General features: G+C 49.7%; 4 protein-coding genes across 4 annotated transcripts; 2 read left to right on the forward strand and 2 right to left on the reverse strand.

The window, feature by feature from the left end:
* Positions 1-3811: 3811 nt before the first annotated feature.
* Aco2 (aconitase 2) lies at positions 3812-13969 on the forward strand. Its single transcript, XM_028789889.1, has 12 exons — positions 3812-4004; positions 4978-5069; positions 6440-6545; positions 8646-8803; positions 9034-9107; positions 9625-9736; positions 10822-10944; positions 11141-11296; positions 12005-12196; positions 12569-12701; positions 13092-13213; positions 13479-13969. The coding sequence occupies exons 1-12, from the start codon at positions 3812-3814 to the stop codon at positions 13611-13613; spliced, it is 1596 nt and encodes a 531-aa protein (XP_028645722.1). The 3' UTR covers positions 13614-13969.
* Polr3h (RNA polymerase III subunit H) lies at positions 13840-25025 on the reverse strand. Its single transcript, XM_028789902.1, has 6 exons — positions 24630-25025; positions 21523-21619; positions 17802-17888; positions 17263-17326; positions 16111-16312; positions 13840-15569 (listed from the first exon to the last, which is right to left on the reverse strand). Exons 1-6 carry the CDS (start codon positions 24738-24740, stop codon positions 15516-15518), a joined length of 615 nt encoding a protein of 204 aa, XP_028645735.1. The 5' UTR covers positions 24741-25025; the 3' UTR covers positions 13840-15515.
* A 9637-nt stretch (positions 25026-34662) lies between these two features.
* Csdc2 (cold shock domain containing C2) lies at positions 34663-48429 on the forward strand. Its single transcript, XM_028789976.1, has 4 exons — positions 34663-35046; positions 44202-44503; positions 46066-46188; positions 46559-48429. The coding sequence occupies exons 2-4, from the start codon at positions 44325-44327 to the stop codon at positions 46719-46721; spliced, it is 465 nt and encodes a 154-aa protein (XP_028645809.1). The 5' UTR covers positions 34663-35046; positions 44202-44324; the 3' UTR covers positions 46722-48429.
* A 167-nt stretch (positions 48430-48596) lies between these two features.
* Positions 48597-58629, reverse strand: Pmm1 (phosphomannomutase 1). The gene is made up of 8 exons (XM_028789951.1): positions 58503-58629; positions 54981-55098; positions 53491-53567; positions 53293-53384; positions 52561-52660; positions 50100-50175; positions 49394-49509; positions 48597-49058 (listed from the first exon to the last, which is right to left on the reverse strand). The coding sequence occupies exons 1-8, from the start codon at positions 58587-58589 to the stop codon at positions 48936-48938; spliced, it is 789 nt and encodes a 262-aa protein (XP_028645784.1). The 5' UTR covers positions 58590-58629; the 3' UTR covers positions 48597-48935.
* Between the last annotated feature and the right edge of the window lie 10353 nt (positions 58630-68982).

Below are 68982 nucleotides of genomic sequence, written 5' to 3' on the forward strand. Positions count from 1 at the left end.
AATACATGGCTGAAGCAATAGTTAGATGAATGTGCTGGGCCTCAATACAGACTCAGCCCTCTGGTTTGGCACCCAGATGTGGTAGTGAATATTTAGTCTACCTACTGCTGTTGTAGGTGTTGGAGCTGCGGGTTCAGACCTGGGGGAACTGGAATCCTAGCAGGTGCCACATACTGACATCAGGTCCTTTCGCTTGTCACAGACCTAGGTCTTTTTTTTTTTTTTTTAATCTGATTTTTGAGACAAGGTTTCTTTGTGTAGTCTTGGCTGTCTTGGACCTAGCTCTGTAGACCAGGCTAGCCTCAAACTCACAAAGATCTGTCTGTCCTAGGTGGTCTTTTACCAGGGTTGACCCACTCATCTTTCACAGTAACTCTAAAATGTCAGCATTCCCAGCTTGTTTTTGTAATGATGACATTGAGGTCCACACATGTTGAATAATTCATCTGAGGTCACAGGTAGCACGCTATAGAGCCAGATGTTGGTTGCAGAGATGTATTGGACTACAGAACTTGGGCTTTTGACCGCTCAGCCAGCCTGTTTCCCCAGAGCCCTTCCCTGGGGGTAGGGTGTAGAAGCCAAATCTCTGGAGAGTAGGCTGGATATAAGGGAAACTGTTCAGTTGACCTCCACTGGTTTCAGTGCATATCTCTTGGGGCTGTGATTGCCTTCTGTCCCAGATACCAGCAAGGCAGAGGTGTGGGTCTTATATGGCAGCTTTATTCTTGGCTGGGTTCACAGGCTGCCTGAGGAGCTTTGAAGAGTGCCCTTCTCGATGTGCTGCTGTAGAACTGGCTGCTTAATCTGCAAGCCAGAGCAGGGCTCAGGATTTGTATGCAACTCGCAGCCTCTGCTACTGAAGGCAACTGCAAAAGAGAATTAGACGGATGAGTGAGTCCATCAGCCTGTTTATTAAAGGGACCCCTGCTGCCTTTGGTAGACATTTAGAGGCTGTGACTGGGAGGCGTGGATCTTTTCCTTGGCTCTGGAAAGGATAGCACCACTTTTGTTCTTGCCCGTTGCATAGCAACCGAGCTAGCTGATTGCCTGCTGGCAAGAGGGAATTGTGCAGCTTTAGATGCTTAGGCGAGGTGCCAAGCGTTGCCTATCACCAGGGGTGAGAAAATGTTGTTAGAAGCTGCAGTGGAGGTGTGGGGAGATGCTTCCACTCCACAAAGTGTTGGCTGACCGGTATTCCTGGGTTGCCCACCAAGAAGGAGCTACTCATTAGGTTTCCCTGCCAGGAAGGGCTGAGCAGTTAATTGCTGAGAGCAGTAAGTCTTGGAAATGTGGAGGCCATGGCCAAGAATAAAAAGGATCTGACCCCATCTGTATTCCTGTAGCCATCTTTCATACTTCCTCCTGACAAAGTACAGCTCACCCAGGCGGAGTTCTCCAGCATCTCTTACCAGTCCCCACTGGCAGCTTTGTGCTGTCACTCTGGGCCTTTCTCTACATTTTTGAACTATATGTTCTTTCCGACCCCTCACATTCTTCGCTGTTTTGTCTTTATGTTATAAAAGAGGAAGTCAAGGCTCAAGAGAGATCAGGAATCCCACAGTCTCATAGCCCAGAAGGCTGAGATTCTAAGGGAGACAATCCAGATCTAGAAGGATGCTATTTCTGCACCTGGTTCTTGTATTGGGGCATCCACAGTGGCACACTGGCAGTCGAGTAACCCTGCCTGACCCAGGATCCCAGTCTCAACCACTTGCAGCTTCTTGGCTTTCTGAGGGCAAGGACCCACTGACATGACGGCTCACTAACAGGTAGTTCTGATGTAACCTAGGCATGACAGGATGGGAGCAATCTGTCTTTGTAGCAGCCAGGCACCATGACAGGGGCAGGTGCACCATGGACTAATGGTGGGATCTGTTCCTCAAGCTGTGTTCTGCTTGAAAAACCAAAATTTAAGAGTTCAGGTTTAGGGGGCGCTGTACCACCGTTACCATGTCTTGCCCTTTGTCTGGTTATGCATTGTTTTGGGACAGAACCTTACACTATAGCTCCAGTCTGAACTCTCAGCTCTCCTGCCTCAGCCTTCTTTAACTAAAGGTACTCTATCTGACCAGGTCTGGTCCCTGCTTTGTATTTTATGATGTGCACATCCTGTTCCTCAGTGACTTCTCACCTAGGCATCCCAAGCAGAGTTCCTCACTTACTGTTGGCAGGAGTCTCCTTTATGACCTTTGCAAAGGTTACTTTGGGTTTTGCTGATCTTGACCCAACAAAGGTATATCACTGTAGGGCTGTCTTTCTTCTTAGTGTTTCTTGGCACATAATAGGTGCTCAAGTGTTAGATACAATGTGTTCCTAGGAAAGGTCATGTGAAAAGCTACCAGCAGCCTTTCCAGTGTTTGAATGCATTGTATAATACCCACAATGATTTTTAAAATTCAACTCTGATCTCATGATCTTGTTTAAGGGTTCTGTAACTTTCCCATTGCTAAAAGCCAAATGAAACCCGTACTTCCTGTCCACTTCACACTAAACCAGGTCACAGACTGACTAGTGCAATTAAGACAGGGTGATCATCTCACAGTCAGCTTGTTACTTACAGGGTGAAAGACAAAATCAGCCATAGGTGCCATCCCTCTGAGCTTTTCCCTGTGCATTATAAGTGACACCTAAGCAGAAGATACTAATGACGGCACTACAGTTAAGGACTGTGAGAGACAAGAAGTTCACTACTCTGATAGCCTGAATCACAGTAAGCTGTGAGTGAGGAGAATTTTCTAGCAGCCTTTGGGAGCCTGGAGTGAGTAGGAGAAGAATCCTAACTTTTCAGAGTCCTCCCATCCTCCCTTTACTGGGGGCAGAGATCTGGGATAAGATGTGGTCCACAGTCACTAGAGTGCCATGCTGTGTCTGGGAAGCCTGGCCCTTTCAATGTGTGCCAGCCACATAGGAAGCATGAGTAACCAGACAGGCTCTTGAGGGCAGATGTGTAGTTAGGCCAATGTTGATCTGTTTGTCAATACTCTTTGGGTACTCATGTTCAACCCAGTGTAACAGCCACCACATTGAACTGCCACTCAGCCCTGACTTTTGTGTTTTGTTGTTAGAGGCAATCTGACTGATCTGTCAAATGCCCTGAAGAAATCACACTGTTCTTACCAATCACCACATTACTAATCACAACTACACTTAGTTATACACAAGTACCTTGCAAATGAGACTTTGGACAGTCACAGAACTCTGCTAAGTTTCAGGTTTTTGTACCTTGCTTGCTGCTTAAGAGTAGTATGTGGAGCCGGGCAGTGGTGGCGCCTTTAGTCCCAGCACTTGGGAGGCAGAGCCAGGTGGATTTCTGAGTTCGAGGCCAGCCTGGTCTACAGAGTGAGTTCCAGGACAGCCAGGGCTACACAGAGAAACCCTGTCTCAAAAAACCAAAAACCTCCTGAGTTCAAGCAGCCCTCATATCTGTACTTCCCAAGTAGCTAGGATGACAGGCATTACGTTCTGTACCCAAGTTATCTCATTCTTGTTCAAACTTCAAAAATTATTTACATAGTACCCTGTTGTGACTGAGAGAGGGCAGAATTCCAGGCAGACAGACTGAGACCTAAATCTAGTGCCAGCATTTATTTCTTTAGAATGGTCTTGAACCACTCTAAGCAGTGGCTAGCCATGTCCACATTCAGTACACAGAGCTATCTACGTGCTCTGCTGAGTAGGAAAGCTAGACTTTGAGCTAGAATTCTGCTTGTGAAGGCTGAGACCCTTTCACTGGCCATGGGCTTTGAGGGATGGGTACCTGCTGGTGCTAGGTGGCCTTCTAGGCCAGGAAGGAAGTGATGCAGCTCACTGTATGAAGAGCTCTGTGCCTACCTGGCTGGTACTAGGGCCCACAGCTAGCTGCCTAGTAGCCTCATGCTTTGGGCTCTGTTTCTCCACAGGCATGGCAACAATCTGCAACATGGGTGCAGAAATTGGGGCTACTACATCAGTGTTCCCATACAACCACAGGATGAAAAAGTACCTGAGCAAGACAGGCCGAGCAGGTGAGCTCATGGGGGCAGGGTGAGCACACAGCCATGCTGTACTCCTGTCCTGAAGACATGAGCACTTAGCCTTTATCCCTAGGCTGGCTGCCATGCAGAGGCCCAGAAGTCCCTGCAGGTAGATGACAAACTAGGTGTGTGTGATTGCTTCTAATTATGTCTTCAGCCTCTGAAAGAGTCTGGCATCCAAATTATCCCTGCTACAGGTTATCCATGTGAGTTTCATGGGAAAAGCTGGCTGAATCTGGTCTTTTCTTGCCTAGTCCCCAGTGTCCCCTACAGGTAGCTCTGGAAGTGACATGGGTCTCCTGTATAGCTGATTGAGGGAACTTCCCAGCTTCCCCCAGCAACTTTCAAGCTTCTCGTGGGTTTCTTTGAAGCTCAAACAAGGAAATAAAGGGCTAGAACCTGGTAAGGCAGGGTGGTGTAGGGGAATGGGTAGGTACTACAGGTTAGATGTCCTGGGAAGCTGAGAGCCTCCTGAGTCCTACCTGGACTACCTTTATCTCTTTTTATTCAGTGACTTCTTAAAAATTCTGCTCCTTACCAGTGAGTGGTGGCACACATCTTTAAATCTAGCCCTGGGGAGGAAAAGGCAGGAAGATCTCTGAGTTCAAAGTCAACATGGTCTACAGAGTCGCAGGGCACCCAGGGCTACACAGAGAAACTCTGTATTGGGGGAAAATGGTTTTGATTCTCACACACTGTGTGGTAGAGTGTGTTTGTAATCCTAGTACTTTTTCCATATCCTGTGTGTCTCATGCCTTCTCATTCTTGGCTCACTGACAGCCTCTTCAAGAGGCAGAGCTCTTCGTGGGCAGAGGCAGCATCCTGTGCTCTTAGACTTGTCTCTCTGTTGACTTAGTTACTGTCTGGAACCTGCCATTTGGTAAGTGGCAGGTATCTGGCTCAGGTGTACAAATAAAGTCTTAAAACAAGTTTCTGTTTCATTCTCTTCCCTTGTGGATTCCAGACATTGCCAACCTAGCAGAAGAATTCAAGGATCAGTTAGTGCCTGACCCTGGCTGCCAGTATGACCAAGTGATTGAAATTAACCTCAATGAGGTAAGTGGAAAAGTACAGTTTGGGGGACTGCTGAGGGTGGGGCTTTTATTTTTGGCACTGGGTGGGGGTGGGGCAGGGCAGGTCCTACCAGCACATCCAGCAGGGCAGTTGACCCTTGGTTCCTAGGCCTAAATCAGGCAGGAATGGGAGACAGACGGAAGGACATGACATTCAGCCATGGAGAAAGCAAGTCTGACATGAGTGTCCATTTGTTGCTCCCCAGCCTCACTGGAGGCCAAGATCTTGCCCTGAGGGCCCACTTTGCTTTGAGTTCTTAGGGCAAGCTGCAATGAGTTGGCATCCTGATGCCTGCAGAACAGGTGTTCAGAGAGCCAGGAAAGGGCTCTAGAGCAGCAGAAGCCAGGCTGTTTGTTGAGTGCCAGCCTTGGCTCTGTGGATCTGTACAAGCTGATCCACCTCTGTAGGCCTCACTGCATAAAGTGTGGAACCTAAGGAGTCAGGGAAATGGGTTAAGTCATGTAGTAACAGTCTGGTGTGTTGGTGTTTGTCTGCTGTGCACGTCATGTTTGTTAGTCATTCCTCATAAAAAGCATATGGCATGGTCTGACTGTCAGAAGATTCCAGTACGCCGGGCAGTGGTGGCACACACCTTTAATCCCATCACTTGGGAGGCAGAGGCAGGCAGATTTCTGAGTTCAAGGCCAGCCTGGTCTACAGAGTGAGTTCCAGGACAGCCAGGGCTACACAGAGAAACCCTGTCTCTGAAAAACCAAAAAAGAAAAAAAAGATTCCAGTAGGAACGTTTTTGGTCTATCCCAACCCTTGGTAATACAGTTGAACTCTAGACAAGCACACCTGTGTCCCCAGCCCTCTTTTTTGTTGTCATTGTTTTGTTTTTGTTATTATTTGGTTGTTGTTGTTGTTGTTGTTTTGAGACAGAGTTTCTCTGTGTAGTGCCCAGCTATCTCTTCTTTATAAGAAGGTCTTACTAAGTTCCTCATGCTCTCCTTGAACTAACTTTGTTAACTAACCAAGGTGGACTTTACCTTGCAGTCCTCCTGCCTCAGCCTCTCAAGTAGCTAGAATTCAGTCCTCACCATCAGGCCCAGCTCCTTCAAAAGCAGTGTAGTTTCAGAGATGATAGACTTGTGAGGCAGATGGCTCAGATTGTTTCTGTACATCTGTCTTCAGTTCCTGTGTATACCGTGTGGAGATGAGACAGTCTGATAAGGCTGGGGGACTCACAAGTGCTATGTGCAACCCCAACCTATTGCCCACTTGTCTCCCATGACAAAGTTTGAGCCCTGAGGACTGAAGCCAGTTCCTTCTATAGAAATGGGGGAATCTGTGAAGAACATCCATCCCCACTCTACTTCTTGTCTCACTGCTCCTTGACCCTGTCTTTTCAGCTAAAGCCACATATCAATGGACCCTTTACCCCTGACTTGGCTCACCCAGTGGCAGACGTGGGCACTGTGGCAGAGAAGGAAGGCTGGCCTCTGGACATCAGAGTAGGTGAGTGCCTTCCACTTTATCAGGTTAATAGGTATCTGGGGACAGTCACCTTCATGGCACTTCTTGGGGCAGGCACTCTGTAGGAGGTCTAATTATTCAGATCTTACCTGTGCTTGGGATAGCATACTTATTGTACTTCAGAAGAAGAGTTGTAAAATACCTCTAACTCTGACTCTTAACCAGAAATAGTCTTTTGTTGTTGTTGTTGTTTTTCAAGACAGGGTTTCTCTGTGTAGCCCTGGCTGTCCTAGAACTCACTCTGTAGACCAGGCTGGCCTCAAACTCAGAAATCCGCCTGCCTCTGCCTCCCAAGTGCTGGGATTAAAGGCGTGCGCCACCACTGCCTGGCAGAAATAGTCTTTAAGAACGTTACTGTGTCACTGTATACATGAATATGCACATCTCTGTTGTCTGCACACGTCACACATGCAGACACACTGGCACACTGCTACTGTAGCTCAGCCTGAGCACTCACAGTCTCTGTGGCCTGCACTCACAGGGCCTGGTGTGAACCCGGGCTCTGCTGCTTCATAGCTACGTCCAAACACAAAACAAAAAGGAGAAGCAGCTCACTGTCCATCAGAAGACTCACATTGTCACACTGTCACTGACTCAACAAGGTCACTGTTGAGAAGACAGGGTGGGCGCTTAGAGTCGCCAGATAGAGCATAGCACAGTCCACCACCCTCAGGTTCTGGGTAAACAAAAGGAAATCATTTTCAGTATAAATACGCATGTGCCTCCTGTCAATACATGTTCTCAAGAAGGGAAACTTCAAAATCCAAGTCTGGTTCCCCATCTAGTCAGGAATGATAGTCGGGTTTGTCCTTCTAAGGTAAAAAGAGCTCTCTCTAGTGTCTAATAATTAGAAAGGAAGAAAAAAAATGCTGGCTAGGCATGGTTGTGCATGCCTTTAACCCTAGCACCAGGGGGCTGAACAGGTCTTTATGAGTTCAAGGCCAGCCAAGGCTATATAAGACACTGTCTCAAAGAAAAAGACAAGAAATTGCTGCGCTAAGAGAAACTTGGCATTAACAGACAGTATGAGGTCATTCAGTTCTACCGAACTTTTTAATAACAAGGTTTTACTTTTTGTTTTTGTTGTTGTTTAGACAGGGTCTCCTTATATAGCCCTGGCTATTCTAGAACTATGTAAGTACATCAGGTTGGTCTCAAACTCACAGAAGTCCTCCTGCATCTGCCTCCTGAGTTCTGAGGTTAAAAGCTTGCCCAGCTGTGACTGCTTAACAAGGTTAATCTTTTGTTGCTCTGATTAAAAAGCAAGCAGAGGGGGCTGGAGAGATGGCTCAGCGGTTAAGAGCACTGACTGCTCTTCCAGAGATCCTGAGTTCAAATCCTACCAACCACATGGTGGCTCACAACCATCTGTAATGAGATTGGATGCCCTCTTCTGGTGTGTCTGAAGACAGCGACAGTGTACTCATAAATAAAATAAATAAATAAATCTTTTTTAAAAAAAAAAAAAAAAAGCAGAAAGCTGGACAGTGGTGATGCCTACCTTTAATGCCAGCACTTGGGAGGCAGAGGCAAGTTTGAGGTCAGCCTGGTCTACAGAGCAAGTTCTAGGACAGCCAGGGCTACTCAAAGAAACTCTACTCAAAAATAAGTAAACAAATAAATAAAATAAAATAAAAAATAAAGCAAGCAGAAAGCAGAAAAACCTTAGAAAATTAGCCTGTCAGTTTCCATTAAGCAGTAATCATTGTGAATGTGTTAGTATTAGCCTTAAAGTAGGGTACATGCTTATAATCCTAGCATTCAGATGGGTGAAGCAGGAAGATCAGGTGTTCAAGGTCAACCTGTGCTATGTGAAACCCTGTCTCAAAAAAGAAAAAGTAAAGCCTTTTGGGTTTTATGTGTACTTTCACATTTGAATAAAATTTTTGTGAAAATGAGTGTCATGGTCAGTGACTATGAATGACTGGGTTATGAGTAGCCTTTATTGCTGATATTTAGGTCACTTCCAACATGTCTATTAGAAATAATCTCTGTGCCAGATCACTTAGTGATCTCTTTGTCCCAGGTCAGATGGAGACTTCTGGTTACTATCTTCTGACCTTTGACCCTACCATATACCAGGTTTGATTGGCAGCTGCACCAATTCAAGCTACGAGGACATGGGACGATCAGCAGCTGTGGCCAAGCAGGCCCTGGCCCACGGACTCAAGTGCAAGTCCCAGTTCACCATCACCCCAGGCTCTGAGCAGATCCGAGCCACTATTGAGCGGGACGGCTATGTGAGTGTTCGCCTGCCCCTGCCCCTGCCCCTGCCCCTGCCCCTGCCCCTGCCCCTGCCCCTAGCTTCCCACCATGCCTGCTGGTGTATGCTTCAGGGTAGAACAAGCTACCACCTGTTGGGCTAAGGCAATGCAGGCTCAGCCTTTCATCCTTTAGGCTGTTGCCTTACCCACTGTCATCAGCGATGTACCTGGCCCTGACAGTTTTCTGTCCTCTTTATCCTTTGTAGGCACAGATCCTAAGGGATGTGGGTGGAATTGTTTTGGCCAATGCCTGTGGCCCTTGCATCGGCCAGTGGGACAGGTAAGTAGTGCTTCCTAAGAGAGTAGCCTCTAGCTCCTTGGTGCAAAAGTACATAGTGGAGAGAAGACCCTAGCCTATGGCTTCTGGTTCCAGCCCTGTGACACATTAGAAGTCCCTGTCAGACATGGATGGGCACTCAGTTAGAAGAGCCCTACAGAAGCCCTGAGTGGCCAGAGGCTGAGCCCTGGCTGGCAAGAAGAAGCCAAGGCAGCTGCATCCTAGAGGGCAAGCTGGTGGCTCTGATGGAGCCTTTTAAGAGCAGGCAGCTGCCTAAGTGAGGAGACTCAGGCCTCTGTCTGGCCTGTGCCTCTTTTCTTCATTCTCTCAGATGAGGCCTGGGGAGCTTGAGCGTGCCCTGTGCAGTGTGCTTGAGTCCCCGGAGGACACAACATTTTCAGAGCCTTGCCATTCCCCTTTCATGATCTAGGCATGTACCATATGAAACCAGACAAACTGGCTTCTGGACAGTCCATGAGACAAGGCTAGGTATCTCTAATCCTATCCCCTGTCCTGGCAGGAAAGACATCAAGAAGGGAGAGAAGAATACAATTGTCACCTCCTACAACAGGAACTTCACAGGCCGAAATGATGCAAACCCTGAGACCCATGCCTTTGTCACATCCCCAGAGGTAAGACTACCTGGCCAGGTATTAGCCTGACTGCATTGGGGAGTCCTGTTCCTGGTGGGTCAGAGGAAAGGGTGGGGAGATGGCTGCTTAGAGTACAAAAGAACAAGTTAGTCTCTCCTGTTAGTCCCTACCCATCAGTGGACACTCCTAATTTGAGTTATCAAAGGAGAAGCCAAGAGACACGGCCTTGTCAGCCATCAAACATCACGCTGACTTGGTGATTCCTGCTGGTCTCCCTCAGCTCGAGGTATTCAGCAGTTAGTGGATATGAGTATGGACTATGGAATCTCGCTGGCTGGGACGGGCCCTTGCTCTCCTAAGATTGGTCACTTATTCATCTTCCAGGGTCATGTGAGAAGGGTGTGAAGAAGTTCAGTAAAAATGTGCCTTTGCTATTAATTACTACAGGCATTGAATCAGCTGACACATCTTAGGCACTGAAGGGTGTTCCACATTGACTTCACTATCACAGGCCAGTCTCACTGCTTTGTGAGGAAGTAGTTCTTCCCAGACACCTGCAAGAACAGGAAAGTGTCATAGTAGTGCTGTTCTAGCCTAGGGCACACAAAGAGTTCAGGCCCTGGAGCTATTTTAGAAACTCCTGGGTATGAGTACTCTGCAGGCCTGGTGGCTCACAGTCCCAGAGGTAGCCCTGCAGCCCTGGCCTCAGATGAGGGGCCTGGAGAGACAGAGATGGTTCAGTTGGTGAAGTACTTGCTGCATAGGTATGAGGATCTGAGTTTGACTTCCCAACATCCACATTAAACAAAAACAAAAACCCTTACAGCTTCTCAGCCAGCCAAAGCCAGAGCTCCAGGTTCATTACGAGACCTTAGAAGGTCAGCGAGATGACCCAGCAGACAAAAGTGTTACCACACATAACAAAGTCCCTAGTTCAATGCCCAGAACCTCCTACATAGAGGTAGGAAGAGAAATTAACTGCACAGTTTTGACCCAACATGTACACTTTATGTATACACACACACATGTATCATATGCACATTCACACAGAACACCAGTAAAAACAACTTTAGATAGATGTAGGTGGTTGGTGCTAACCAGCAAACTGGCCTCCTCCATTTCAGATTGTCACGGCCCTGGCCATTGCTGGAACCCTTAAGTTCAACCCAGAAACTGACTTCTTGACAGGCAAGGATGGCAAGAAGTTCAAGCTGGAGGCTCCAGATGCCGATGAGCTTCCCCGATCGGTGAGCAGATGCTGATATTTTTTTATGGCTAGCCAACCATAGACCTGTCTTGGCCTACTTGCCTGGACTCATGTGAGGTGGGCTGACACTGTTACTGAGAAAGAATGAAATTTGGGACACAGAAAATGTGGGGACATGTGTACCAGACATGTGGGGATTAAGGATTCAGTGCCCAATGTCTCCACCCCTTCTGTAGGACTTTGATCCAGGGCAGGACACATACCAGCACCCCCCTAAGGACAGCAGTGGCCAGAGGGTGGACGTGAGCCCTACCAGCCAGCGCCTGCAGCTCCTGGAGCCTTTCGACAAGTGGGATGGCAAAGACCTAGAGGACCTGCAAATCCTCATCAAGGTTGGCACAGCCATCCCATCCCCAAGCATTAGGTGTGGCTGAGGAACCCAAGGGAACAGGGAGGGAGGGTTTCAAGAAGGGAATGATCACAGGAGTTTGGTGGCTCCCGTTTCTACGTGATTCTGGGCTGGGGCACAGCCTGATCCAGCCAGTTACTGTCAGGCCTCAGCCACCTAGTGTGAGCATATCACGTGACTCAGCTCAGCTCTGGATTGACAGCAGACAGCACTCCTATTATTGGGCCATTACCAGATGGGGACTGTTTGGGAGCTCGGCCTTTCTAGTGTGGTCAAGGGCCTCAGACTCATGTCAGACAATAATTTATGGGCTTACTAAGCAGTGTTCAGGCATGCCTGTGACACAGCCAGTATTTAGCTCATGTGAGCCAGGACCCAGACATGACTCCTAGCTTCTATGTCTGGCTTGGAGTCGCTGATCTTCCACCCTTGGCAGCTTAGCTGAATAAGCAAACAGCTGCATCTGTCTTCCATATCTAGCCTGCCCCATGAGAGAGTATCCTGTCATGGGGACAGCATAGCTGGGGCTTTTGAGAGGGTGGGTGGCATGGGAACACCAGGACTGCATAGATTACAGGGCCAAGGCTGGACATTTATCCCTAATTGCCCCTCCTTGTTCTGCTCGCTGCCGCCTGTCTCCTTTATCCATTGCTCACTGCCTCATCCTGGCTTGTCTGTTCACCCACCCAAGGTCAAAGGCAAGTGTACCACAGACCACATTTCTGCTGCTGGTCCCTGGCTCAAGTTCCGTGGGCATCTGGATAACATCTCTAATAACCTGCTCATTGGTGCCATCAACATCGAAAATGGCAAAGCCAACTCTGTGCGCAATGCTGTCACCCAGGAGTTTGGCCCTGTACCTGACACTGCTCGCTACTACAAGGTAGGCCAGCATTGATTCACACCATACCAGTACTTGGGAGGTAGAAGCTGGTGGATTTCTTGATTTCGAGGCTAATCTATAGAGAGAGTTCCAGCCTGGGCTTAGTGCCTCAATACTTGGTCTGTGTGAGACCTCCTGTGGCTCTTCTCTGAGCTTCGATTTCCAGCTGACCCTAAAGCAATTCTCTAAGGTTTCCTCTAACCTTAGGTCTGGGGCCAGAACACCTGACTCCTTGGGCAGGGTTCTCAGTGTGCTGGGATAACAATTTCCTCTAGTCATGCCCCCTCTAGTTTGTTTCTCCTGTACCCACACCACCCAAGCCCTCAGGCAGCACCTTCCACTGCCTCACTCCCCATCCCTGCTGCCTGACAGAAACACGGCATCAGGTGGGTGGTGGTTGGAGATGAGAACTATGGTGAAGGCTCAAGCAGGGAGCATGCAGCACTGGAGCCTCGACACCTGGGGGGCCGGGCCATCATCACCAAGAGCTTCGCCAGGATCCACGGTGAGTCAGCGCCATCCCCACATTCACTCAAGGCCACCTACTCTGCCACTGGCTGACCTGGAGTAGGCCATATTCCGTATAGCCTGTCCCATCTACCCAAGGCCAAGTTGGCATTGCCCAAGTCTAATAGCCATGGCTTCCCCACAAGCTTGTCAGCTGAAACCTAAGGCATGCAGCATGTCCATCTATACTAACACAGACCTGCATGGAGTGCTGCTGTGGAAAAGGGTCACTGGCACCCAGCATACCTGGGCAGTGCCTGCTTGCCCTGCAGAAGGACTGGGGTTGTGGGTGGGGTTTGTCTATATCCCTTTAGAGAAGAGTGCTCCCGGGACTACTAAGGAGTGTTGGGAAGAGGAGCCGCACTGCAACTTCTTGTTTGTCTAACAGAAACCAATCTAAAGAAGCAGGGCTTGCTGCCTCTCACCTTCGCTGACCCCTCTGACTACAACAAGATTCATCCAGTGGACAAGCTGACCATTCAAGGCCTGAAGGACTTTGCCCCTGGCAAGGTCAGGAGGCTAAAGGAGAGGAGAGAAACCAGGGATTTCTTGGGTGGGTGGGGCTGGGCAGTCACCTTGTTTCCTGTCCTGCATAATTACAGCTCTTGTGAATCCATGTTCCAGCTGAAAGAGCCAAGCCAGACATTAGCCCTGGCCTGGCACTTAGTACCCGACAGCTTGCCTGATACAACCTTAGGTCTTAAGCGCCCCCAGTGAGGATTGTGTTCCTGGGAGCACCATCCACTCCCAACCCACACTCATCTTTCTGTTGCAGCCGCTGAACTGCATCATCAAGCACCCCAACGGGACCCAGGAGACCATCCTCCTGAACCACACTTTCAACGAGACGCAGATTGAGTGGTTCCGTGCAGGCAGTGCCCTCAACAGGATGAAGGAGCTGCAGCAGTGAGGAACCAGGCTGGCTGTCCTGTCCCACTCTGACCCTGCTGGGGGTCACAGTACAGGTCCATGTGCGTCCTCAGAGCCTCATCTGGTCTGTCCAGCATGACCACCTGCTCTCAGATGACCAGACCTGCTTCCTGCCCCATCTTTAGCACACCGAGTGACCCACCATGGAGGGCAGCCCCGCCTTCCTGTTGAGTTTGGTTTGTTTTTGAGCAACCCATGCAACTGTATTTATTTTTGATGACAGCACTCCCTCTACAGAAGTTTTTATTCTGCCTGATCATTTCACTGGTGGCTGAAAGATTTTAGAGAAACTTGTTCTTATAAGAAAAAAACAAAAAAGATCCAAATCTACTGAAAGTTCTGAGAGTGGTTGGTGTCTACTATTATCAGCTTGGGCTAATGGAGGGTTTTTCAAGCCAAGGTTCCATCATTCCTTGGTCACATCTGGACCCTGCTCACTGTAGCGCAGTCAGGAGTGATGAGAAAAACTATTCCATCCCCTCCTGCCCTGCACATGTGGCCTGCAGTAACTGTGAGCTTCAGTGACCAAGAGCTGCCTCCTCCTCTGTCCCCCTGGGGGGCTACAGTTCTAGAGCTAATCTTTACCCTGAGAGTAGACGAAGCACCTATCTTAAACATAAAGCTGGTGGTGGTGGCAACACCTTTAATCCTGGCAGAGCAAATGGATCTGAGTTCAAGTCCAGCCTAGACTGCAGAGTTAAAACAGCCTGAAAAGTAACCGGCTCCAAGACACAGCTAATAAACAAACGTCGCATGCTGTCTGCCCCTCCAGCCTCTGCAGCAGAGTTGTGACAAAATAGGCTCTATTAGGCTGTATCAGCTAAATCTCACATGGAAAGGCCCAGGCCGGCCACAGGGGTTTGTCACAGAACAGTATTTATCACACAAGTGCCAGTGAGAAAGAGACAGCAGGACTAGACAGTCATCTGTGGACCTGGGGCAATCTATTCCCACAGGGTGCTCATGGTCACAGAGGCAGCAGCAGCAGCCCCAGGCTTCCTGTGAGGTAGGCCTCCATCTCCACTTCCTAGACAGGGAGGGGTTTTGGTTCATTTTGGAGGCTCTGCCTTCCAGATGCTGTGGAATTAAGAATGCTTAGTGTTCCAACTTCATCAGCAACTGACAGTACTGACCCAGAGTGACCTCCTTTATTACAGAGCCCCTAAGCTCAGTAGTCAGCCTGGTCTCAAACAAAGGCCTACATCTGTGGGCTTGGGAAAGGTCATCTCTAAATGGACCTTGGGGTGAGGCAGGACATGCTGTCCCAGACTGGCAATTCAGTGACCTTAGACTGTGATGTCAGCTACTGAAATGGGGAGGTTCCTACTGCTACCACCAGTACTTATTAAATGTTTCTGCTGTCACTGAAAGCCAGAAGTTCATAGCAAGACTAGGCTTAGCTCAGTAGTACAGCACCTGCTTAACATGAATGAGGCCCTGGGTTCCAGCCTCAGCCGTGAAGAAATTACAAAAATAAAAAAATAAATCAGTCCTTGTGCTGGGGAAGCAGCTGAGCTGGTCGAATGTTTGCATGGTGTGCACAAACCCTGGGCCCCATCCCTACCTTCACGTAAGCTCATGTGGTACTACACACTTGTCATCCCAGCACTCAAGAGGTAGAAGCTGGAGGGTCAGAAACTCCAGACTATTCTATGCTGTACAGCAAGTGAGAAGCCAGCCTAGATCCATGACACAGGAAACGGTTCAGGGTGGCTCCAGACCACAGAAGCAGTGCTGGGGAGGAAGAGGACAAGCACTTGTCACTCTGCTCCTGGTCCCACCAAGCCTGGCTCTGGGCAGCACTCCTCAGAGTGCCAACTGTTCTCTACTTTCACAAGTCTGGACAGGTCTTCAGGCTGGGCAGTCACTGTGAGCCCCAGGGCTAGTTGCTGGTCCACCAGGAGAGAAGGCCCAGGCCTGGCTCACTGATAGATCCCTGCCAAAGACAGAAACAGGTACACTCATCACTATTCAGAGCTGTGCTGCCTGGAACAGGAGGGACTAGTACCCCACCCTATTCAGCACCTAGCAGGCCCAGCACAGGCAAGGAAGTCAGGTTCACAATAGCTGAGAGGCTGTGGAGACTGGGAGCCATATCACCACTTCTGTCCCAGCTCACCACGGTTTTAGGAAAGAGGCACCAAAGCCTCAAGTGGGATCAGGTAATCCTCAACCCCAGACCTGTCTTTCTGAGCTCCTGAAGTTGCAGAGGGAGGAGCCTGAGAAACACTCTCCTGGAACCCTGCTCCAGTCTCAGCTTTGATCTTTCTAGCCTCTCATTGATTTTGTCCCTTCCTTAAAGATCCTCATATCCAAAGTCTCACCTTGCCTGCCCATCTACAGCAACGTTGTCACCTCATGGCCCCAGCCCTCAAAAGCAGACTAGTGTGATTGACAGATGACAGTCACCACACACCTGACCTGCTAAGGGGGTTCTAGGAACGAAACCTCAAGAAAGCAGTCTCCTGTCAGCTTACCACAAGCGTATACGGCGCTTCCTTCTTTGGCAGCTCCTCACTTGAAGAGGCAGCCTCAGCTGAGCTGGGTCCTGTGGGGGATGTGTCCACAAAGCTCTCATCCACCACCCTGAAGCGGATCTCCTCCCCAGTGTCCATGTACAGGTCATGAGCTCCTTCTTCCGTCTCATACTCCCACACCCACACTTGTTCTGTTTCATCACTGGAGTCCAGCGTCAAGGCCACAATCATGCCATGGGAGTGTGAGCCTGAGGGTCCTCTGAAGTACTTACCCAAGTTAAAACCAGCCCTAAGTTGAGACTATTTGTGCTAGGAAATATAGTAAAAGATGCTTCTGTCCCTTGGAGAGGATCCAGTTCCCACCAGGACCCAAAATGAGAATGATAGTCCCATGTCTAGAAATGAGCGTGAGCTAGGTGCCCTGCACTTCTCATTTAATCCTCAAAAGTAATCTGGCAGACGGATCATGGGCCTGCCTGGGTCTCAAGATGAGAGGCAGGTTTAACTGCCACCTGCCTGAGGAGGAGGAGGAAGAAGAGGAGGAGGAGGAAGAAGAGGAGGAGGAGGAATAAAACAGGGCCAGATTTGCTGACAATTCCACAGTCTCATGCTTCTGCCTGCACAGACCCGGGTGAGAGGAAGGCCTGTGCAGGCACCTGCTCTACTCCCCCATAGCCTACAGAGCCATACTGCCCTCTAGTGGCACACTGCATTCTCCATATCTGCGGAGCCAGGGGTGCAGTTGTAACATACCAGAGCCCCTCCTGGGACAGTCCCATCAAAACAAACAGTCCCAGAGCTGGGGTGAAGAAAAGCAGCTCTGTACTCCAGGCCAACTCCGAAAATCCATCCCATATCCTGGGAAATGGAGACACCTGCCAGGGTGAACCTGCTGGGGACATCTGAAATGACTCCTGCAGAGATAGCCTAAGTGAACTGACAAGGGGTGACAAGAGCCCCAAAGGTATGTACAGCTCTATCGTATCACCCAGCCTGACAGATATGGACATGTGGAGACCATGGTCAGAATGGGAAGTAGAGGTGGCCTGGGGTGTCACACCAGCACCATCAGCAGTGGCAGATCACAGAGCCGCCAGGGTCAGCACAGTAGTGGGGCTGTCCACTTGCCCCAAATCATACTTGAGAGGATACAACTTGGCAGGCTGCTGCAGTGACTCAGGGGGTATGAGAATGTCATCAAAGAACCCTAAAGAGACTGGAAGAAATGAAGAAATGATGAGATGAGGCCTTCAAAGGGACAGCCCAGCAGAGATGGCAAGTCCCTTTCCCAGTGCAATCTGTCCCCTCCTTCCTCAAAGCCCCACTTCTATATCTATAGTACCCACATGGGCTGAGCAGCCCTGGGCACGACTCCAAGTACACAGCTCCCAGCCTTCCCAGTTCGCTGCACATAGAGAAACCACAGGCACTAGAGCCTGTCACCTCCACCAGCTCAGCACCCCTTCTCGGCTCCAAAGCTGGGCCTTACAGTGAAACCTCACAGAGCTAAGGCCCTTACTCCATCCTTGAGAACATGAGGGCATGAGGTACCCCTCATTTGGCGCTGCAGCTGGACAGCTTCTCTGAAGCCATAGGAAAGAGTCAGCTGGATTCTGGACCACATGGTCAGCATACACTGCCCACCCCACTGTGTTCCATCCAGTCTTCCCCCAGAAGTCTGGGCACCTTACCGTGCACACCCTCTGGGCTGCAGCCTTTGATCTTCCCAATGAGAATCTCATCCAGGAAAGGGTGGAACACCACGTAGCGGAAATGGACTAGAAAAGAAGCCCACATTGTTGTAGTCACACTAGGCCTGCTAAGAAAATGTCCACCTCACTGCCAGCACACTTATCCAGTGCTTCGTGCTGAGTCCTCTTGCAGGCTTAGACCTCTCTGCTAAGGCAGAGAACCAATCCCTCCAGTATGCAAGGTCACAGCTTGGTCCCCATAAGGAAACATCAGCAGCTGCTGCCCTGGAACTGAGGCTGGCTTCCAAATCCATCTCAGTGATACCTGAGCCTAGATTCTGGGTCATTAGCAACTCCAAAGTCAATTCCAACAACCTTCAGGCTGTCCTTCACATTCTAAAAGGACAGGAGTGACTGGCCAGGCTTGGAAGGAAGTTCCTGACTCCTGATGCCTGAGCAAGCTGACCCTCAGCACAGAGCTGACCTGGGATAGGACACTAAAAACGCCAAGGCTATGTGGGGAGGGTGACACATGGGTGACTTCATGGGTTCTCGGGCCTTCTCCCTTGTGCTTCCTACTCACCTGAACCCAAGGAAAAGGCTGGCTAAAGCTGTACCAACACCAGAATGATTCCTGGCCTCAGCAGGGGCCACACCTCACTGGCCCTCTCACCCAGGAAGATGCTCTCTGCCATCAGACTGCCTATATGAGGTTCCTGTGCCAGGCGTCATGTTCTACTATACAGAGGAAGAGGAGGCAGCTCAGAGGCTGTGTGTCTTGTTCCAACCACATAGTTCTCCTGCCCACTTAGCCATAGATAGACTCTAAAGCAGCGGCTCTCAGCCTTCCTAATGCTGTAGCTCTTTAATACAGTTCCTCGTGCTGTGTTGACCTCCCAACCATAAAATCATTTCATTGCTACTTCATACCTGTAATTTTGCTACTGTTATGAATCCTAATGTAAGTATCTGATATTCAACCAACAAAGGAGTTGCGACCACAAGTTGAGAATCAATTTTCTACGTCTTTCCCCAGACAAGGCCACCAGGTTGGACGCACCTTCCTCACACAGACTTACTACCAGCACAGGCTTCTACCAGGACTCCTTCAGTGGCCTAGCCTGCTAAGTACCCATCTTAGGATATTAGGGCCTACCATGCCTGGCTCTGTCCAGCTGCACTCTGCCTTCTGTGAGGTGACAACCTGAAGATGACCGAGGCTTCTGCTAACCCTCCAGAATCCAGCCAGGAGCAGCTGTGGATCACTTATGCACAGGATGGAAAACTCTGCCCTCCATAAGACATAGCATTCAGCTCAAAGCTTTTGCCAGGCTTGTGCCATGCTTAGTTGGGCACACGGCTTTCTGGGATAGCACAGCATGCAAACCAGTGCCCAGAGCCTAAACACCATATCTGAAAGCAAGTGATGAGCAGCTCAGGGTACACACAGTAGGACATCTATCAGCCCCAGAAAGGAAGACTGGAGCTGGCTATGACGGCACATGCCTTTAATCCCAGAACCCTGGAAGCAGATCTCTGTGAGGTCGAACCCAGCCTGTCTACATAGTAGGTTACAGGACACCCAGAGCTACACAGATAAACCTTGTCTCAAAACAACAATAAAAGGCTAGAGATACAGCGCGAAGCTCTGGGTTTCCATCCCTAGGACTGTACTGAATTACCACCCAGAACCCCTGGGGGCAGGGCATGTTTCATTTGCTTTTAGTTAACAGGCATAAAGAAAATAGATCCCGGGATGTGTACTCCCCAACCCTTGGGCTGTGTTGAATTTCTGAGAAAAGGACAAATTCCTGATTCCACTCACATGAGGCACTGGTCAGGGTCTACAAGCCAGGAAGCAGAAGAGGGCCAGCAAAAATGCTCAGTGAATAAAGAGGCTTGCCACCAAGTGTGACCCCGAGTTTCTGATGCTCCCGCAGTGCTCTGTGGCCCTCCAAGGATTTGAGAACGCCTAGTCCCACTGTGTGGTATGGTGTACTTAGACCCCTATCCCAGGGGCCAGAGCCAGAATTCAAACATAGGTCTGTGAGATGTACTTTATATCTCCCACAAAGAAACAAGAAATACAGGATGACACACAGGGTGTTTGGGACAATAAAATCCAATCCTGGAGACCAAGTGCAAAATATCACCAATGTAACGGGCAGCATGTCCTTAGCGCTGACTTGTTTCTGATATTCCTGAAGATTGGATACCTATTAGCACTTGCCTCTTGGACAGCAGGCTCTTGGTTCAGCTCAGCAGCATTCTCTGAGAACAGAAGCCTTGCCCTTGGCCAAGTGCAGAGCCCAGCTCAGCTTGGCGCTCCTCCCTGAGAACAGAGCTCCTCACAGCTGTCTACACTCTGGGCCCCTTTTCTACTCATGAAAATGCCTGATCCACACAAAGACAGCCTGTTTCCCGGGGCTCTCTGCAGAGCTCAACACCCATGTCAACTGACTAGTCTCAGGGTGCCAGCACAGACCCCAGGCTGTCTCCAAACACCCCAGAACACTTGCCCACTCATCCCTGGGCTAAGAAGATGACCAACACAGACAAAGACAAGGTTCACTGTGGCTTGTGTGTCTGTCACTTTGCCTCTGCTCCATTAACAGGCTGGGCAGGCCGAGGAGCCACACTGCTGCCCAGTGCCAGGAAACAAAGTTACAGAGGAAGCCTGGACACTAGCCCCGCCCACCACTCCTCCAGGTTCTGCAAGCACCCCTTCACCCCAGATGCATATACCTTTCAGTTTTACTGCAGTTTCTCTCAACAAGGGGCAGAGTCTGTTTCTCTATCCCTTAGTTTTAGCCATGTGACATCTTTTGGCCAATGGCATCCAGGTATGCTGAAGACATACTTAGGCACAGAACTTCAGGCCAGCCCTGGCTAACTGCCCAGAAGAGCACCAGCCAAGCAAGCAGCCCACAGAACCAACAGAAACAAGCCATCCCATACTCCCTCAGTGCCAAGGTTCTGTCTTGAGCTCTACTATGTAACCCCTTAGTACCCCTGGAAGCCATGAAGTATAGAATCTACTAGCACTGTTGGACAGGCTACTCCTGATCCTCCAGTTTCCACCTCCCAAGTGTTGGGATTACAGGCATGTATCACTGTCCCTGCTTAGAAGCCACATACATGCATCCGTGCATGCCTCACACACATATATACCATAATATGGACATCAGAGGAAAATTCTGTACAGTCAGTTCTCCAGATTGTGTAACAAGCACATTATTTACTCCTGAGCCACTTGCTGGCCCCAGAGAACACTTTTAATTGCTATATCCTACTGCCCCTTCAGGTCCCTAGACCCAATTGGCCTGTTCTTCCCCTGCCTACTGCTCCCCAGACAGTAGGAGCCACAGCTTAGGGCCCTTGCCTTAGCGGGCTATCTCACCATGAAGCAATGAGCAGCATGGGGGCAGGGCAAATATCAGGGGCACTAGATTGAACCAGAGGGACACACAGGCTAAACCACAATCGAAATCTCAAAATTGTAGTGGCTTTGAGAATACCCCATCCACACTGATGTCTTACAGGTATAGAAACTAAGGCCCAGAGATGACATGAGTACCCAGTCACTGAAGTCAATTCCTAGAAGAGTTAGGACTGGGGCCCAGGTCTCCCACCACCTTAAGAGCCATGGCAGCTTGGTTTTTTTTGCTACAGAAAAATGAGTCCCAAGAACTATGACAGCCTAGGAAGAGAAGGCACTCACCTTTGGTATGTGATGCTCCATCCCCTGGGAATACATAGGCGTCCTCCAGCTTGGTGATATCAAACAGACAGATGCAGAGTCCCACATTGTAGACGACCTGTGCAGACATGCAGACACACAGTGACTCTCCAAAACCCTCACAATCACAAGCAAGGGTCTGTGTATCCCTTTCACTAATGATATGAGCTGAGACTCTGCAGGAGGTAACGGTGGCAGGGACCTCAGGACGCACAACCTGGAACGAGCAGGGCCTGAGTGACAATGCCAGCTTCCAGGGTCAGCTCTGCCTCACTGTGGGACCAGCAAGGACACTACTCTGCCTCTCAGCCTCAGCTTTCCACATTCACATCTGGAACAGCAGCTGGAGTGTTAAGTGGAAGGATGGACATGAAGTCTGCTGGTGGCCGGGTCAGACCACAATGACCAAAGTTTACTGTCTCTGCTTAAACTTATACTTCCCAGGTCCCAAAGCCTGTGCTCCAGATCACAGCCAGGAAGTGTGAGAACTCCATCACTCTCACACCGCCCCAGACACACAGACGGCTCACACAGGGAAATGTGGCCAAAGCCCTTGCGCAGACCAGAAGCCCACACAGCCCACGCCCCACACTCTGGTGTTGCAGATGACTGGGCTCAGTGTCTGCTTGTCTACCATCAATACCACCCCCGGTCACAGCTCTCACAGGAGCTGCTCAGGGACTAGAGACTCACAGAGCACTTCAGAGCCGGGGCAGAACTCCCTGCAAGGATCTTCTGTGGGGGCTTCTCTCACAGGATCTAGGGAACTGGCCTCAACCATGCATGGTGATCCCTGCCTGTAACCCCTGCACCTGGGAGGTGGAGGCAGGGATATCAGAAGCCCAAGGCCGTTCTTGGTTACACAGTAAATGTAAAGTGAATTCAAGTCCCATGAGATGCTGTCTCAAAATTAATAGGGGAGATGGTATTGGTAAAATGGCTCAGCAGTCAAGATGCCTGCCGCTAATCCTAACAACCGACGCTGGATCCTGGGGCCCTTCTCCTCACCTATTGTGTTCTGGTATATATACACCCACATTGGCTGCTCTTCCAGAGGTCCTGAGTTCAGTTCCCAGCAACCACATGGTGGCTCACAACCATCTGTAATAGGATCCAATGCCTTCTTCTGGCTACAGTGTACTCACATATGTAAATAAATCCTTAAAAAGAAAAAAAGAAAAGAAAAAAAGAAAGAAGACCTAGACATTGTTGCTGAATAAGTATGGTCTCCACAGGCCCATAAATTTGAATGTTCATGTCATCAGGGAGGAGCACAGCTTGAGAAAGATTAGAAGGGTTGGGAGGTGTGGCCTTGTGTCGGTGGGAGGGCTTTAAGGGTTCAATCGCCCACAGCAGGCTAGTGCTACTCCCTCAGCAGATGAAGATGTCATTCTCAGCTACTACTCCAATACCACGTGTGTCAACATGCTTCCACCATGATGCTAAAGGACTAAACCTCCGAAACCATAAGCCAGCCTCCAATAAACTGCTTTCTCTTCTTGCCTTGGTCATGTGTTTCCTCCCAGCACTAGGACGGAGACTAAGACTGTGTGTGACACACATCTCTAATCCTAGCACCTGGGTGCCAGAGACAGACAGTTCTCTGTGATTGAAAGGCCAACCTAGTCTATAGCAAGTTCCTGGCCAGCCAAGGCTACCTAGTGAGATCCTGTCTCAAAAAAACGAAAAAAACAGTGAATTCTCTCCTCCATCGACAAGCCCGAGATCTGTGTGTATACTTCCTCCTTGGGCCTCAGGCTCCTGTAAAAGGACTACCTGCTCCTAGATAAAGCCAAACATGCTGTCTCTTTCCGGTTCTCACAAGGATCACCTCCTACTGACCTGTAATGAACAACTTGGACTATAAGGCCCTCCAGGGCTCTGCGGTCTAGCTTGTTTACATTTCCTAGACCACCCTGTCTGTCCAACATTCTCTGTGCCTTTTTAGATGCTACAGCCCCTCCTGCCTCAGGACCTTTGCATGTGCTAATTGCGCTGCCTCCACAGCTCTTTACACCCAACCCGTTCCAACCATCAAAACAGAGTCTCTCTACTGTGCTTCTCCTCACCATCAGCTCTCAGGTCAAGGGCTATTACCTCAGAAGTCACCAATCTCTTTCATCCAAGGTTACGCTTCTCTGTTCCCAGCTGTGTGAATGCCTGGCCTTCATAGCATTTACCCCATCTCATTGCAATGAGACCCTCTCAAGCCAACTCTTTTTCCTCACTATGCTACAAAGGCAGAGCCTGTGTCTCCCATTGGGGATTGTAAAAGGATTACATCGGAGAAGGCCCCTGTAGTCACAGAAAGTAAATAGAGTAACCAAAAGAATTCAAGAAAGGGGCTGGAGCTGGCTCAGCTGGTAGAGCTACCTACCTCTAACCCTGACACCTGAGTTCAATTCCAGAGACCCATGAGCTATCCTCTGACCGCCACTTACACGTGCACAAATTGAGGCCCAAAGAGGGTGACTTGGCCAAGGCTGCACAGTAATTTAATGAGGAAACAGGCATTTTCCAAATTCCGTCTTACAAACACATTTTGTGCACACTCTCTCCGTTTTTTTGTTTTCTGGCCAATACTAAGAATCGAACCAGTGACCCCGCAAATGTCAAACAAATTTAAGCACTGTTCACCACCCCAATGCTTTTTGTTTGTTTTTTGAGACAGGGTTTTCCCCTGTAATCCTGACTGTTCTAGAGCTTCCTCTGTAAACCAGGCTGGCCTTGAACGCACAGAGATCCGGCTGCCTCTGCCTCCTAAGTGATGGGGATTAAAGGTGTGTGCTACCACCAGCAGTTTCCGATGCTTTTTAATTTGAGACAGGGGCTAACTATGCTGCCACACTGGCCTCGAACTCGTCACAAGCCTCAACAACCCAAGAAGCTGGGATTACAGGTGTGCACTACCTCGCTTGGCCCACTTACTCCCTTGGGTACACGCTGACACCCAAGTCTGGTTCATAAGGGATCGAAGGAAAGAGACCCTGACATGAAGCTACGTTAAGTGTGTAAGGCCAAGGCTGAACCAGGTCAGGCTAGCAGCGGGACCGATTCGGACGCTGCCCCGGAGCCCGAGGGCCCAGTACCTTGTTGGCCAATTTCTTGTTCAGCTCCTCAGCAATGGAGTCGTTGAGTTTCCGCTCAAACTGCCACGGGGGTATGCGCACGGTGTCCACCATCTCCACCAGCACGAACATCCTGCGCTGGGGCTCTGGACACCTGAGAGGCTGTCAAGCACGGGGGGCTGCGAGCCGTAAGAGAGTGGGGGTACCCGAACCGCCTCCGTCCCTTCCCAGCCTCTTACAAGCCAAGCCTGCAGACGAGCCGCGCGGGAGGGCCTGGGGTCCCGTTCGCGGACGCCACGCTCCTCTAGCGGAAGAAACTGAGGCCCGCTCCTGCCAGCCTTGGAGGAGCGCCGGTCCCCCGATCCCCTGTCCCGTCCTCTCCGCACCACGCGCGGAAGCCACGCACTATTCACGCGCGTCCAGCGGCTCCGAGGTCCCAGAGCAACTCTCGCCAAACCAAATCAACTCAGCTTCCGGAAAACTGACCAATAAGAAACATCTTCCCGCCCCTGCGGGTCGCGGAGCTACGCGTGGCTCCCGGGAGGGCGGGGCCGGAAGGTGGGTGGGGCCGCCTGCACTCTCCCGCTAGTGAGAGGAGAGGGGAGGGGTAGAGCGCTGAGAGGGCGGGGCCTCGTTCTGAAGCAAGCCAACCCCCGACCCCTGAGCGAGTCTGGTTGCTAGGCGACTAGTCTGCACTTCAAGTCTGATGGTCTTTCTTTTGCACAGCAGCCAGAGAGATCCTTTGAAAATACAAATATAACACGTTCAAAATAGTCTTTAATCCAGAGAAGTACCCAAGAGAGTGGGCAAAAAAGGGTCACCAGGGCTTTCTGGATGATAGTAATTTTAAGTGGTGCAATTGATGGATATACTCACCAAAACTCAGCACATTCGGTCCTTAAACAGATGAGTGCAAACAGTCTCACGCTTGTAATACTAGAACAAGGGAGATTGAGGCTGGATAATCACTGCAAGTTCAAGACCAGCCTGAGTTACAAAATGAGACCTTGTTTTAGCGTGTCCCCCCCCCCCCAACACACACAAAAATTTGGTCAGCCAGACATGGTGGCAAACACACCTGTAATTCCAGCACTTGGGAGGTAAAGACAGAAAAACTAGACATTCAGATCAGCTACATGGTGAATTCAAGGCCAGCCTGGGGTACAAGAGACTTCCTTTTTTTTTTTTTTTTAAGAGTCTTTTAAAGCCGGGCGGTGGTGGCGCACGCCTTTAATCCCAGCACTTGGCAGGCAGAGGCAGGCGGATTTCTGAGTTCGAGAGTTCGAGGCTAGCCTGGTCTACAGAGTGAGTTCCAGGACAGCCAGGGCTACACAGAGAAACCCCGTCTCGAAAAACCAAAAAAAAAAAGAAAGAAAGAAAGAAAGAAAGAAAGAAAGAAAGAAAGAAAGAAAGAAAGAAAGAAAGAAAAAGAAAAAAAGCCTAGCATGGTGGTGCAGGTGGTGCATGCCTTTAATTCCAGCACTTGGGAGGTAGAAGCAGGCAGATCTCAGAGTTTGAGGGCAGCCTGGTCTACAAAGCAAGTTGCAGGACAGCCAGACAGGGCTACACAGAGAAACCCAGTCTCATAACACATATAATAGACAATAATGTCCCTTCCCACTGCTTAGAAACAAAGTATTTCAGGGGACTGACATGAGAGGTAAGAATTAGCTATCAACTTCATAATATCAGTAAGTAACTTGTTTTACATTTTTATGTGTATGAAGTGGTTTTGCCTGGCTATATGTGTGTGTGTGTGTGTGTGTGTGTGTGTGTGTGTGTCAGAAGAGAACTTCTAATCCCAGGAACTGGAGTTACATCGAATGTGGGTGTTGGAAATGGAATCCTAGAAATGACACAGAGTGACACATCAGCTGGGTAGATGGTGGATCTGAAGTAGCTGGAGGGGCAGGAAGACTATCGAGAAGGGTTATTAAGTGGCCTTGTGGAAAGGAGGAGGCGCAGGCTGGCAGCAGGAGACAGCAAAGCTGGTCAGTGTGAGGAAGTCTTAGGCACTGAGATGGACAGCTTAGCCTCAGTGACCGAAACAGCCAAACCACAGCCTGAGGGCTTCAGCTACTAACTGGATTGGAAGCTGGAGGAGGGCCAGGCTGGGCTATGGAACCCAGGGTTTCAGAATTCAGTCCTCTTTTGTGATATTCAGCTCAACAATTTGTTGGCACAAAGTTTTGGTTTATGGTTTATGCAGTGCTTTAAAAAAAAAATATCTGACCCCTTTACTAATTCTCTGTCTTGCTCCGTGGAGAGTTGGGGTGGTTTACAAAATACACAAGCGCCTCAGTCTACAAGCTCCTGGGAGCAGAGGACCATTGTATGGCTTCTCTCTACAACATCCGAGCCGAGATCAGCGGCTGGCGGATGGCCAGGGCTTGAAAATATGGCTTATTTGAACGAACAAAAGGGCGGCCGAATTGCGATTGCCGAGAATAAAAGACCGAGGGAGGAGACAAGCTGGGATCTCGTCAGGGTGTAAGGAGGGTCAAGTCAGAGGTACATGGAGCTCCCACGCCACAGCCCAGGAATCGGGCGCTGGTGGCCATGGCAATAAAGTTTTCAGTGCCACACAATGCCCGGGAGAGCAGAACCAAGGACAGAAGTGGTTTCAAAGGACACTGCCGCTGAGCATGATGGGGCACAATCCAGACACTGGAGAGCATAAGGCAAGACCCACAAAAGTTCAAGGCCAGACTGGGCTACAACAGACCCCAGTTTTAAGAAGGCAAACACTACTTGGGAAAAGACAAGATATATAGTATATCTTTTAACAGAAAAATGTAAAGCCACAGACAGGAATGACATTCGAGACTTATCGTTGAATCTAAAAATGCAGGGATGACTGTGAAGCATGCCTGCAGTCTCAGCCACCCTGGGGCCTGATTCAGGAGAATCGCTGGTAAGTAGGAGTTCAAGGCCAGTTGAGGCAATATTGGCAAGCATGACTGTATGAAGGAAAAAGAAAAGAAGACAAGAGAAGTGAAGGAAAAGAAACGAAGGCTGGGCATAGCGTCTGCACCATTATTCCCAGCGCTTGGGAGGCAGATACAAGTGGATCTCTGAGAGTCTGGGGACAGCCTGGTCTACATAGTGAGTTCCAGGAGAGGTAGGGCTACAAAGAGAGATCCTGTTTCCAAAAAAAAAGAAAAAGAAAAGCCAAATAGGAAGTGGTATTGCCTGTTTATAATGCCAGCAGTTACAATGTGGAGCTTGAGGGTCAGGGGTTCAAAGCCATTGCCTGATACATAGTTAGCTTGACGACAATGTCGTCTCTATCAAATAACAAACAAATAAACAAAAAAGCAATTAAGGTTTTGCTTTCTTTTCTTTCTTTCTTACATCTTACAAAAAAAAAAAATTGAAGGTTGGAGAGTTGGCTCAGTGGTTAAGAGCACTTCCAGAGGTCCTGAGTTCAATTCCCAGCAACCACACGGTGGCTCACAGCCATCTGTAGTGGGATCCGACGCCCTCTTCTGGTGTGTCTGAAGACAGCAACAGTGTACTCACATACATTAAATAAATTTATCTTCTATTTACTTATTTCTTAAAATCTGTCCTTGGCCTTTTCCTTTGCAGCAAATGTTCTGGCTTTCGGCTCCCTCTACCTGCAGAACCGGTTAATAGCCTTGCTGTTTCCAGTTTCTTTCTTCTCTGCTCTTTTTCTAGATAGGTTTTATACAGTTCAGGCTGGCTTTGAACTCACTATGAAGCTGAGGGGCTGAGGTTGGCCTTGAACTCCTGACCTTCCTATGTCCACTTCCTAAGTGTTGGGATTAGAGGCTTGCACCATTGTATACACGTTAAGATACAATGTGTATACAATGCACATCTGGGGTCAGGTGTGCTTTCACGTTGTTTTTGTGATCTCATCTCTCAGAAAGCACAGGCTGGAGAGAGTGAGTGTGAGGCCAATCTGAGCTATAACAGTGAGACCCTCAAAGAAAGAAAGAAAAAGAAAGAAAGAAAGAAAGAAAGAAAGAAAGAAAGAAAGAAAGAAAGGGAGGAAAAAAGAAAGAAAAAGAAGTTTTCACTCTTGTGCTGGGATGAGGCCCTTGGTTGGGCCTGTGCTGGGTGTGTTTGAGGCCCTATGATCCATCCCAGTGTTAATCCCAGATTCAAGGAGAAAGACCACTGACCCAGACCATCATGGCCAAATTAGTTAAAGCAGACAATTAATCAAAGCAAACTTTCTTATTCTTGCACACGTACACAGGGGGCCTCCCCCTAAGATGGGGTTCAAAAGTCAGCATTGGATATGGAAAAGATAGGGGCTTTTATAGTTCAGAGGTGGGGGGGTTCCAAAGAGGGGACCTGGTGGGCAAATAGATGGGGGTTACAGGAGCAGAATGTAATAAGGTGGTCATAACAACAAGTGGTTATAATGACCTTTTAAAACAAAGGTCATAACAATAATCCGAAAAAGAGACATGGATGAGGGAGGGGGAGGGGAGCAGGGACTGGGAGGAGAAGGGGGAGAGGAAACTGCAGTAGAGATGTAAAATAAATGCATTTGAAGAAACAAAGACATGGTTGTTGTTTCCTGGAACAGGCAGTACAGAACCTTTTACAGTTGAGGTTACGGGTGGACATAGCCTGATCCTTGAGAAACAGAGGGTTAAACATAAACAGACATGATCTTAGCTTGTCTTTACATTAAGATGTCTTACAAGCCCAAAATGGAGGCAGGCTGATTCATCCCCAGCACAAGTAATAAAATAAACTTGCATCTTCCTGTCTAGACCCTGAAGCACAGCGTCTCTCTTGGGGAGGAGCCAGGCTGGGTCCTCCCTGACCTCCCGCTTTTAAATCACAAGCCACCTGCCACCAGCCCCCCTTTCTATCCCACTTCCTGCTTACTAGTTCTCTGAAACATTTATTGCCTTCTAACATACAGCACGTGGCTATTAGGTTGTTTTATTGCCTTCTCCGTGAGGAGAAGTTCCTGCTTCCTTCTGGATTCTCCAGAGCCTAGAAAAGAGCCAGGCTAGGAGTTTGTAAGCATCCTGAGGACCTGAGCTGGAACCAGCTGGACTGTAGTGGCAAATGCCTTTAATTCCAGCACTCTGGAGGCAGAGGCAGATGCAGAGGCAGAGGCAGAGGCAGAGGCAGGAGGATCTTTGAGTTAGAAACTAGCCTGATCTACAGAGTGAGTTTCAGGTTGGCCAGGGCTACAAGAAGATACCCTGTCTCAAAAAACCAACAACAAATGTTTCCTCCAAAATCTGTCTTGAGTCAGACTGGCCATCTGACCATGAAAGAGAGAGAGCAAACAAAAACAGCCCAGGAAATGACATTATGTGCTTCCAAACAGCTGAAAATTAGAGTATTCCCAATAGGAATACTGTTGCTTCTCTCATCTCCTTTCCTTGGTTTTAATTAAAACTTTTGCTAAAATATAAACTTCATCTAAAGATTCATCAGAGTATTGTGTAAATTTTCTGTACCTTCAGATTTTTAAATTTAGCCAGGAGATGATGCTGCATACCTTTAATCCCAACATTCCCAGGGCAGAATCAAGGCTGATCTTTGAGTTCAAGGCCAGTCTGGTCCAGAGAGGGAGTTCCAGGTCACTCAGGGCTGCAAGAGAAACCCTGTACCGGAATATCAACAAATAAAAACGAAAGGATAAAACCAACTCTCCAAACCTGTCCTCCTCCCTCCTCCCTCCCCCCTCCTCCCTCTTCCCACATACTACAGTGAGCCTGTGGGATGGACACATAAATAGATACATTACTCTTTTTTTTTAAGTGCCTAAAGAGACTGTGTCTTGCAGAATAGTACTTAAATTAGTGAGGATGGCGATCAGCTGGTGGCAGGGGAGTGGAAAGCCATCCTAATTTATAGGCAGAAATGTTAGCACAGGCTAGGCCTGTGTCCCACGGCAGCGGAGATGGGTGCCCAGGGGGAAAAAAGCCACTTCAAATGCACTGTGGCAGAAAGAACAAGAATGTCATGGAGCCAGAGCCCAGGCCTTTTATTTTTAACCCTCCAAGATAAAGTATGACTATGTAGCCCAGGCTGCCCTCAAACTCCTCATTTCCCTACTTCTCCTCAAGTGCTGGGATGACAGGTGTGCAACATTGTGCGATGACAGCTGTGTGACCCTGGGTACGATGACAGCTGTGTGACCCTGGGTACGATGACAGCTGTGTGACCCTGGGTACGATGACAGCTGTGTGACCCTGAGTATGTTTCTTGTTTTGCTTTAATTTGAGACAGAGACTCGTTATGTACCGAAGGCAGGCTTGGAACTCACTGTAGACAGACCATTCTGGCCTCAAACTCAAGGCAATCCTCCTGCTTCACCATCCTGAGTGCTGGGATCACACGTATGAGCCACTACACCTGGGTGGACAATGTTCTTAACCCCTCCTCACCACTGGGATCTGTGGGCACTGAAGGGTTAAATTGGTTGGTGCCACGCTGGTCAGGGCCTAGCACTGTCACTTGGTTATGGTGGATTTTAGGAGCGAGACTGAGGTGTGTCCAGAGAACCTCAAGGCTGTGAGGTTCTCCCCTCCTCTCTCTGCTTCTCCAGGTTAAGGAAGGCGGTCCAGGAGATGGAGCTTGAATTTTCAAGCTTCTCACAAAAATAGCCTTCACACAGAGCCCCTGGATGCAAGCAGAGGATTTCTTTGTTACTCAGCGGCTGGTGGGTGGGCGGGTGTGTCTCTGCTGCTCACTTCCTGAATGAACAGCTGTGGTCTCTCTCTCTGTGCGTGGGGTAATCACCACACTATTTCAAACGGCCGCCACCCTCCTTCATTCACTGTGCTCTGCTGCCTGACAGCTCCGGCTTGTGTTTACCAGTGACAGGGTCAGCAAGGAAACTGGATGAGAAGACCTCAGCCCCCGGCCTTAGCCTGGTCCACAAAGGACCAAATCCCAGCCTCCCCACAGCTGGCCTTTGAGTCCTGCCTCTCCCCTCAATTCCTAACACTGATTCCCCCACTCTTCCTGCTCTATCAGCCCCAACCTAGTCCTCTGATGAATCCCTCTGCCCACAGCTGCTTTCTAGGTTCAGGCAAGCCGTGTCCATCCTGGAGCTCAGAGAAATCCTCCCTGGCCACTCTTTGGTCACTCAGTTCAAGGCCACTGGTAAGACAGACTGAGCACCAATATTGGATCTCAGCTTGGGTCACTGGCTGTGTTGTGCCAGAATGGACTAAGGGTTCTGAGAGGGAGAGGGAAGAGGTGAGTCATGTGACACCAAGACACCACACCCCCACATTCTCCACGCAGGTGGGAAAGTGGATGACAGGCAACAAGAAATCTCTGGTAGCCATCCTTGCCTTCCCTTCCTCTGTGAGGACAGGTTGATGCATTTGGAAGACTCTGTGAGTTTAAGGCCGGCCAGCCTGGGGTACTTAGTGAGTTCAAGGCTAGCTCAGGTCTCTGTTCTGCCAGTCTATTACTTCTGAGCTGTAAGACAATGAAGCCCCCTGAAAGAAGGAGGAAGAGATGGAGGAGTAGAGAATTTGGGGGTAGAGAAGAGAAAAGGTGGAGGAAGGTACAGTAACAGTAGCACATGCTTGTGACCCAGCATCCAGGATATAGATTCTCAGCAGTTCACAGTCTTCCTCTAGCACAAGTTCAAACCTAGCCTGGGGTCCTTGAGAGACTGTCTCAAAAACAAACAAGGAAGGCAGAGACTGGTTAGCACATGCCTGTGACCCTAGCTCTTAGGAGACTGAAGCAGGATGGTCACAAGCTTGAGGTCGATCTGGGCTACACAGACAGACCTTGTCTCAAAGGAAGCTGACATTCACTTGTTTTTTTAAAGAAGAAAAAGACAAAGAGGGAAATGGGAAACTGAAAGAGAGAGGAAGACTCCTTGGTGTGGTGCTCAGAACAGGACTAGAATTAAGGCAGCATTCTGGGTCTTTGTGGACAGAGACAGGGGCTCAGTCCCTCCTGTACTGTCAGAAGCATAATCAATCTAAGAAGTCCTAGGAAGGGACATATGTGGTGGTGCACACCTCTAATCCCAGGTCTCGGGAGGCAGAGGCAGGTACATCTCTGTGAGTTTAAGGCCAGCCAGGTCTACAGAATAAGTTCCAAGCCAACCTAGACTCTCTAATATGTCCTTGTCTGAAAAATAAAACAAAAAAGCCCACAGCAACAAAACTATTTCTGGGCCCGTGGGCATGCGTGGTGCTGCATTCCAATACCCTATAACCAGCTCACTAACACAGGCAAATTCTTCTCCCTGCTGGCCTCCCTTTCCTCTCTAGTACAGTAAGGTCTACAAAAATGAGCGAATCTGTCATGTGCATTAAAAAAGGTCAAAGCACCAGGTGATGGTGGCGCATACTTTCATTCCCAGCACTCAGGAGGCAGAGGCAGGCAGATCTCTGTGAGTTCAAGTCCAGCCTAGTCTACAGATTGAGTTTCAGGACAGTCAAGGCTAAACAGAGAAATTCTGTCTTGAAAACAATCAATCAATCAATCAATCAATCAATCAATGGCAAAGCATACTGCACGGCTCGGAGGAGCCCTAAGTACATCTGAACTACCCTCATTAGATTTTTTTTCTTACTTGTTACCATTCCTCTCTCTTTCTTTCCCTTTGTTCCAGTGTATGTCTTTGTGATTTTTTAAAAATGATTTTTGTTTATGTGTATGGTGTATGTGTGTCTATGCAGGAACATGCCACATGTGTGCAGGTGAGTTGGAACCCCCTGGAGCTGGAGTTCTAGGCAGTTGTGACTTGCCATGCTTGGGAGCTGGGACCCATGCAGGCTCCCCAGAAAAGCAGTGTAACTACTGAGCACTGGTTTGTTTGTTTTGTTTTGTTTTTAGGACACAGGGGTCTTCTCATAGAGTCTAGGCTGGCCTCAAAGCAATCTTGGCCTCCTCAGTGCTGGGATCACAGGTATGCCCTGTCAAGTCTAATTTTCTTTCTAATTGTTTAAATTTGTTCTTTATCTTTATTTCATGTTCCCTTGATGTGTTGCCTGAATTCATGTCTTCGTGAAGGTGTTAGATCCCCTGGAATTGGAGTTACAGGCAGTTGGGAGCTGCCACGTGGATGCTGGGAATTGAACCTGGGTCCTCTGGAAGAGCAGCCAGTGCTCTTAACCACTGAGTCATCTCTCCAGCCCCTGTCATGTCTGTTTTGACTTGTTTTTTGTTTTTGTTTTTGTTTTTGTTTTTGTTTTTGTTTTTTTGAGACAAGGTCTGAACTCAAACTTGAAATCTGTCAGCTTCATCCTCCTGAGGGCTGGGGCTTATTGGTCTGTGCCAGCACAAAGGGCACCTCCTCGTGACCCAGTAGTACTAAGTGACACCTGGGGAAGACGGCTCTCTAAGCTGAAGTTTAGGAGAAGGGACCAGGAGGAGGCAGAGAGAAGCTCTTTGCAGAGGCCTCCTGAAGCCTGACCCTGAGCTCATAGACAGGTGAGCCTTAGCTGTCCTCTTGGGGAGCACTGGAGTCCTAAAGGGATTTGCCTGAGGTCTTAAGAGTCAAATCCAGAGCTGTCTGAAGAGATCTAAGCTGCTTGGACTGAATCTGTGGAGTCTGGCCTCACTTCTAAAAGCCCCCAGACACTCAGACACGCAGACACCCCCTGTGTATGTGTGCATGCATGTGTGTGTGCATGTATAAGAAAGAGACACATACACAGAGACACTCATTATTCTTTTAGAGATCTCTTCCCCTGGATTTGGTAGCCCCTCCCAAGGACCTAATGTATGCCAAAGAAATTCGAGCACATTCTTCACATGGAGATCTCAGATGCTCTGAGGGGACAGAGCTGAGCACAGCTGCTGGGTGCCCTCTGAGACTCCAGAGGGAAAGGAATGTCTGGGAGTCCCTAGGAACCTGGCTTGTTCCCAGAGGGTCTCCTCTCTTCTCTGGCCTTCCTTCTCCAGAATACATCCTCCCACCCTGCAGGCCCTCTCATTGAGCATAAACACTTCCCAGCACCCTGACTGTTCCCCAATCACCAAGAATGCACACTGTCTCTAGCTCTTCCTGCCCTGCATTTCCCAGCAGCTACCCTGACCTAGTAGGGCAAATTATACCTTAGCCCAGCAATAAAAGCCACTTTCCAAAACAAGAAGCAGTAAAACTCTAAGGGACGCAGCTTAGCCACTCACCCAGCACTTGCCTGGCTCAGGAGGTGGTGTCTGGGCCAGTAAAGAGATAGCTTTAGTGTCCCTTTAAGCTAGGAGTACAAATTCCCATCCCAGTCCCTCCCTCCAGCACATCCTGACGTCAGCAGGAGGGCGTGTGTGAGTGAGTGAGTGAGGGGCCGAGGTGCCTTCTGCATAACACACACACACACACACACACACACACACACACACCACGGAGAGTGCATCATCCAGACGTGACCCTTGCCAGCCAGCTCCACGGTCCAGAGAGATCGGGTGCTGCCCACTACAGGAGACCGTGCCTGGACCCAGCTGTCACGGCGAGGTAAGGGACCTGAAGGAAGCCCGTGATGGAAATTGTAGCAGAGGCAGGGGCACGAGGGCTGATGGTACCGAGAAAGCATGTGTGGAGTGAGGCTGGAAAGGTCGCGTAGCTGCATCAGCCAGCTCTGCTCTGCTTAGAGGATGCTGGGGACACAGCGGAGCCCACTGCCCTTCCCTTCTCTCTCCTTGACCCTCTAGAAAAGCTGAGGCGGAGTGGCTCCCGCGCGTCTGAATGTGTGTGAATGTCTGTGTCTGGGACTCCCGTCTGGGTTGAGAACCAGGTAACAGCAGCATCCTGCCAAGCCGCAGCCTCCGGTCTGGGAACTGGGTGAGGGAAAGCCGTGACTCCTTCCAGACTCTAAAAGGCTAGTCCGGAGCACAGCTGGATCTTGCCCCTGGAATCTGCATTGAGGCCAGGGCAGAGGGGAGGAACTGCCTGGGGCAGACAGGGGGACCCAGAGCAGCTGTCTTCCCTCACTATTTTCCCTAGTGTGGCAGAGATAATTGTGTCAACTGGCTGGAGGGATGGCTCCATGTTATTTTTGCCTTTATGTCACCCTACTGAGTCCTTGCTCTCCCCCGCATGCTGGGCTAGCTCTGACCTCCTCCTTTGCTTGGGTGCAGCCCACTATAGGACAGGGGGTGATAGACCAGTGGCTCGGCAACCCTTTCTGTGGGATGCAAGGACTCGGGTTGGCCTTGGCTGGCATCGAGCCCCTGAGTGGTCTGACCCTGGCAGAAGGAGACTGAATGGAGATAAGGGGCCATGCTGGCACCCACAAGGAGACAGCAGGTTCCTGCCAGGCTGCCAGGCTGCCAGGCTGCCAGGCTGCAGGCGCTTCCCAGGGAGGAGGGGGGCAGGACTGAGAACAATAATAAATCCAGAGTGTGAACTGCTGCATCCGCTGGGGCTGGGGGAGGGGAGAAGGAAGTGTGCCTGGCAGGAGGTGGGCACCCTCTCCGACAGCCTGGCACTGGCTTACTTAGATGCCATCCAGTCAGAGCCTTTCCCTGGGAAGGATGGGAGTGGGGAGGGGTGGCGGTGGGAGTGGGGGTGGGGAGAGCTCTTTCCCAAATCCGACTCCATCCCAGAGGTCTCTGGACCTGAATGCCCAGGTTCTGAGTGGCTCCCACCCATGTCTCACATTGCATTTCCCCAAAACACCTATTTGTCAATCCTTGTCTCACCGGCCCCACCTTAACACAACTAGTGCAAACAGAAGCTAGCGGCGAAGGGTCCCAGGAGAACGCACCAAGTTGTCCCAGGCCCGGAGACAGATGGCTGGACAAGGTTTGAAGATGCTTATTGGCTAAGGAGGAGGCTCCCTCGTGGCCCTCAAGGATCCCCAGGGGTGGATAAATGGGGGAGTAGGGATATTTGCCAGCCCATCCAAAGGCGGAGTGCCTCCCCCAACCCTGCGTTGCCCCACCTTGTGCAGGTGATACCCAGCAGAGGGTGCTCTTGGACTAATTGGGCCGGTCACAATCAGTAGTCACACGCCTGGTGGTGTCCAGGACCCAGAGCCCTGTACACAGGCAGCTTAGGGGAGATGTTCAGCAAGGTGAGGGAGTAAAATTCAGGGTGGGGCCGGCACACCCCCCCTCCCCTAGAAATGATAGTCACTAGACTGGGGTGACTTAACACCCTGGGAAGGCCAGGGACTTTGAGACCACACTGAGCATTGCCACTCTGCCACTGTGTGTGACTTTGGCCAGTATAGTCCTCTCTCCAGAGAACCTGGAATGGGAAGGTGACTTGTTTCAGCTCACACAGTCAGGCAGAGGTGGAGCTTGTCTATGAACTGGGGTCCTGGCTTTCCATCCCTCCTCTAATGCCAGAAAAGCCCAGAGGCCTTAAGACCAAGAGTCTCAGGGCCGCCTGGGCTGGTGTGCAGGAGGAAAAAGCCACTTAAATAATTAATCTTTAGGATTGGCTGGGACAGCCCCTGACACCACACACACACACACACACACACACACACACACACACACAGTGGAGGGAAAGGAGCTTTAATTAGGTCACCTCCAGCTGCAGGGGCAACTGATATATATTCTAAGAAGTATCTGGGAACCTGGGGAGGGAGGAAGCAGGCAGGTGGCACTTCTGTCTGGTGGTCCCAAGGTTGTTGTCACCTCCCCAGGACCCAGCATGGACAAGCCTGAGACATTCAGCTCTTCCACCGCCATCCTTTGTGGTCCCTGTCTTTCTATTTTTAAATTGTACCCATTCCTCCCTAGTGGCACCCCTATAATGGGGACTTGGAGCTGGAACACTTATTGGGGGTGTTGTTTCTAAGCTTCACAGAGCTGGTGAGTAATTCACCCAAGGTCATGGTCTGAGTCAGCACAGCACCAGAAATAGAACCCCAAATCCTGGCTCCCCAGTTCTTCTACGGCTCTGTACATCGTTCTCCGGGGAGGCTGGTAGTGGGAGGTTTTATACAGAGAATTGAGGGTTTTCTCTCCTTGCCTCGGCTACACAGCCCTCTTCCAGACCTCTCTGGGGCTCAAGAGGGCTGCCAGGCCAGGAAGGTGACCTCGGCAAGTCTCTTCACCTCCCTGGGCCTCAGTTTACTCTTCTGAAGAATAGGTATGTTGGTGATAATTACTGTTTAGGGTTCTTATGAGGCACAAATGGGACAAGAGCCTGACAGGTGGTTAAGCTGAAAGAGGGTGGCAGAGACTTGCCAAATAAGGACTGGCCAGCTAGTGTCATATTCCACAGTAGATGAGGCCCTTGTAAGTCCAAGGCTCTCTTCCCTGTGTATACTGCCCTGGTGTTTGCCACTCCATTTATTTTGGTTGTATGTGTGTGTCAATTTTGTAGGACAGGGTTGGGAATCACCTCCTTGGGTAAGCCCATATGGATATTTTGATAACCTCAGAGGCGGGTTGGTCTCTCTGGCCTTCATCAGTCATCTGGATCCTAATGATTCATGTGTCTAGGGATACAGGTGAAGCCCAGAGAATGACAGCTGCTTATCCAAGGTCACACAGTGCTGCTGCTGCAGCCTCTTGCTTTCCCTGAGGTGCCCACATCTAAGGGGGTTCTCATTGTCAAGATAGCCACTTGTAACTCTTCCTCCTCTTTTGTTTTCTTTTCTTTTGTTTTGTTTTGTTTGTTTTTGTTCTTTGAGACAAGATTTCTCATGTAGCCCTGGCTGTCCAGGAACTCACTCTGCAGACCAAGCTGGCTTTGCACTCACAGAGATCTGCCTGCCTCTGCCTCTTGAGTGCTGGGATTAAAGGCATGTACCACCAGGTATACCCCATTTTTTAGGAGGGAGGAGCTGAGAATTAGAGCCAAGTTCCAGCTGGCTCTGGTCACCTATTGCCAGGGCTGACTCACTGTCCTGAGTGTCATGGTCCTGTGACACTGTATCACACCTTGGGATATCTCCAAACAGTTCTGGTGTTTTAGGTTTGCATGGCTCCACCACTGTCTGTTTGTTTGGCTTTCATGCAGGGAAGGGTAGGCCAGAGCCACTGTGCATGGCCAAGGATATGCCTATGGCTCATGTTCTGGGTCTCACATTGCCCTTCTTGTATGCGGGCCTGTGTGTTATCTCCAGAACTAAACATAAATGGGGTGTGATGGAAATCCTCACCTATAACCCAGCATCCAGGTGATGGAGGCAGAAGTTTAGGAGTTTAAGGCTACAATTGGCTACTTGAGACCGACTCAGCCTCCTGCCCACAACCCCAGTAAATAAACAAATGTAAAACAAAAGCAAGAAATAAACAAATGTAAAACAAAAACAAGAAACCCGAAAGGCTTTTTGCATGGTGCTGGAATCCAAACAAGGAAAGCCTTGGTTCTGTCTGTCCTTCCCTGAATCAATATTCTGGAAACAAGGTCTGAGGTGGAGTCTTGCTCTACATTTTCTTGTTCTCATCTCCCTGGACTCCCTAGGTGTTTCATAATCTTTCTGGCTCTGATCCCTTTCTGGTCCTAGAGAGAGTCGAATCCGGTCAAAGAAATAATAGCAACTTGAAACATCGTTATCGTCATTGGTCTAGCCTTGAAATCCCACTACTCAGAGGTGTAGGTCAGAAGTTCATCCTTGGCCATATGACTACATACATGTTCAAGATCTGGAGCAACGGCTCATCCATTAAAAGCACTTGCTGCAGGTGGATTTCTGAGTTCAAGGCCACCCTGGTCTACAGAGTGAGTTCCAGGACAGCCAGGGCTACACAGAGGAACCCTGTCTCGAAAAAACTAAAAACAAAACAAAACAACAATAAAAGCACTTGCTGCTCTTGGAGAAGACATGAATCTGGCTCTGAGCACACACATCAGGTGACTTACAATCACCTGTTAGTCTAGCTCGGGCAGAATCTGATGCCCTCTTCTGGACACTGTGGGTACTACAAACATGTGCATACAACATGTTCACACGAAGTGGATAGATGAGTAAATACAATTTAAATATTGTATTTTTTTTGTTTTGTTTTGTTTTGTTTTGTTTTGAGACAGGGTTTCTCTGTGGAGCCCTAGCTGTCCTGGAACTCACTCTGTAGACCAGGCTGGCCTCAAACTCAGAAATCCACCTGCCTCTGCCTCCCAAGTGCTGGGATTAAAGGCGTGCGCCACCACTGCTCAGCGTATTTTTATTTAGTTAGTTATTTAGTTTTGTTTTTTCAAGACAGGATTTCTCTGTGTATCCCTACCTGCTCTGGAACTAGGTCTGTAGACCAGGCTAGTCTCAAACACAAAGAGATCTGCCTGCCTCTGCCTCCTCCTGCGTGCCACCACTGTCCAGATCAAAAAAATTAAAATCTTTTTTTTTTTTTTTTTTTGGTTTTTCGAGACAGGGTTTCTCTGTGTAGCCCTGGCTGTCCTTGAACTCACTCTGTAGACCAGGCTGGCCTCGAACTCAGAAATCCGCCTGCCTCTGCCTCCCAAGTGCTGGGATTAAAGGCGTGCGCCACCAACGCCCGGCAAAAATTAAAATCTTAAGAAAACAAATTTGAACCTAGTTTAAGGCCAGCTTAGACTACATTTGGACTATACAAAACGTTGTCTCAAAAGAAAAGGGGAGGGGCACTGGAGAGGTGGCTCACAGGTTAAGAGTGGTTTCTGCTCTTCCAGAGGACCTGAGTTCCTTTCCTGGCACCCATGTTGTATGGCTCACAACTGCCTGTAACTGCGTCTCTGTAGACATCTGCACTCATACATGACACGTGCACAAACACATATATACGTGTAGTTAAAAATAATAAAATAAATCTAAAACAAATAAAAAAATGTAATAGCAGCCAGGCATTGTGGAGCAGGCCTATAATCCCAGGATGTGGGAGGCTGAGGCAGAGGGATTACAAAGTCTAGTCCAGTTTGGGTTACATAGGAAGTTGAAGGACAACTCTTACAGGGAGACTCTGACTCTCCTCCAGTTCCAAATAAAAAGGCCACAAGGGGGCTGCGGAGATAGCTCAGTGAGTGTACATAGCAAGCTCTCTGCAAGCACGGGCCCTGAGCTTGATCCCTGACACGCATGTAACAGCCAGGCCCACCAGAGTTCCTCTGTAACACAGCACTGGAGGACGGAGGCAGGGAGATCCCTGAAGCTCACCGGTCAGCCAGGCTAGTCTTTCCCTGAGCTCAAGACTGAGAAACCAAGACCCTGTTTTGAAGAATAAAGTGGAGAACATGAGAGAAAGACATTCAACCTGAGCCTTTGGCCTCCTCCACATCTGTGTACACACAGTATGTACACACACACACACACACACACACACACACACACTCATATGCAACAAAACAAACAAGCAAACAAACAAACCAAAAATGTCTGCGTCAATACCATTGTAGGATCTGATAGAAGCCTCCAGACCTATCACTTCGAAGCCTCAGACTCTGTGTCCTGGTTAGGTTCTGCCTAAGACACTGTGCCCTTGATTGATTTAACCAGAGCCTCACTCATTCTCTCTCTCCCTCTCTCCCTCTCTCTTTTATTTTTGTCTGTACAGTTGGGTAATAACACTAACCCTTAAGGGATGCTGCAGGAATTAAGTCCAGAAAGGGGAGCTGTGGGGCAGGGAAGGCAGCCAGGGACAGAGGAGCCGTCTGTAAAGGAGGGAGGAGAGTAGGTCCCGTCGGGAACCAGTGCTGTGTGAAAGGAGCGGACAGGGAGCGGACGCCCAGGCTGTAGCACCTGCCTGGCTCGGCCACGTTCACCCACTTCCACCCTCAGTGAACCCTTGAGAGAGGAGGGCCTCTTGTCCTCACGCAGCACCCTAGCTGGGGAGATGAGGCCAGGCCTGCTGGAGACACTTCCAGATGTAGAAACTGCCCCTAGCCAGCCCCTGCCCTCCTTACCTAGGATGAAGAGTCCAGGGAAGGCCTGCTCATTCTGTGGCTCGCTAGGACCGCCCCTGTCACACTTCCAGAGCTCACCCGGTGGCGGCTTGAGCTTCTCTTCGATAGCAGCTTACCTTGCTGCCCACCCCACCCACTTTGCCTTTCCTCCCTCTGCCCAGCCGCTATCACCTGGCAGGTGGAGCAGTCCCTGTCTCCTTGGTAACCACTGTGGCTCCCCTGGCTGTCATAGACAAGCACACTACCAGCCTTAGGAGACTGCAGTGAGGAGGTTCAATGGCCCTGGTTCCCAGGGAAGACAGAAGCAAAGACCCAGGGACGGGAACCAGTGCTTCCCAGGCTGGGTCATCCGGGGACTTTGGTGCCTGCCTTATTTTTGGCAACAGTTTTATTGAGATGCAAGTCACATATGCAGTTCATTTGTTTGGGATCCCTGGTGGAGCTCCGTGGTAGAGAGCTTGCCTAGCTGGCAACCATGTCCAGCACCAGGTCTCCCTCCCCCCTCCCCCTCCCTCTCCTCTCCCTCTCGTTCCCTTCCTTTTTTCTTTTTCCTTCCTTTCTTATTGTTTTTTTTAAGGTTAGAGTTTTGTTTGATACAGTGTTCTTTCTCTGTAGCCCAAACTGGCCTTGACCTTGCAATCTCCTGGAACTTCTGTCTCAGCCTCAGGAGTGCCAGGGTTACAGGTGCATTGCCACACTCACCCGAAGCTTCTGATTTGGTTGTTTTCCTCTTAAGGGACACAGAGTATGACATGGGAAAGCATTTCCTAAGCAAATGTGAGGCCTTGGTTCTATGAGAGAGCACTGCAGAAGGGTGAGTAGGATATGGGGATACAGCCCAGTGGTAGAGCCTTGCCCTGGCATGGGTGACGCCCTAGGTTCAATCTAGAGTACTGGGGAGGGAGAGAGAGGAGGTAAACCGTCCTGGGGAGTATGGGAAGATCTTGTATCAAAAAGAAAAAAAAGTCAGGCAGTGATGGCACACGCCTTTACCCAGCACTAGGCAGGTAGAGGCAGGCAGATCTCCGAGTTTGAGGCCAGCCTGGTCTACAGAGCCAGTTCCAGGTCAGCCATGGCTACAGAATGAAACTGCGTCTCCACAAACCAAAAAGAAACAAAACAAACAACACCACCAAATGGATGTGGTGGCGCCCATCTTTAATCCCAGCACTCTGGAAGCAGAGGCAGATAGATCTTTGTGAGTTAGAATAGAAACCAGCCTGGTCTACACACAGACTTCTAGGACAGCCAGGGCTGCATAGTGAGACTCTGTTAAAAAGGAGGGGAGGGGCTGGTGTGCTAGGGCTACGGCTCAGTGATAGTTGAATCCATAGCAGAAACGCAGGAAAACGTTCAAAATGATGAGCAGTGAAGGAGTAAGGGTGTGGGGAAGTGGGGACTGTTCCCTGCTCCTTTGTGACTAGGGACTAAAGGAAGAGCCTTCCTATTACAGGCTCGGCCAAGCTTCACAATGGCCTGTGAGAGGCGGAGGCAGGCTGTACCCACCCCATCGCACAGATGAGGAAACAGAGGGCAATTCAAGTGCTACCCAAAATCACAGCTAGTAGTAGCAGAACTGGAGGTCTCCTGGTCCTGAGGTTCCCAAAGTCTTCCAGGTCACCTGTCTCTCCCAATTTCTGTATCAATATCTCTTAGGCTCTGGGACTCCACAGTTCTTGAGGGCTTAGGGTATGACAGGAAAGCAACATGATACAAGCTGTCTCTCAACCCTCAGCAGATATCACCTCCCTAGGGAATTACTAATCTCTTGTGGGGATCTTGGCTGTTCAGGTACCTCTATCCCCCCCTTGATGGGGATACCTCCCCCCCCCCTTTGAGCATGCTAAGTAAGTGTTCTCCCACTGAGCCACATCCTCAGCCCTTCAACCTCATTTTGAGAGGCAGAAAGTGGGTTAATGAAAAATAGAACATGAAGTTCCCAAGAGCTCCCCGTGTGCTTACTGCTCCTGTTTTGGGGCATATTGAATGGCGTTTGGGCCCCAGGGCAAGCTTCCTTTAAAATAAGAACCAACACTACCCCATAGTGCAGAGCTGGAAATGACATCGAAGGTCAAGAGAGAACACTGAATGAGACATGTCAGCCAGTATAACCCACACTTCTGTCTTACGGGCAGAGTTGGGAGGTCATCAAATCGTAGGTAAAACCTCTGCAGCTGAGCTGTCTTGGCTGCCACTTGTCCGGCCTCCACACCCTGGGTTATAGAATTAAACTGCAAGCAGGAAGAACTCAGGGATTCTAAAGCAGGCTCTGTTTTGTCTTGTGACCAGGCCTCAAACTTCCCCTGGAATCCAGGATAACCTTGAACTTCTGGTTCTTGTCCTTCTACCTATGGAGTGCTGGGATTATTACAGGCATGCACTGTCAAGACTGCTTTGATTGTGTGTGTGTGTGTGTTTCTCTTTTGCTTTTGTTTGGTTTTGTTACAGGGTCTCTGTGTGTAGCCTTGGTTGTCTTAGAACTAGCTTAGACCAGGCAGGCCTCGAACTCACAGAGATCCCCCTGACTCTGCCTCTCAAGCACTGGGATCAAAGTGTGTGCCACTGGGCTCTGCCTGGTTTTATGTGGCATTGGCTACTTAAACAAACATTCCTCCAGCTGAGCTGTGTCCACACTCCCTTGTTTTGTTTCGGTGCTTGGGATTAAAGCCAAAGCCTCGTACCTGCTAAGCTATCTGATTAGTTTGTCTTACTGGTGAGGATACCTAGGCAGGGTGGGACTGTGAGTGTCTTTGGGAGTGGCTGGCTTCAACTTATGTCTCGTGTCCCGAACTGTTCCCTGGCTGGGCTTAACTGGGTTTGTCTCTTCTTTATAGACGGAGTCCATAGCTGGCGAGGCCAGTGAGCAGGGCGAGGCCAGGCCCTGCCCAAAAGGACACCAGAGTCCTTCACCGGCCCCTGTGCTCCAGAGCCCACCAGGCTCTCCTGCTGGCCCCACCATGACATCAGAGTCTACATCACCTCCAGTGGTGCCACCTCTCCACTCCCCCAAGTCCCCCGTCTGGCCCACTTTCCCCTTCCACAGGGAGGGCAGTAGGATCTGGGAACGTGGTGGTGGCATCGCTCCTCGGGACCTGCCCAGTCCTCTGCCTACCAAACGGACCAGGACATACTCAGCGTGAGTCCTTTCCCCTCCCCAAGGTCCCAGCCAGGCCATCCTCCCAGGAAGCTGTGTGGCCTTCCAGTGACATCAGTGGCCCTTCACTTATTCCTTCAACCCACAAAAACTTACTGTTCAATAGGCACCTCAGCCATTTGTCCCAGGGTTTGAGACTTAACACTTCTTACAGAGCTGACTGGGGCTTCAAGACAGATAAGACATGGCTACTACTCACAGGTGTTTTGAATACTAGGGAAGGACAGCCTGGGGACAGTAAATTAGGACGTCCTAGCTGAGTCTGAAGATGGGCCAGATGAGGGAGCTAGAGAGAGTGGTTAAGAGCACTGACTGCTCTTCCAGAGGTCCTGAGTTCAATTCCCAGCAACCACATGGTGGCTCACAACCATCTGTAATGGGATCTGATGCCCTCTTCTGGTGTGTGTGAAGACAGCTACAGTGTATTCATATATATAAAATAAATAAATAATTTAGCCAGGCGGTGGTGGCACATGCCTTTAATCCCAGCACTTGGGAGGCAGAGGCAGGTGGATTTCTGAGTTCGAGGCCAGCCTGGTCTACAGAGTGAGCTCCAGAACAGCCAGAGCTACACAGAGAAACCCTGTCTCGAAAAACCAAAAAAGAAAAAAAAAAAAAAAAAAGATGCATCAGATGAAGGGACTTGAGTCCCAGAGATACATAGTGAGATCATCTTAAAATAATACTAACACTAACACTAGGGACTTCAGCGTGACAAGTGGAACAGCATAGAGTTACCCTTTAAGGAAGGCTGGACTGCCAGGGACCATCCATAGGCCTCTGGAGGAACTGAGTGAGGCCAGATGGGAAGGATTTGTGGGAGCCAAAGGTCTTACATTTATTGTTATTGTTGATGGTGTGTGTGTGTACATGCCACAGTCTGTGTGTGGAGGTCAGGGGACAACTTCTGAGGAGTAGGTTCTGGGGTTCAAACTCAGGTGTTCAGGCTTGGCAACAAGTGTCCTTTTACCCCCTGAGCCAGCTTACCACCCCTGTGTTTTATTGAGATAAGGCTTTGTTATGTAGCCCAGGCTGACTCTGAGCTGGTGGTGATTCTGCTGGGGTTTGCAGGCATGGACTACTGTGCCTGGCTACAAGGTTTCTGTTACTGATCTGGATAGCAAGTGTACATTGACCTGTGTCTGAGCCACAGCTAGAGTAGATGCTTAGTAAACAGTACATGGGGACAGTGGCCTGCAGTGCTAGACTGCCATGGGAGACAGTGAGGTGCCTCTTGGTTTTTGGTACCAAGAACTAAGTCTGAGGCACGTGGCAGGCGTTCCGTCTACCACTGAGCTACACCCTGGCTCCACTCAGAAGTCGTCCAAGTGGAACCCATTTAAGCTAAACATCTGGATGGAGGGTGCTGTTTAGGGGGATAGGGACAAGGAGCCAGGAGATACCTTTGTATCACACTGAGAGACACTGGCCAGGCTAGTGTCCCTCTCTGGGCCCCACTCTGTTATCTATCCAATGGCAGTATTGTTGGGGGCCTGGGAATGGCTCTCGAGACCACAGCTCCAATCCCTCCACCCTATCCCCAGGACAGCTCGAGCCTCGGCCGGCCCTGTGTTCAAGGGCGTCTGTAAGCAGTTCTCACGCTCGCAGGGCCATGGCTTCATCACGCCCGAGAATGGCTCCGAGGACATCTTCGTGCATGTTTCCGAGTGAGTCCCCTCTACTTTCCTGTTTCTGGACAGGTCCTCCCAGTGTCCACTCTCCCTTAGCCCTCCCCTAGCTGCTGAGGTGTGCGTTCCTGCTGACTAGCCCTGCCGAGGGATGCTGGGACGGGGTGAGCTGGGGTCAGGCAGGAACCCTGATAATCCCTGCTGAGGCTCTGGGGTCCTATGCTAAGGCCACAGGAGTCCTGAGAGCCAGACCTGCTTCACTGTCCCCTCAGAGGGAAGAACTATCCAGATTCCCCTTTCATGGCTTAGAAAACTACAGCTGAGAGCTGGCTGTGGGTCCCGGGTTTAGGGAGGCTGGGAGCTACCTGGGGACTGATGTCAAACTGATCCTTCCCGTTCTGTCTGCCAGCATCGAGGGGGAGTACGTGCCCGTGGAAGGAGATGAGGTGACGTACAAGATGTGTCCCATCCCACCCAAGAACCAGAAGTTTCAGGCTGTGGAAGTGGTGCTCACCCAGCTGGCTCCCCATACCCCCCACGAGACATGGTCTGGCCAGGTTGTGGGATCCTAGGCTGGTGGGGCTCTCCCCATGAGGAGGCAGGCAGCAGCCGGTCTGTGCCCCCACTGTGCTGCTGACCAGCCCTTGGGTGTGCTTGTTTGTCCACCTGTCTGTGCTTGTGGCTGTGAATGTGTGCTTCCACCCGTGACTTGTATGATCCGGCCTAGGGTTGGATGGAGTGCAGCTACCAGCCGCACCTTGGCCTGTCTCTCCTTCCTCCCAACTCTGCCACGTAAACACACCTTCTTACCCTCTTGCCCATTATCTATATACTGAGTCTCTGTGGGTCTGTGTCATGTTCTTGAGAACCCAGGGAGACCCCTCTCCCGTGAGCCTGTTCCGCACTGCTGTCTCCAGTACCCAGGCCTGTCTGCTTGTGTTCCTGTCTCCTGTGCTGAACCTGGGTGTCTACCACAGCCTGGACCCTTCCTCTCAGAAGCCAGGCCTCTGAGTGCTTTGTAGGGGCCTCCTTTAGGGAGGGAGAGGGCAAAACATGGAGGCTCATGGCCAGTCCCTGAGATAACCTAGTCCATCTTCTTGTCTCCACCCATTTGGTACCCTGAAGAGAACATGGCTGCAAGCAGGAGGGAACTTAAGTGCTCCTCTTGTCAGGCCGGTCCTCTCTCATCAGCTGGCAGATGTTCTTTGAACCCCATGGAGCTAAGATCCCTCCTGAGCTGGGGAAGCCAGGCTCACTCACTCCCTGAGGTGAGGTGAGGACATGGTTTCCTGCAGCATGCTTGGACAGAACCATCTCTTCTACCCGGGATGCACAAACCCCATGGATGCTCTGCCCAGTGCTGACCATGACAGCGGCTGAGGATGCAGTGATGGACTGACCTGTCACCTCAGGCAAGGCCAGGTCCAGGCACTCAAAGGAATGGTCCTCAGCCAGAGAGATCATGGGCTTCCCCCCCCATCAGACTTTCTTCCTAGAATTATGCGATGGCTCTTATAAGCCCCTGACAGGTTAGCAGCTGAGGTGGCTCTTATCTTGTTCATCCCGAACTGTGACTGTCCCTCTTACCTGGAGTCCCTTTGGAGCTAAGATGTATCCCTTCTAGAGAGTCCATTACATAACCAGAGGATAAGTGAGGTCACAGGCTCACGAAGGGCCTGGCACAATAGTGACCTTTATGAGACCCAGTCCAGAAGTCAAATGTGAGCACAGATGACCAGGATGAAGGGGTCAGTGGTTGTCTAGGTGGCCTTGTAAGTGTTCCAGGACCACAGGGTAGTCATTTGGGGCATTTGCACCCCAACTTGTCCTAGTACCATTTGCAAAGAGGCCAGCAGCCTAGAGCTGCTAACAAGTTCTGACCAGTCCTCCACCCTGGGAAGGACCTGTCTGACACCCCACTGTGAACTAGGCTCCTCCAGCAAGGCTTGTCCCTGGAGAACGGTCCTCAGCAAGTTTGAGGACCCGAGTTCAAATCTCCAGCATGCCTGTAACCCAGCACTGTGTGCTACAACACAGGCAGATCCTTTGACAAGGAACTTGTCGGTTCAGGTGAACCCCAGGCCCACCCTGGCCTCCCTGTTGTGAGCAGGTCCTTAGCAGTCATGACCTCGAGGCTGCCTGAGTGGTAGGGACAACAGGCCTCCTCCCTACTCTTGGGCCCTGCAGCGCCAAGTCAGAAACTTCCCCACTCAGACCCCAGCCTCGGACCCCCAGCCTCCTAACACTGGCAATAAACTCAGCTGTGACCCACCCTGCCCCCGAGCTGCCTTATGAGTGTTCTTGTGGAATGGGCTGAGGAAGGACACAGCATATCGACCATGTTTGGTGGGTCAATGGATCAAAGATGTCCTGGGGCAAACCTCAAAGTATAGCTTTAAGGGCATGTGACAGGAACCATCCTATCTTCAGATAGAGCTAACACCGTACCTTGTCTTGGGAACTTTAATATCTGTGACAAAATCCTTTTGAGTAATGCCCCTTGTCAGTCAGTCTGTGGTCAGCAGGCTCCACAGCAGAACTCACAGGCCACCCTGTGGGAAAGCCTATTCTGTCCCCAAAAGCAGCAGCATCAGAGGCCAGGGCCATCAGGGTAGAGTGCAGGGATGTGTCTCGTCAGGAGCCACCTGGCTGGGGACAGTTCCCACACAGACCTTGGTCCTGTGTAGGTGACCCTGCAGTGGGATGGGCTGTGTGGCACCCCACGGGTCTGTCTTCAGGCCTCGTCATAGCCTCGTCAAGGTTCCAATGCTCCATCGTGGGCACCGTCATGCCTCGTGGGCTGTCTCTGGGAAGAAAAGCTCTCGGCACCGTTGTACAGTGTCCTGAGGTGAGACCACGCTATGGCCGACAGTCCGGGGGTCTGCATAGATCTCAAAGTCATTCCCACCCTGCACTCAGAGGAAGAACAGAGATGACATGGTCTTAGGTGATGTCTACAAGGCAGGAGGTGCCCAGGACTGGGGCCCAAGAGCCACCCTTCTCATACTGGCTCCTCAGACCTCCCCTCCTTAGAACTGCCAGGAGTCCAGGCTGGTCAGACCTGTCCCAACTTGCTGTATGACAGGGTATACGTGTCTAGCCTTCTTTGAGCCCCAATCTTCCTAACTGTAGAATGGGAACAGTGAGTTTTCTGGGAGGCCCTTAAGAAGTCTGTTCTGTTGTTCTGTGTCCTGGCCTGGACTCAGGAGTTGGGTTGAGGGGAACTTGGCAGGGCCACACTCACAGGACTGGTCTCATTCCCAAAGAAGTGGATGATGTCGAAGCTGTCCTCATCCAGGCTGTCCAGGCAGTAGCGCTTATCCCAGCCCTCAGGGAAGACGTCAAAGCTTATCATGCCTCCTGTGGAAAGCGGGGTGGGGGGGGTGTTTTTGAGACAGGGTTTCCTGTATCTGGTTTGGCTTTGAACTTCCAATGTAGCCAAGGATAGCCCTGAATTCCTGTTCTTCCTCCCCCTATCTACCTGTCAGCTCTGGGATTACAGACACGTGGTACCATGGCCATCTCTAAGGTATTCTGTTCATTATACAATCCGGAGAGCCACTGAGGGTTGACCTGGGACCTGTACTGCCTCATGCAAGCAGGAAACAGGCAGGAGCAAGCCAAAGTAGACATGGCCAGTGAGACCCACGAGACAGTGAGTGGGGACACAAGCCACAGTAGGACAATCAACACAAGGGGCTGTGAGCAGCAGGTGACACACTGTAGGCTCTAAGTGACCATGGCATCTGTCTTCCCCTCTAGCTCCTGGTGGCAAGGGTGAGGTGAGTCAACTGCAGAGCCTCTTGACTCCCTAGCCAGTTGGCCTGAGCTCAGGAAGGGCCGGGACAGTCCACCATTAAGGGGTGTGACTGAACAGGGCAAGCAACACTGCCACAGGTAAATGGTGTCCCAGAATGTGCCTGGGCCCTCCTCAGGAAAGGTGTACGTACCTCGGGAGAACCTCAGCCCCTTGCCGGCAAACTCTGTCTTCAAGGCTTCCACGAACTTCTCCCGGATCTTCTCCTTCTGGAGAGGGAAGGGTGCGCACTGGATCAGAGGGCCTTCTGTGCACCAGGACCAGAACCCACTCAGCTCCCTGTCTCCTAGGTGAACACGGCCCCAATTTTACAGATGGGGAAACAGGTCACCTCACACTAGCAGCAGTGCTGAGGCCTAGATCCAGAAATCAATGACCCTTGTCAGTGGGGTTTGGAGGCAAAAGAAGGTGGGAGGCCATGGGGGTCAGGTCAGGCAGGGCCTGAGATAAATGTACAGACTAATTGGGCTCTAGGCCTGGTGCAATACTGCTTAACTGTGTGGCCCTAGGCGATTACCTAACCTCTCTGAGCCCACTGCCAAAACTAAATGATAGAGAAGTAATTAGTGGCCACTGTCAGCTTCTCCCTCAAGTTAAAACCAGAGGTGAGAGATGTGAGCTCCTTGCTGGCCTTGATCTTGCCTTCCTAGCAGGTGGGTGTACCTCAGGGATAGCTCTGTGGGTACCCACACTCTGAGAAAATATAGCTCAGAGCCCAGGGTTAGGGGGCTATACACTTCCCACCACTAACAGGGCACCTGGTGAGTGGGCAGGAAATGTGCCAACTCCAGCCCTAACATATCCATCACAATAACCCTGAGCTAATCAAGAGGGCCCTCATCTAAAGAGGTGTCCCAGTTGTCCCAGGAGTTTTACGGAGATTCAAGCACTCACATGCCATCAAGACTGTACAGGGTCACAGTTCACAGCAACATCCATGAATCTCAATCCCAGAAGGGAAATGAGAAAGAAGCAGAGACAAAGGAAGGGGCTGAGGCCATGGTGAGGGTTAGGGGACACCAGCTGTATCCCAACCTCCCTATCCCTGCTCCAGGCCAGGCTCAGCATCTGTTCTCCACTTCCATCAAAGCTGCATTTCTGGTCCCACTGGGTGGACAGGACATAGAGCTGGGATGGGGAACCTGGCTGGGAGGCTGACAGTGATCAACCTTAACTACAACAGGAAAAGTCCCCCATTCCTGTGTCCACCGCCTCCTATAGGCCTCTGTACACTGTGCAAGTGGCCTTGTTGTGACCAGCCCACTCTCAGGGAAACACCAGAGGGCAGGCAGGGAGCCAAATCAAAGCTACATTTTGCAACCAACCTCCTAAGTGACCCTGGATGAGTCACTTCTCTGAGCCTTGGTTTCCACATCAATAGGATGAGAATAATACACCTGTTTGTTCATTCATTCAAAAGCATTTCATGGCAGGTAGGCACAGTGGGACACACCTATAATAGCAGTGAACAGGAAGCCACAAGTTTGAGGCCTGCACGGTGACACAGTGACTCTGAGGCCAGTCTGGGCTGCACACCAAGAAGACACTGTTTCAAAAAGAAAATGTTTCTTGGAGTGGGTGGTGTTGTGGGTCAGTAATAAGGCACTTGCTTAGCATATGAGGGCCTGGGGTCCATCCCCAGTGCCATGGACCTCTGCACAGGACATAGAAGGGTCCCACTGGCAGGTGACATAGCAGCCAGAGTGGAGAAGAGGACAAGCCCGGTCTAGGGTAGTATGCTTCAGGCAAAGAGCCCATGAAGTGGTGAACTGCCATCTGTAGAATGAGCGGAAGCCATGGCTGCCATGGGGAGTAAGGAAAGAGGAGCCAGCTGAGTGAGAACAAGGACGGACACATGGAAGCGAGGATGGATGAACTCACCACCCCTGAAAGGGTGACTGTCAGGGGGGTGAGCTAAATGCACAGCAATGTTCAGGGAGGGGCTGGGTAAGCTGGATACGGCGGATAAGGTGGCATGCACGTGTGACCCCCCAGCAAACGAAAAGCTGAGGAAGATCACAAGTTCAAGGACAACCTGGGTGAATACCAACAAGATGAAAGAAAAGCCAGCATTTAAGAGAACCCGTTGTGTTCAAGGAGCGACTGAAAACACAACCTTTGTAGACAGAAGACTGGGGAAAAAGCCAAGGAGAGCAGAGAGAGGCCTCAGGGCTGTTGGAGGGGGCTGAGAGGCTGCCCAGCCAGCACTGGGAGCCACAGGAGGACTGTGTTTACAAGGCAGATGTGTTAAAGGTTCTCACAGGCATGCTGGAAGCAGAGGTGACAGAGAGCAAAGGAGCCCGGAGGAGAAAAGGTGGCCTATGAACAGGGAGCCTGGAGTTGTTGGATCTGGTGTGAACAGGTATGTGCAATAGTGATGTGGCCATAGCTTGGGTCACCAGGGGCTCGGTGGCATAGGCCAGCAGGGAAAGCAGATCAGCAGTTACAGAAAGAGACTGATGTGCCCACAGAAATGACACACAGTAGGTGTCCAAGTCTGAACCGAAACTCCTCCTCAAAACCCACTTTACTGATGAGAAAGCAAAGCTCAGAGAGGCTGAGTGACGGGACTACAGCAGCTCAGCAAACGGCACCTTGTCCAGTTCCGAGAACTCGATCCTCTCCTCCAGGGTGCAGCTGCGGCCGACAGGCGAGATGTTTAGCATACCATTCCGGAACTCAATGAAGGTTCCACTAGGGGTGACGAAGACAGCGGGTGAGAGAGCAAGGCGCCACAGAGAGGAGGGGACAACAGCTCTAACTTCAAAACCTGTTCTATATAGAACCATAGTCTCCCTAGACCTCACAGGGTATAAGAATCCACCTATCTGCCGGGCGGTGGTGGCGCACGCCTTTAATCCCAGCACTTGGGAGGCAGAGACAGGCGGATTTCTGAGTTCGAGGCCAGCCTGGTCTACAGAGTGAGTTCCAGGACAGCCAGGACTATGCAGAGAAACCCTGTCTCGAAAAACCAAAAAAAAAAAAAAAAAAAAAAAAAAAAAAAGAATCCACCTATCTGCTGGGCGGTGCTGGAACACTCTTTCAATCCCAGCACTCCAGAGACAAGAGGCAAGCAGATCTCTGAGTTCAAGGCCAGCCTGATCCACAGGACAAGTTCCAGGATAGCCAGGGGCTACACAGAAACCCCACCTTGAAAAACTACAAAGAGAATCCACCCATTCATAAGTTGGGGTCTTGGTGTAGGGGTGTGGCTCAGAGGCAGAACACTTGCCTAGCATGAGTAAGGTCCTGACCTCCAACCCCTGTTGAAAATAAAAAACCAAAGCTCCCACTCTCTTCCCTGGAGTCCAGGTCAGGGGGCTCACCGCTTCTTGGGCAGTCTGAGCAGAGCCATGTAGCTGAGGCAGAAGTTGATCAAGTCCTGTAGGAGTTCCTCCCCAAGGTGGTTCTGGATCGTCTGTTGTAAAGAACACAAGGCTCGAACTGTGGCACATCCAAGATGGCGGGACCTCGTGGGACCCCAGTGTGGAAAAGGCCTGGGGGCAAGCCTTGGGGACACTGACCTGCTTGGAGAGTAGCCGTCCGTGTTTATACTGCACTGTCCCATTCTCAGCAAACACATAATCAAACTTCTCAATGACTTGGGGCCCATGGAGAAACCAGGAGAGAAAGAAAGAGCATGAAACAAGGACCAGCTGTTCCCTCAGAGCAAGCACTGCCATCTGTTCCGCCCTAAACCGGCTTTTTTAGCATTCTTTCCCTGTGCACCTTCACTTGTTCCTACACCAGCCAGTCATTCCTCTAGCCCACTGCTTAGCTAGGACCTTCTGCCTGGGATACCCCTCTATCTACTCATTCTCCAAGATCCTGCTCCCTCTTCTGGAAGACTTCCCAGGAATGCCCAGAAGAGGGCGCCATTTCCAACCTGCTCCCTCAGCCCTCCGGCATGAAGGCTCCAGCTCCTTTCTCAGTCTCTAACCACAGAGATTACACAGCAGTCTCCAGCTCTGGGTGCCTCAAGAATCAGTCGGGAGTCAGGGAGGCTCAGGGAGCATGGTTAGGATGCCCCGCAGGATGTCTGGTTGGCAGATGGTATAACTAAGGGTACAGTGTGTGGTGGGGACAGATGGAAACAGAGTTAGGACTTGTAGTGACTAAAAAAGGAGAGAAGAAAAGGGAAAACTCAAGGAAGCTTCTAGATTGAGGGGGCCTTCCTGACCCTGAAAAGGGTTTCCAGATTACTTCAGTGTTCAATTTTCACCATTAAAATAAGATGTGGCGGTGCATATATATAATGTCAAGACCCAAGAGGCTGAAGCAGGAGGATGGCTATGAGCTCAAGGTCAGCCTCAGCTTGTAATACTAAGATACACAGTGAAGTTCTGTCTCAAAACAGAAAGCTGCATGCGGTGGGTGGAGCCTGTACTCAAAGACAAAGGCAGGAGGAACACTGTCCACTCAAAGCCAACAAAGTTTACAGACTGAGCGCCAGGCCAGAGAAAGCTCCACGGTGGAACTCTGTCTCCAAACACCAATAAGGGCAGTGAGATGGCTCAGTGGGCAAAGGCACTTGCCACCAGTCTGAAAACATGAGTTTGATCCTTGAGACCCACATGGTGAAAGGAGAGAATTGATTCTTGCAAGCTTTCCTCTGACCTCCATATGTAGGCATATACACACAAGTACGTCAATCATGTCTCCCCTAAGGCAAGACCATAAGACTGATACATGGCTATTCTTAGACACTGTTAACCATGCTGTCAATAAAGACGAAGAAGATAAACAAACAGACAGAAGCTGAGTCTCAGCAGGGAGAAATTAAAATGTGCACTGGTTAATGGCAGGATGCTGCCTGCTCTGCCTCTAGCTGCTTCTCCAGAATCTAGCACAGTCCCTGACTACTACCAGGTATTCAGTAAGTGTTCAGGGTGAAGCTCTCTGGCTGCTCCTCCACCTCTTCTGCCCCACAGAAGCAGGAGCGGTACCCAAGCATCTCCCAGCTCCACTCCCCTTCTACCCTGCCCCAACTGGAAAAGATGCTGCCCAGGCCTACCTTCATCCCCATCACCCAGCTGCTCGGCAATCTTAGAGTAGTCAGATCCACCCACCACGCCGATCTGCACTCTGCTTCGAAGCTTTTGCAGGAAGGCTGATACCTCAGGGTCAATTTTCTGTGGTGAAGCAGGAAGGGCAGAAGGACTCTGGTTATCAAAGTCAGTTGTGGACCTCTACTCAACTTAGTGCTCAGACTCAGGGAGCACTCCTACCTGAATATGAGCACCCCTAATTAAAAAGCCAGAAATACAGGTGACCTCAAGTGATGTGTTGCAAAAAACCAGAAATACGTTAGAAATATAGCATAGAACAGGGCTGGGCACTTGGCTAAAGTGTGTGTGGTCTTGGGTTTGAAACGAAAGCTATGTAAACAAAACAATAAACATGTAAGGTTCAATGAGTGGTCTTAGCAAGTGGAGGAGCCTGCCTAGAGGTTTAACAATCTGAGTTCTATCCCAGCTCAGGTCCTTTGACCTCCACACTCTCAGTGAGGCTTATGCATGTCCTCATAGACAACACATGCGTACAGGATAAATAAAATGTAAAACCAACAAAATACTACACTATACTGTCTGCAGAGTAGACATGGTAAGTCGGAAGTGATGGCACATACCCATAATTCCAACACTTGAAATGGTGGAGGCAGGACCAGAAAGAATTCAAGCTCATCTTTGGCCACATAGTGACTTTTTTTTTTTTTTTTTTTTTTTTTTTTAGACAGGGTTTCTTGTGTAGTCCTGGCTGTCCGGGAACTCACTCTGTAGACCAGGCTGGCCTCAAACTCAGAAATCCACCTGCCTCTGCCTCCCAAGTGCTAGGATTAAAGGCGTGCACCACCACTGCCTGGCATTTTTGGTTTTTTGAGACAGGGTTTCTCTGTGTAGCCCTGGCTGTCCTGGAACTCACTCTGTAGACCAGGCTAGCCTCGAACGAACTCTCGAACTCAGAAATCCGCCTGCCTCTGCCTCCCAAGTGCTAGGATTAAAGGCGTGCACCACCACCACCCAGCCACATAGTGACTTTTAAGGAAGGCTAATTGAGACCAGTTTTAAAATACCACAGCAAGCCAAGAGTGTGGTGGTACACACCTCTAATCCCAGCGTTTGGGAGGCAGAGGCAGGTGGATCTCTGATTTGGAGGCTACCCTGGTCTAGAGAACAAGTTCCAGAACAGGCAGAGAAATTACATGATCAAGCACACATAAAGAAAGCCAAGCATGGTGGCCCATACCTTTATTCCCAGAATTTATGAGACAGAGGCAGGAAGATCTCTGTGAGTTCAAGGCCACCCACTGGCTACACAGTGAGAGGAGAGGCCTTGTGTAAAACAAACACCAAAACAAAAGAGTAGGACATGGTGGAGCATGCCTGTAATCCTAGGACTTGGGAGAATGAACACAGATTAGTTCAGTGACGGTGGGTGCTGCATGCATAGTGGAGCTCTGCCTAACAGAAAGCATTTTGAGAGCATCAAAACTTGTCTGTAGGCTGTTTATCACTTATATTTAAAACACAAACGGATTCTGTGTTTCCACGTGGCTCCTACCGCCTCGATGACTCATTATTCTTGTGCTCAGTACCTGAAAAATATCCAAACCCTCAAACATCTCTGGTAGCAAACCTTTCAAATAAAAGATTCTTCACTTGCACAAACTCCACCTGCTTAGCTCTGGCTCTGGTATCTGAACAAGAGGCCTTAAGCAAAGGGATCTGCTTTTCTATCCCCATCCCTCCCTCTTTATAACATGGCTGCCACAGCAGGAGCCACTTTAAGGGGATCACAGTTACCATTAAATGAAATAATATGTCCAAAGTATAAAAAGATTCCCCATCAAGGAAATTTGAACAAGTGAGTCAGAGTTCAAACTTCCATATATTCAGATAGCAAAGACCATAGCTAGAGACAACGGGAGAAGGAAACAGGAACTTCCGAGGGCTGGCCATGAAAACGTAAGTTGGTGCAATTGTTTTGAAAGTATTTGGCAACATCTACTGAAACTTACAATGTCCATACCCTGTCAACTAGCTTTTCAACTTCTCTGCTCCTTTGGGTATGGTTTATAATTAGTGAAAAACTGGCTGCAAGCAACTCCCACACTTATCAGCCTGACAATGACACATACTTCCTTGGAAATATTACCAGGTTGGATCTGTGCTTCCAACAAGGCAAGGTCCTTAAAACATGCTGTTTATAGTCTAAAACAAGTTGTAGGAAGCCACGAGCAGGATAATGCCAAGCCAGTAACATAGCCTTACAAAATGTCTAATATTTCCTGTGGGCAAAGCAATCCAGATAAAGGTGTCAAAAGGAGCCATACATACTACATAGACAAGGATATTACCTCAGCATGGGAGCTGGGCCTGGGATACTGGTGAGAGGTCAAAGTGGTCTTTAGCCTTTAAAGTTTTCATTATTGACAAAAATAATGTGCTTGTGAACACATGTATAATTAACAATTAGCTTTGAGAAGCATTAAGCCCTAGGGTTTAGTAGTAGTCAAACTGACAGGCAGTTTTTGTTGAGGCCTTGCCAAGTCAGTGCAGCAAGGGGTCAGGCATGCCTCGGAAGAGACCACCCTCTTTCCAATCCTGCATCTTCCTGATCCATCTCTGCTGGCTGGAAAGAAAGGTACCTGCTTCCTTCTGGAGAGGGGAAGGCCTATCAGGAAGCTAAGACTTAGGTTCACATGGGCTTCTGCACAGTAGCATCCCCCCCTGTTTCTGGTCATCCTGGTGGTCCCAAGGACGACCCAGGATGAGTCAAAGGGAGAAAAACTGGGTATAAGCAAAAAGATGGGAGGGTGAACCATAGAGTGCAGATAGGAGAGAAATACCCTCCCACTTTTACTGTGCCTCAGTGATTCTATTATAAACAGACTAGCCCTGGGGCCTTTCACCTTCACATGGGTGGTACCAAAAGGATACCAACAACAAAAAACAAAACTTAACCAGAAAAGCAGCTCTCCCTCCTTCCAACCCGAGGTGCAAGGTAAACATCCTTAAGAGGCTTAAGGAGCTAAACCCAGTTTTAGGCCTGTGGACGCCAGAGTGCAAAGACTCAGAGATCTTTCTTGTCCTCAGTAGAGGGCGACCGTGGGCTTGGAAGCGCACTGAGCTCTGCCTGGAACGCCGCGTTCTCACGCTAGCTTGAGGACTGACTAGTTGTGCATCCTAGGGATGAAATGGGGTGGGGGCATCCCAGAGTCCAGCCTGGGGCTGTGCAAGCCTGGAGCCGGGGACACCCGCCCTCCTGCCCATAGACACTCCTCCCGGAGGCTGGATCCAGGTTCTGCGCTCCCGGCAGGAACGTGGATGCCAACCCGCGCGAGGAGCGCTAAGGCCTGGAAGGCCGAGAGGGCCTGGGTCCCATCTCCTCGGTGACAGGAGCTGGTACCACTGCACCCCACGTTTCCGACCGGGTCGCGCGGGTGTCTGCGATGACATGGCGGTGACGGCTTCACGCTGGGTCACGGATGCCGGCGTGACTCTGGGCGGGAGCTTCCGAACCTCGGGGCCCTTACCTGGCGAGCTGGCGTGAGGGTCCCGTCCACGTCAAACAGGCAGAGGATGCGCTCTTTCCTGCGGGTGCCCTCAACAGCGACTGCCATGACTGGAGCTCCGCGCGCCGAGCTCTGTCGCTACAGCCACCGCCAGGGTCGCGTGCGACAGGGGCTGGGCGGGGTCAGTTGCGCGGCACGGGGAGGAGCCTCCCGCGAGGCCCTCCCGCGAGGGGGCGGGGCCTGCGCCGCCGAAAGAAGAGCGCAGGCACCTAGGGTGGAGGGGCGTGGCAATGGGGCGGGGTCAGGGATCGTTCGGGACCGAGATAGGAACCGGCGGGAAAAGGGGTTGAACCGGAAGACAGTATCGGGCAGCCCCTTGCGGGTGATCCCTGGGCGCGCCCTACGGTAGTGGGGCGGGGAAGGGCGGGACTCAGAGCGCGGCTGCTCCGGGTTCCCAAGGTTAGTAGGACGAAGGTGTTGCCCTGTCATCTTGAGCATGAAGAAGTCTCCGAGAGAGCCCGGCGTGCTGGTTCACCAGTCATCCAGCCCTTCCGAGACAGAGGCCGCAAGGTGGATATACCTAGCCCTGGTCTACAAAACAAGTTCCGGGCCAACCAGGGCTACTCAATCAAAGGTAACCTGCCAAGGGCCAATATTCCATAAATCTCCAACTTGTAAACTTTTAGGCGAGTCTTTTTTGTTATTTTATTGTGTGTGCGCCTGCGTTTGTGCGAGTGTTTGTATGTGCACTAAGTACATGCAGGAGCCCAACTAAGTCAGATCTTTTGGACCTGGAGTTACCCACAGTTGTGAGCCTCCTTGGAGGTGCTGGGTGCCAAATCCCTGATCCTCTGCAAGCAAGAACACTAAGTGCTTCTAATTAAATGAGCCACCTCTCCAGCTCTTAAGGACATCTTTTAATCTCCCTACCTGGTGTAAGCTTTTGTGTACACAATTTCTAACCCCTCCCCCCCCCAACACACACACATTCCCAGAACTTGATAGACAATGAATCTGGGACCCCTTCCCCTTTTCCTTCATTTCCTTTGAATAGGGTCTTAAAAGACTGAGGTTTGACAGGTTTGACGCCAACCAATGGAGAAAAGATAGTTACCATCTGCTGTTAAAGAAAAAATTCAATGCCGGACGGCGGTGGTGGCTCACACCTTTAATCCCAGCACTTGGGAGGCAGAGACAGGCGGATTTCTGAGTCTGAGGCCAGCCTGGTCTACAGAGTGAGTTCCAGGACAGCCAGAGCTCCACAGAGAAACCCTGTCTTGAAAAACCAAAAAAACAAAAAAACAAAAAAACCCAAAAAAACAAAACAAAGAAACATTCCTAAAGCTCCTGGGGTCCAGCCTGCGGGTGGGTACCCCCATAACATGGGGTCTCAGGGATTGAGTTCAATTCCCAGCACAAAAAGGTTTTAAACAGTGGGGGAAGAACCCTTCCCAGACCATGTTTACATGAACCATTTCATTGGCTTTGGAATTAGTTCAGGCTTCACTCCCATTCCACTATCCTGTGACCTGGGCCAAGTATTGTCATTTCTAGAGCTGTGTCTTCATGTATTAAAAGTGAAGAAAATCATCTTTTTTTGTATGATTCCTCTGCACATAAGAATAAACATTGTAAGTAAGAGGATACACATAATACCTGACACACAGCAGGCCTGCCAATCGTGAGGGAACTGGGACAGTGCTGCACACTGCAGCTGCGAGCATCACTCTGAGGGGGTCCTCTGGTGTTAGGTCCTCTCTCTATTCAGGCTATACAGGGATTCAGGCTTCCTCTGAGAAGAATTCCAGGTCTAGCCAGCTTTCTGAAGTGGAGTTGGGGAATTATTTTATTTTCACTATATGTACGTGTCTTTGAGTAGGTGTGTACACATGAGTGCAGATGCCCAGGAGGCCAGAAGGAGGTTTCAGATTCCCAGTTCTGGGGTTACAGGCAGGGAGGGTTGTAAGCTGCCCAGTGTGGGTGCTGAGAATTGAACTCAGGTCCTCTGCAAGAGCAATAAGTGTTCCTAACCACGAAGCCATCCCTCCAGTCCCCACAACTGGAGATTTTATTCAAGATGTTTATTCATGTTTGTGCCAGCTTTTCCTTATTTATTTATTAATGTGTGTGAGTGTACATGAGCTGGCGTGTATACCACAGACCAAGTGGGAATGTCAGAGGGGCTGATTCTCTCCTTTCACCTTGAAGTGTCCTGAGGACCAAACTCAGGTCAGGGTCAAGGTGTGCTGCTAAGACATCATGCCAGGAACAGATCTATGGCAGGGTTTACTGGGGGAACAGGGAGAGCAAAAGGGCATCTTGGAGTGGGGACATGAGAGAGGGAGATAAAGACAGACAGACAAAGGAATGAACAAGACAGGGAGGGAACGAGAGAGACAGAGAGCTCACCATGAAGTCCAGAGGTATCTTTTAAGAGTATGTGTGTTGTCCTGGGCAGTGGTGGTGCACAGCTTTAATCCCAGCACATGGGAGGCAAAGGCAGGCGGATTTCTGAGTTCGAGGCCAGCCTGGTTTATAGAGTGAGTTCCAGGACAGCCAGGGCTACACAGAGAAACCCTGTCTCAAAAAAAAAAAAAAAAAACAAAAAAAAAAGAGAGAAAGAAAAGAGGAAGAGGGGCTGGAGAGATGGGCCAATGGTCAAGAGAGCACTGGATGCTCTTCCAGAGGACCCAGGTTCCATTCCCAGCACACACATGGCAGCTCACAAGCCTGTGTAACCCCAGTTCTAGGGGATTGGATACCCTTGTCTGCTCCACATGATCCTCCAAGCATGGGGTAGGAGTACATAACCTCACACAACCACACACACACAGAACAGGAAAGGAAAGACAAGTAAAGAAAAGAAAAAAGAGGAACCCAGACCGTGATAATGTATATCTGTACACCTTTAATGCCAGTGCTTGAGAGGCAGAGGCAGGCAGATCTCTGAGTTCGAAGCCTGGTCTACAGAATGAGTTCCACAAGAGCCAGGGCTATGCAGAGAAACCATGTCTCAAAAAACAAAGCAACCAAGCAAACAAACAACTCCCCACCACCACCTCCATGTGTTTGTACAGATATTTGTGTTTCTTTGCTTGTTTCCTTTATCATGTAATATAACAGTGACTAGGATAATATCAGTGGTTATCCTATTTAAGTTTGAGATACTAAAGAATGTCCCTTGGACATTTGCTACCTGTTTTAAATTTGTAATCTGTGTGCAGTTGTATGAGAGATGGTTATTATAAGGTCCAAAGGAAACTACTACTCCCCAAACTCCAACAGGACAATGACATAGGAAGTGACCTGGGTATGTTTGACTTGCTGTTTGTTTTTGTTTCAACTTTCTTCAGACCTTTTCTCTCTATAAAAACCAAACTTCTAGCCAGGTAGGGGGTCCAGTCTATATTCCCCAGGGAGGTTCCAGAACCCAGAGCCATCTTAAGCTACATAGTGAGTTCAAGGACATCCAGGCATGCAGAGCAAGAAGAATCTCCTAGCAGGCAAGGTGGCACATACCTGTGATTGTAAAAAGAAGCTGAAGAAGAGGATTGCCCGAGGGTCACCGTGGAGAACTTTTGGGGCCCACTTCTAGAAACTTGGAAAGAATTTGACATTGGGCTAGGACAGGGTAGTAGGCTCAAATAAGATTTACATTAGGGCCCAGCAGTGGTGGTGCATACCTTTAATCCCAGCACTTGGGAGGCAGAGGCAGGCAGATTTCTGAGTTCGAGGCCAGCCTGCTCTACAGAGTGAGTTCCAGGACAGCCAGGGCTATACAGAGAAACCCTGTCTCGAGCCCTCGCCCCCTAAAAAAAAAACAAAAAAAATACATTAGGGCGAATACAAAGCTCAAGGGAAACTCAACCTAGGAATGTGTGGCGTTCCTTTTATCTCAGTCATCCTGATAAGTCCCTAGAAACACTGATCAAGATCACAGGGCTTTGTTTATTGCCTTGCTTGATCTCTTTATTACCTTGTTTGGTTACTTTGTCTTTGATCTAGACCTGACCCTATTCTCTGCAAGTACCTAGAATGGTATAAAATCAAGCTGGAGAGAAATAAACCCGCCTCAGCCTCAGCACTGGCTGGAGTCATGTTATAACGTTGTCTAATGTCTGTTTCTTTTCAGTCTTCCCTCCCTCCCTTGAGACCCTGTTGACTGACTGAGCTGGCTTGGTCAGGCCAGTGTGGACTACTGCTGTAAAGGTGGCGGGACCCGGGAGGACGGAGTTGATAAACGAGGTGGACTAAGGTCTCATGCAATAGCCAACTTTATTGACAGCATCAGTTTAGACTCTGATGGTTAAGAAGAGTCACAGGAGCGCTGGAGAGACGGCTCAGTGGTTAAGAGCACTGACTGCTCTTCCAGAGGTCCTGAGCCACATGGTGTCTCACCACCATCTGTAAAGGGATCCAGTGCCCTCTTCTGGTGTGTCTGAAGACAACTACAGTGTACTTATATAAAAATAGATAAATAAGAAAAAGAAGAATCACGTGAGTAAGGTGTTCAATGAAGGACAAATCTCATGTGGCAAAAAACATGTTTCCATAGAAGTGTTTGAATAACAACAGCTAAAGCAAACTCACTCCTATCTGCTACAACTGGGAGGAGCACATTCCAGAAACGATTCTGTGTTTTGAGGAAACAGACCAGGTGTAGTTGCTACACAGAGAAACTCTGTCTCTGGTGGGAGTGGAGGAACAGGACTGGGCAGCAGTAAAACAAGACCTGAGGTCATAAGAACTCTTGTCTGGGTTTCCTTGGAGTTTTCTCACGAGCATTCGGAATTCTCACACACACTCCATTCTTGGACAGTGTTCCGACAGACTATAGTACTGAATTTGTATCCCAGGACAGTCAGGGATACAAAGTAAGATCCTGTCTCAAGAAAAAACAAACAAACAAACAAACAAACAAACAAACAAAGCCACCAAAAACCCTAAAACAAAACAAAACCACAGCTTTCTGCTTGGCTCAGTGAGACCTTAGCTCTGTTTTATGGAATTAAATGTTGTCCAGTTCTACCTAGAATCAAACAAAAAGCCAGCCAATGACACTCACCGTTGATCCCAGCACTCAGGAGGCAGAGGCAGGTGGATCTCTGTGAGTTTGGGGACAGCTTGGTTTACATACCGAGCTCCAAGACACCCAGAACTAGAGAGACCCTGTCTCAGAACAAAACCAAAAACAAACTTGAAAGCTGAATTATTGCTGGAGTTGGTGACACACTCATTTAGCCCAGAGCTCTGGAAGCAAAGGCAGGAGGATTGCTCTGAGTCTGAGACAAGTGCGGTCAGGAACACCAGGCTAGTGAAGAGCTACTTGACAGACTTGTGAGTCCTCTGACAGAACATTCTGTGTGACACAAAGGCATGCATGCATATCAGATCTGTAAGTAGCACTGCCATACTGTTGTCTTTTTCATCTGGGTAGCCCGAGTGCCCCTCGAAGATCTGCAATTTGGCTTGTATTTTTTCATTTAAATTATAGCTATAACTTCACCTGATAGGTAGACATAAAAAGAGCCAGGAATAGTCGGGCAGTGGTGGCGCACCCCTTTAATCCCAGCACTTGGGAGGCAGAGGCAGGTGGATTTCTGAGTTCGAGGCCAGCCTGGTCTACAGTGTGAGTTCCAGGACAGCAAGGACTACACAGAGAAACCCTGTCTTGAAAAACAAAACAAAACAAAACAAAACAAAACAAAACAAAACAAAAAAAGAGCCAGGAATAGCTGAGTATTATAATAGCCCCTTCCTACAGGCAGTCCTCCATGCTACATGATTGACTGCATATTTTCAGCCATTTCTGTGGCAGCTCTGGCTGAAGGAAAGGAAGGGAATGTGTCTAGCACATAGCTAACTGAGCTAAGGCTAAGGTAAACCCAATAATGTGAGGGAAGGACCCACACCAGGTACAAAATGTAAGAGAACATTGGAAGTTCAATAACCAGGATAAGCCATATTTAATTCAATTAAGTCATTTACTTATTTTGGATCTTTGAAACACAATCTCATGTAGCCCAGGCTCTTTCCACTTAGCTGAAGATGGTGAGAACTCTTGATCGGCTTGCCTCTACCTCCCAAGGGCTAGGCTTACAGACGTGTGCTGTGGGACTCTATGATCCAAACTGAGGGACACGCTCCCCCAGACGTACCTACGGACAGCAGATTCGATGCAATAACAAGAGGTTTATTGATAACCAGTGCACTGGGGTTCCCCTACATGCAGGCAAGAGGAACCCCAAGTCAAAGCTAAGAGCAGTGCTTATACAATTTCGACAGAGTTCACGAGGGCAGTTTTACAATCACCTCCTAAACAGTAACCACAAAGGCTGACCTCAACAGCCGTTCCCAGGCCCAATTTCTAGGTAACTCAGATTTGCACATTATCTTTATAACAATGAATGTTAGCTAAGTGGCTTCTTTTTGTCCAGGTTTATTACATTAAGGGCCCAGCTTCCTGATTACCTCTTATTTTGGGCCCTTCCCCTGGAATGTGTGTAAGTCGTTGGAATGTGTTCCACCCGGAATGTGTCCTGGGGCAGTTAATTTTTGAGTTTAAACCAAAACCTGAGATTCTTTCCATTTTAAGTTTAAACTGAGACCTGAAATTCCTACAGTGCTACCACACCCATCAAGATAAGCAATACTCTAATATAATAATTAGGGGTATTAGATTACTGTCCATTAGTGATATACTCAAAGAGTTTTACTTCTTAAAAAAAATAAGATTCGCTGGGTGGTGGTGGCACATGCCTTTAATCCCAGCACTTGGGAGGCAGAGGCAGGTAGATTTCTGAGTTCGAGGCCAGCCTGGTCTATAGAGTGAGTTCCAGGACAGCCAGGGCTACACAGAGAAACCCTGTCTCGAAAAACCAAAAGAAAAAAAAATAAGATTCAAGGATGTGAAATTTACATTATACAATTCTTGCTTTAAATAAATTCCTTAATCAGTGAAAAAAATTTAATGCAGTAGCCAAGCATGGGAGCCTGTGGTTTCAAGTTAAGCTTCCTCCAGATGTTCAGGCACCACTGCACACCAGGCTGGAAGGAATATAGCAAAGCCTGGAATGGGCAGGGTCTGCAGAATCCCAGTCAGACTGGGAGTGTTGGCGGGGAGGCCTTCTCCCAGGATTTCAGTGTTACGGTTCTTTTTGACAATGTTCAGTGAAAGAGCCTGTGTGCACACACTTTATTTGGAGTGAACAAGAGACATGTGAGCCTTAGAGAGTGGGAAGGTGTTTCCAGGGTGAATGTAAATCATTAGCTGTAATTTAATTACTGGGAATGCCTCATTTGCATGGAGAGGCATTCGAGAAATCCCAGGTGCTGGCTGAGCAGGGGTCTTACCTGGAGAGAGGAAGTTGAACCTGGAATTCTGCTGAGGACTATCTTTTTTTTTTTTTTTTTTAGGTTTTTCGAGACAGGGTTTCTCTGTGTCGCCCTGGCTGTCCTGAAACTCACTCGGTAGACCAGGCTGGCCTCAAACTCAGAAATCTGCCTGCCTCTGCCTCCCAAGTACTGGGATTAAAGGCGTGCACCACCACTGCCCGGTTGCTGAGGACTATCTATATAACGTTTCTCAGGTAAAAGACATGGTGCTTGGGACCATTAAGAAAGATTAAGAGGGGACTGGAGAGATGGCTCAGTGGTTAAGAGCACTGACTGCTCTTCCAGAGGTCCTGAGTTCAATTCCCAGCAACCACATGGTGGCTCACAACCATCTGTAATGGGATCTGATGCCCTCTTCTGGTGTGTCTGAAGACAGCGACAGTATACTCGTCATATATATAAAATAAATAAAATCTTTAAAAAAGAAAAGAAAAGAAAGGAAAGATTAAGAGGAAGTCCCATTAAGAAAAGGGAATCTTCAATTTTGTGCCAAGCTCAGGAAAGCTGTCTGGCCATGGTAGACTACAACCTTAATAGTGAGGTCCAACAATAGCCAGCAACTAAAATCCCTGCGTTCATCAGGTGAAGACAGAAGGATTTAACAACAACAACAAAAAGGCCAATCTGGTCTACATAGTGAGTTTCAGGCCAGCCTGGACTACAAAAGTAAGGTTCAGTCTAGACACAATGAAAACAAATTCATGCAATAATGGGCATGGACTGAGGAAGAGGAGAAGCTGACAGTGCCAGCAGGCAGACGGTTAGTAGAGCATCCAGTTCTCTCCCAAGAGCTGGAGACAGAGAGGAAACCCATTACAGCACACAGTGTGTGACATCCATCACCTGTGCATTTACCTTGCAAGGGCTCACCTGATGCAGGAAAATACAGCCCAAGTCGGCCCATCCCCCACTGCGGCCAGCACCCAGTCAACACCTCTGCTTCTCTTTCATATGTTCTATACAACACCCCAAGGAAAGGTAGAGAACCTGAGGATAAGCAGGGACTATGGTGGCATCAACACCCAGGGCTAATCCTGAGGCATTAATTGTGCTGGCAGTGGCCTCATGACAGCCCAGGAGGAAACCAGTTTCCTCAGCCTCTCAGAGACTAGAGAACAATTGTTACCTGTCCCCCACACCCTGACCCATGTCCTGACTCCTGTATGGACTTTCCTTTTTAAACCAAGATGGAGCTAGAGGAAGATCATTGTTTGCGGCCAGGGCTCCAATCAACTTTCGTTGGGTTGGACATGGGCTGGAGCATGTTGTAGGGTATCTACCAGAGAAAACTGCTTGGACATGGGTTTAAGCCAATAGAAGGGTCTTATCTTAGCCAGCTAGCGACCACACTGGATGTTTGGGATCCCAGTGTAGCCCTGAGACTTTCTCAGGGTGAGCTTTTAAACACCCAAAAAACCATGTTTTGGGTTAACATACTTCAGTTGACAAGAACAGTTACCCAGAAGCTGAGAAGTAAAGTTAGTACATTGAGAGAGCTTTCCCAGACGTATATGAACTTTGATGTATCGGACCTTTGATTTAGTTTTGGCAGGTGATATTGTCTGTGTGCTGAGTCTTACAGCCTGAATGGTACTTCCATCATGGAGTCAGTTGGGTCTTGGGACCCATTAAGATCTGTCATTGGCTTACACAACACAGAGTAAATACTGGTGCCTATGGGCCAGCAACAAGCATGGAGTCACCCACAGGCTTCAGTGACACAGAAGTGGTCTGAAAAGTAGGTGGCATGGTTAGCTGAAAGGAGGGGACTCATGTGTAGTCCTTGCTGAGAGGCAGCATGGTGTGGTCTCCGCTCAGCTCCTGCCTCCTGTTGGCAGGTCGAGTACTTGCTGCACTTGTGCAAGCTCACCGAACCTGTCCATGAGCACTGTATTGGTGAATGAAAGACACCCCCTCCACCCCGCCCCCCCCACCAGTTAATTTTGATATTCCTTGACTAGCTCAATGGCTGGAAACTTCTAAGCCTCCCCCTGTGGCTAGCACACACATTTCCCTCTGGTATTCCTGGCTCAACACCTAAATCTATATTTTATCTTTGCTGCCCTGATAGCTTCTGGGCAGTCCCTGAACCCCCATAGTGCTGCACTCCCTTTCCACCTACATTGTTGGATGCTTTCTCTCCTCCAGCTCTCAAATCCGATTTCTTTCCCTGAATCACGGTGATTCTCCTCTTCTTTTCCTTCACTCCTGGGACTCTCCTGTCTGGAATTGTGGGGCATTTGGGAGCCGTATTAAGACAAAGCATTGCCGGGCAGTGGTGGCGCACGCCTTTAATCCCAGCACTTGGGAGGCAGAGGCAGGCAGATTTCTGAGTTCGAGGACAGCCTGGACTACAGAGTGAGTTCCAGGACAGCCAGGGCTACACAGAGAAACCCTGTCTCGAAAAAACAAACAAACAAACAACAACAACAAAAGAAAGTACTAGAGCCAATTCCCAACACCCTTCTGCCACACTGAAGGTGGAGCAGAGAGACCCTTTCTGGATTCCACTGGGACTTCTGAACCTTTAACCTTTAGAGGTCTGGATCCAGTAAGGACAGGGACTGAGCCTCTGCTGACCCTAGTGAATGGTGAGCTGGCCTGTGCAGTGTGCCCAGCACTCCCCAGCTCACAAGCTCCATTTGTTAGAAGGCTCAGGAGTCATCTCTCTGTTTTCCTCAAGTTGCTCAGCCTGACCACAGGCCTCTGGCCTGAGGAGATTTCTGCCTTACCTATATCCATGTGGAAGATTGTTGCCAGGAGAGATTGAACTGCCAAGAAACAAAGGGTGAATGAGAGGCAGTGGCCTGCATATGACAAGAACCTTGCCTAGTTAGGGCAGGGCAGTTGTGTCACATATGCCTTTAATCCCAGCACTCAGCACTTGGGAGGCAGAGGCAGGCAGATCTCTGAGTTTGAGGCCAGCCTGGTCTACAGAGCAAGTTCTAGGGCAGCCAGGGCTACACAGAGAAAACCCTGTCTCAAAAAAACAAAAACAGAAAAAAGTAAAGAAGAAAGAGATCCAACCTACGAGCCTCAAGGACTCTCAACTGTTGTCGACAATTTCTCAACTTTCTCAGATCTGACCTAAGAAGCTTCCAGGTTC

Source organism: Grammomys surdaster, unplaced genomic scaffold, assembly GCF_004785775.1.
Source record: "Grammomys surdaster isolate TR1022 unplaced genomic scaffold, NIH_TR_1.0 125852, whole genome shotgun sequence".
Classification (NCBI taxonomy): Eukaryota; Metazoa; Chordata; class Mammalia; order Rodentia; family Muridae; genus Grammomys; species Grammomys surdaster.

What these genes read in the sequence shown, in the direction of transcription:
- Aco2 (XM_028789889.1), top strand. Translation starts at nt 3,812, where the DNA reads ATGAAGAGCTCTGTGCCTACCTGGCTGGTACTAGGGCCCACAGCTAGC. An exon ending in GAGCAAGACAGGCCGAGCAG is followed by an intron (nt 4,005 to 4,977) that starts GTGAGCTCATGG and finishes TGTGGATTCCAG; the next exon opens with ACATTGCCAACCTAGCAGAA. An exon ending in TTGAAATTAACCTCAATGAG is followed by an intron (nt 5,070 to 6,439) that starts GTAAGTGGAAAA and finishes CTGTCTTTTCAG; the next exon opens with CTAAAGCCACATATCAATGG.
- Polr3h (XM_028789902.1), bottom strand. Translation starts at nt 24,740, where the DNA reads ATGTTCGTGCTGGTGGAGATGGTGGACACCGTGCGCATACCCCCGTGG. An exon ending in ACAAGAAATTGGCCAACAAG is followed by an intron (nt 21,620 to 24,629) that starts GTACTGGGCCCT and finishes ATGTCTGCACAG; the next exon opens with GTCGTCTACAATGTGGGACT. An exon ending in AAGCGCCGTATACGCTTGTG is followed by an intron (nt 15,570 to 16,110) that starts GTAAGCTGACAG and finishes TGTCTTTGGCAG; the next exon opens with GGATCTATCAGTGAGCCAGG.
- Csdc2 (XM_028789976.1), top strand. Translation starts at nt 44,325, where the DNA reads ATGACATCAGAGTCTACATCACCTCCAGTGGTGCCACCTCTCCACTCC. An exon ending in CGGACCAGGACATACTCAGC is followed by an intron (nt 44,504 to 46,065) that starts GTGAGTCCTTTC and finishes CCCTATCCCCAG; the next exon opens with GACAGCTCGAGCCTCGGCCG. An exon ending in ATCTTCGTGCATGTTTCCGA is followed by an intron (nt 46,189 to 46,558) that starts GTGAGTCCCCTC and finishes TCTGTCTGCCAG; the next exon opens with CATCGAGGGGGAGTACGTGC.
- Pmm1 (XM_028789951.1), bottom strand. Translation starts at nt 58,589, where the DNA reads ATGGCAGTCGCTGTTGAGGGCACCCGCAGGAAAGAGCGCATCCTCTGC. An exon ending in GGGGCTGAGGTTCTCCCGAG is followed by an intron (nt 49,510 to 50,099) that starts GTACGTACACCT and finishes CGCTTTCCACAG; the next exon opens with GAGGCATGATAAGCTTTGAC. An exon ending in TTGGGAATGAGACCAGTCCT is followed by an intron (nt 49,059 to 49,393) that starts GTGAGTGTGGCC and finishes CTCTGAGTGCAG; the next exon opens with GGTGGGAATGACTTTGAGAT.